At 33.5% G+C, this 72,089-nt stretch overlaps 1 non-coding gene across 1 annotated transcript; it reads left to right on the top strand.

Annotated features, from left to right (window-relative positions):
- Positions 1-43,170: 43,170 nt before the first annotated feature.
- LOC129513239 (U6 spliceosomal RNA) lies at positions 43,171-43,277 on the top strand. The gene has a single exon (XR_008665201.1). It is a non-coding gene; the product is annotated as a U6 spliceosomal RNA (small nuclear RNA).
- Positions 43,278-72,089: the final 28,812 nt, after the last annotated feature.

Raw genomic sequence — 72,089 nt, 5'->3', positions numbered from 1 at the left:
GTTATTCTGTAAGTTGGCAAATTGAACACCAATAAAAAATAAATTCATTATTTTTTTAAAAAAAAGAAAGTAAAATTAAGACCGTGCCTCATAACATTTTTGCTTGATGTTAGTTAAAGATTAAATATAGATCATATATTAAAAAAAAGCATATATACCATTTCCACTCCTACCAGCAATACATGGGTATTCCAGTTGCTCCTGATCCTCCTCAATACCTGGTATTGTGAATCTTTTTACTCTTTGCCATTTTAGAAGGTCTGCAGTGGGTATTTTGTGGTTTTAATTTGCATTTTGCCAATGGCTACATTTAAAAAATATTTTCATGTAGTTTTAGGGTATGGAGATATATATATATACACACACACATATGTATGTATACATATATATGCTTTAATTTATGATGGCTCTATGTCTTTCCCGTTTTAATATATTTTTATGGGATCCCTGGGTGCATATGGGATCCCATATGGGATCCCTGCAGTTTAGCACCTGCCTTTGGCCCAGGGCACGATACTGGAGACCTGGGATCGAATCCCACGTCGGGCTCCCGGTGCATGGAGCCTGCTTCTCCCTCTGCCTATGTCTCTGCCTCTCTCTCTGTGACTATCATAAATAAATAAAAATTAAAAAAATATATTTTTATCTTATTTAATTGTAAAAGTTCTTTTTACGTCTTCTAGATTGCAAATCTTCTGTTTAGGCATTCTAGATTGTACTCTCCTGTACTGTGCACATTTTTTTTTTTTTTGCACAGTTAGGGACGGCAATATCTTAAAAAAGAGATTTTTTTTGATTTTATTTTTTCAAGTCCAGTTTATTGTTTATTCTATACTTAGTGTTCTTTGGGGGTTTGTCGAAGAAATATTTGTCTACCCAAGTTCACAAAGATCTCTCTTTTGCTTTCTTCTCAACATTTTATAGCTTGGGCTTTTACATTTAGGTACATGCTAATATTTTGAATTAATTTTTGTCTATGGTGAGGATTAAGGGTTAAAGTGTTCACTACCTTCAGCTCCAAAACATATATTTGGTTGAACTAGTGCCATGTATTGAAAAAATTAATATTTTCCCTTTTAATTGAATCTTGTATCTTTGTTGAAAATAAATTAACCTTTTATGTGCAGGTACTTAAAGGACTTCCATTTTGTTTCATCAGTATATGTGTCTATCCTAACATCAATTTCTCATTATCTTGATTCCAATGATTTGATAATAGTATTTGAGAAAGTAAGTCCTCCATATTTTTTCTTCATTCTCAAACAATTTTTGGTTCCCATAATCCCTTGGGTTTCCATATATGATTTAGAGTCATTTCTATTTCTGAGGGAGGAGGGGAGGAGAAAGAAATTCTTCAAGAATGTGATTAGAACTGCATTGAATCTATAGGTAAATTTGGAGAGAATCAACATGTAAACAGGACTGGTTCTTCACACCTATGGATATTGTTTTCAGAATATATCTTACACATGTTTTGTTAAGTTTCCCCTTTCAATTCATATTTTTGATGCTTCCATAAATGATATCGTCCTTTAAAATTCACTTTCAATTGTTTATTGCTAGTATATAGAAATATAATTGGTTTTTATATAGATGATGCCTTGTGTCCTTGCTATAGTTATTTATTAGTCATAGTAGTTTTAGTTAGATTTCTTCAATTCTTTCTGCCTGCACATTATAACTTATGCAAAAATCAAAAACAAGAAATACTTTTTATTGCTATATAATATCCTTATGTTTGTATTAATATTTAAGTTCAAAGTGTTTCACAATTGATGTGATTTTTTTCCATGCTTCATCCATTAATTTAAGGGGATCGTTTCATTTAAAATAATTTGGAGATTTTCAGAAAAGATTCTGTTCTTGATTTTTAATATAATTTTGCTATAGTCAGAGAATACATCCTGTGCATATAAATCTTTTTCTATTTAAAGAGCCTTGTTTTATATTAGCATATGGATTATCTTAGGTACTACTTACACTTGAAAAAAGTAACTTGTATTCTATCATTATTGCATATAGTGTTCTAAAACATAAATTCATTAAATTGGTTGATACTGTTGTTCAAGTATTTATGAAGTAAGAATGTTGAAAATTTGAACTAAAATAATACATTTGCCTATTTCTCTTTTCAGGTCTGTTTTATTTCACATATTGTGAAGCATTGCTATATAGTAGATGAACATTTATGATTGTTTTGTCTTCTTAATCATTGACCTTCCTATTTTGATATGCCCCCCTAATCTCTGGCAATATTCATTGTCCTAAAGTCTTCTTTAATCTGATAATAATAACCTACTCCAGTTTTCTTCTAATGCATATGTATTCTTATGATTCATAAATGAATATATTTGCATTATATTTCTCTTTCATCTTTTTACTTTTTACCTGTTTCTTTATATTTAAAGTTGAAAATGCATATAGTTTTGTCTTGATTTTTTTATCCATCCAGATAATTTTAATCTTAGAGCAGACTGCTTTATTAATTAAGTGCTTAGACAACTAACGTAAAACGCATTTATCTATATGATTGATTTTAAATACATCATCTTTTTTTTAAAACTTGTTATATATGTTCTTTTTCCCATTCTAGTTGTTTACTGTCTCTTTTTAGAATACTTGACAATTTTTAGTATTCTATTTTTATCTTTACTATTGAAATAAAATGTACCTCTTTCACTTATAATTACTTTAACATTTTCAGTATACAGCTTTAACTTATTACCATATGCCATAAAATAATATTCTTGAATTTCAAGTGTAATGTAGGAAACATAATAGTATGTTTCCATTTTGCGGCTTCCATCTTTTCATATTGTTTGCATACATTTTACTTCTGATATATTACAAAATGCAAAATGTATTGATATTTTTGTATAAACAACATTTCCTGATAGAAATTTTAAGAGTCAGAAAAAGTTACTATTTATCAACTATTTATCATATCTAGTACTCTTCTTTGTCTAGATCAAGGCTTTTTAATACTATCTTTCAGTGTCAGTTACTTTACAATTTCTTAAATATAGATTTCTAGGTCAAGAAGTGTAGCACTCAGTATTTTTTCAGAAAAAGGCTTTATTTTGCTTTCAGTTTTGTAGGTGATTTTCATATGATATAATTCCAGCTTGACAGTTTTGTTTCCTTCAGCACTTAAAGATATTATTAATGTGGCTTTTGGCTAGATTAACTTTTTCATGAGAAGTCAGCACTCATTCCATTCTTTGTAAGGTATGAACTTTTTCTGCATATTTTCAGTATTTAATCCTTATGTTGGAATTTCAACAATTTGATTTGACGCAGTTATATTTTCCTTCATCTTTATCTCACATGGCTTATTTAGCCATTTGGATTTTAAATGTATAGTTTACATTAAATTTTGAAATGTTCCAAACTTAAATACTCAATTCCCCTTCTGGGAATACAATTACATATGTTAGAGCATTGAATAGTGATCCACAGTTTGCTAAAATTCTATGCATTGTTATGTTTACATCTATTTCTCTCTACTTCTGTTTAAATAATGCCTATTGTATTTTCAAGTTAACATTTTCTTTTTCCTATGTTAAGCCATTGTGTAATTTTTTAATTTCAGATCATATATTTTAATCCTTAATTTTTCCCTCTTTTTCTTTAGCATCTTTTCTTTTCTCATTATGTCCATGTTTTCTTTAATTCTTTCAACATATTTATAACTAGTGTTTTGAAGTCTTTCTTGTTTTTCAGGTTTGTTTCTATTGACTGGTTGTTTTTCATGGTATGAGTAATATTTATTCTCTCTCCCTCTCTGTCTCTCCACATGCCTCATACTTTTGATTTGATGCTAAAACTGTGATTGTCACATTGCCAGAGTCCTTCACACTTTGCCTACACTCTATATGGAGTTTGGAATAGACTCAAGGTTATCTCCATCTTCTTGCCACCACAAATGACATTGAAATAAATACTCTTACACATATCCCCCTATATTCACTGTGATGATTTATCTGGAAAATCTAGGTTTAAGTAGTTGTATCCACAATTTACCTAAGTAATATTAGATGCTCTTTGGAAAAGCTTCTTGAGTAAACGTCCACTATCAATGCTATTTTCATTCTCTCCAACAAGTAATATTTTTATCATCTAGCTATGTAAATTTTCACATCCTTACGGCCATGTAATATTACTGTGTTGATTTAATTTGTGTTATCATGATGCTGATTATTTTGGACGTCTATTTCTTTGTGAGAGTCTTCACTTATTGGATTATCTCTTCTGCAAATATCCTTTTTATACTATTTCCTCACTTCTCCCTGATTTATAGGTATTCACAGGATCATTCTGCATATGTAAGGCCATATTTAGAAGAGGCATTTAAACTCCTACAATCTTATTAGTATGATCATGTTTTTGACTAACTTGGTTATGTCTTCAATTTGGGCACAATGAGTTGAGGCTAGGACACAAAGATCAAAATACATTGTATAAGAATGACAATATGAGAATAAATTTAAAGGGAGAAAACAGGTGTAGGTAAAAGCAGAGATGACACCAACGCTCTCATCTATAATTAATCTGATGTCTTCTTCACATTTAACTTGAATGTAAATTGAATTATATTATTATTAGAGTTAAAAGTGATCAATCAAAGAAAATAGAGGAGAAAAATTGAGGGAATATATAAATAATCTACAAAACACAAATAATACAGAACAGATCTATAGGAGACTAATACTAAAAAGTGATTGATATATAGGGCACGTGGGTGGCTCAGTCAGTTAATCAACATTCTTGGTTTTAGTTCAGGTCCTGATCTCAGTGTTGTGAGGTTGAGACCCATATCAGGCTTCCCACTCAATGTGGAGTCTGCTTGTTCCCTGCCCTCTGCTCCTCTCCCTACTCTGTTGTGTGCTCTCTCGCTCTCTCTCTCTCTAAAAAAAAAAAAAAAAAAAAAAAAAAAAAAAAAAGGTTAAAAACAAGTAGTTGATAAATGAAGTCTATACTCATTTGTATTGTACAGATTTTAAAGTCTAAGCTTTTTTTAAAGTCTAAGCTTTTTTTAAAGAATAAGCTTTTTCTAATTCTGACTGTATCAAATCTTTTTCTTTCTTTCTCTTAGCAATAGAGAGAGAGAGAGAGAGAGCAAGAGCAGGGGGAGGGGCATAGGAAGAGGGAGAGAGAGAGTATCTCACACTGAACATGGAGTCCAATATAGGGCTCAATTTCACAACTCTAAGATCATTACCTGAGCCAAAATCAAGTTCATATGCTTAACCAACTGAGCCACCCAGGCATCCCATGTTTACTACTTTTAAAAGCACTTCTTAGAAGAGCTAAGTTTTGTTAATATTCATGAAAATAAGAAAGGAATAAGAAAACTGATCTTAATTGTAGCTAATATTTCTCATTACTTTTAAATTTGTGAACCTGATCCATACCTCAGATAATGGGAAAGTTATAAGCAATTTTAGTATATTCACAATTAAATAAATTTCACTGATGCATACTTTCTTAAATTCTTTTAGAGTCACAGTAGAGTGCCCACTTAATCCATCATCTCTCCTAAGCTCAGTGTCTAAATTTTGAAAGACTCTTCTTGTCCATTTTTTCCCCTTTCTAAATAAACAGGTTATGCTCTATTATCTAATAGGGGGAAATCTTTCAAAAGACACTCATTACATTATTGCCCCCATTCTTTATTGCAGTCTATCATTTGTAAAATTCTAGATTATGATTCTGAATAAAAATTTTCATCAGGACATTTACATTCTCCAACATATTTGTACCTACATTGTTTCTTTTGATGAGAAAAAAAACAACCTTGCAAAGTGTTGGTGAAGATAGTGAGGCTTTAGAAACGTGAGACTCTTACAGATGAAGATAGTGAGACTTTAGAAATATAAATTTCATTTTCTTGAGCTTGTTTGTCCTCTACATGTTGGGAAAAAAAAAACACCTTAAAATCTGAACTTAAATTACGCTGTAAATTTCATAATCTTAATAACAATTCACTCTATAATTGTCTTTAATTTATGCTTTTTTAAAAAGATTTTATTTATTTATTCATAAGAGACATTGAGAGAGAGAGGCAGAGACACAGGCAGAGGGAGAAGCAGGCTCCATGCAGGGAGCTCGATGTGCGACTTGATCCCAGGACTCCGACATCACTCCCTGAACCACAGGCAGACACTAAACCACTGAGCCACCCAGGTGTCCCTCATTTATGTTTTAATCTTCATCTTTTGTAATACCCCACAAACTCTGATTTAATTACAATGATCTATATGGAATATTCTTTTGTGCGTCTTTACCATTATATTGGTGCTTCATGAAAATGTTGTTTCTTTCCTTTTTCTCTACCAGAAACAATTTCTTTCCTTTTTTTTTCAAAATGTGTAAGAATCCTTTCTGGAATTCAGGACCCAAATTAATGCCAGTATTTTACAAAGATTTATTAAAACTATGTAAAATATTTCCATACACTCATAAGTACAATTGTATTTTACTTATGTAATCGATATATTTATATGATGTTTAGATTTTTTAAAGATATGTGTGTTTGGGGCACCTGGATGGCTCAGTCAGCTAAGCATCTGGTTATTGTCATGGTCCCAGGGTCTTGGGATCAAGCCCTGCATCATGATGGCTCCTGGCTCAGTGGAGAGCCTGATTCTCCCTCTCCCTCTGCCATTCCTCCTGCTTGTTTTCTCTCTCTCGGCTAAATAAATAAATAAATAAATAAATAAATAAATAAAATCTTAAAAAAAAAAAAAAACGATGTAACTATTTGCTGACCAGGTCCCCTCCCTCCACGTTGGACCATGAGTATCCAAGAACAAGAGTTATCTGTAATTCTTTGCTTTCTGTATATTGGTAATAAACACCTCATGTATATATTTTTAATTGATATTATACATGATCTAGTTGCCAACGCCCAGTTTCTTAGGGATTATAGAATCATTTTAGCTATTTATTTAAAGGTCAGGTATCTAATCTGCTGGTAATCTAATATCATGTATGATTTCCTTTGGAGAAACCATGTTACTAGTGATAGACTCATGTAAATTTATTAAGCTAATATTAGATGAATTATCCTAGATTAATCTGCCTAAAATTTGTACTACTTTTCATTTTTTAGCATCCAGGAAAGCATTTTACACTTACAATTTAGAGTTTTGCTTTTGTATATGAAAAATTAAAGTTTTGATAATCAAGTGACACTAAATAAGCAGAAAACAAACAATCCAAACTTGCTTCTTACTTCCACATTTGGCCAGAGTGGAAGAAATGGTACTGTAATTACCTTCCTATATCAGATAATAAATATGAAATGACTATTTTCAGAAACTACAAAACAAGCAGTGACAAAGGGACAGATTCCAAACTATAGAGAGTTCAACAGCTGCAATATGTGAACCAGATTACTAAAGAGGAGGAAGCTATACAAAGAAAGAGCTCCAGAAGTCTATATGGCTATAATCCTGATTTTTTAAAGGATATTTTATTTATTTATTCACGAGAGACACCGAGTAAGAGAGGCAGTGACACAAGCAGAGGGAGAAGCAGGCTCCATGCAGGGAGCCTGACGTGGGACTCGATCCTGAATCTACAGGATCACGCCCTGGGCTGAAGGTGGCGCTAAACCGCTGGGCCACCTGTGCTGCCTTAATCCTGATTTTTGAATAAATACTTAGAGGTATATGCATAAGATAAGAATTAATAAGACCTGGAAAAGAACAAATTCAGGGAAAAGAATAGTAACTAGGATGATTTAAGATAAAACGCTGCCCAAATTCGAATGGGGCTTGAAGGTGTTCAAGTTCCAACCTGCCAGTTCAAAGAGAATTAACTGACCAAATATGACATTCTGTAAAGCCCCCAAAAGGATCACACCTTGTAGTAAGGTTGAACTAATCCTAAGGTAAAGGTTACACAACTCTACCCTAATAGTACTTGAAAGTATCAAACTGATACCCAAGTAGCTTAATTGCTTGCCTTCCCAAATCAAACTCATTCCCCTTTAAACAATGCTACTCTTAGGAGTATTGGATTAGAAACCCACCTAAGCCAATACATGGATCTTAAAAATCACAGTTCTCAGTGAATTAAACATAAGCAACAGGATAAGTTTAATAACATAATGCCATAGTACATTTTTATAAGAATATGAAGAAACAAACAACAAAGATGATAATAAGAAAGATTGTTTACAGCAGAATGGGAAGAGGTAGGGAGATGAGTGGAGTACATAAGTTAAAAGGAATACAGGAAATAAGAAAAAAGTCTTTCTGTGGACCAAGGATGATGATGTGACATAGTAGTATTAATCCAACCCTCACCATGTGAGGTTAAAAATTAACAGCTTGATATAATCATTGCAAGAATCTGTTAGTGAATAGTGTTTATGAACTGTGTTTAATTTAGTTGATGGAAATCACCAGTGTGTCACTTCCGTTGACTTATTTTTAATTTACCTTAATAATTTGTATACTCACTTCAGTTTGTCATGGTTTTAGTGCAATTTACTGACTGCCACATTCCTCAGATGACTTTCTTTTTTGTTAAGTGACCCAAGTAGAACTCCACAGTCAAGAGAAACAAGAAAGCAGAGCAGGAGAATAAAAGAGAAGATTAAAACAAATAGAATAAAGAAAAATTAAAGATGAGGACTCAACTGAAAGAAGCAACAACAGAAAAGTCATGAATAATCTGGACATTGTAAATCCCTCCTTTTCAGGATTCCCTTTTCCCATTTCTTCTTTTTTGCAAATAAGGACTTTATTTTACTAATCATACCCTCCCCATATGTGAAACCAACTTGCTTTGTTTCCACTAAAGGAAATTTTAGAGAAGAACTTTAATTTGGCTGGAGGAAAACCAAGAAGTAACAAAGGAGGCAAATTAACTGCACCTTATCTTTAGACAGTACACGTGTTGCCGTAAGTAGCAACATGACTGCTGATGTTAGGAAGTCCAGAGAACCCACATAAACGATCTCACAAAAAATTGACAATAAAAGTGCATGACTTTAAGTTAATTTGGGAATAATTAATAAGGTAACGCATAGTCAGAGATGATCAGTAAAATAAAAAATACAGGTGAAAAGAAATAATCACTGTTAATCTCTCCTGTACCAAAAATGAACAAGAATAGGCTCTATTATAGGCTTGGAGGAACAAAAGTAGAAAAGATATAATTTTCACAAAGACATATATTCCCAATATTTCCTGCTTTTAGCCTTTCTTTCTTCTTTTATTTTATTATAATATTATATGTTTATCTTTACCAAGAAACAAATGTGCAATAACACATGTACACAAAAGCAAGCTTGGTTGAAAGAGAGATAATTTTTAGGCTTAGGGGAAGCTGGTAAATACTAGAATTGATGGCAATAAAACAAAAGAAAAAATCTCACAGTCCTTTTCTTTGATCACAGATATGGTAGTGTCATATATATATATGTATATATATGTATATATATACATATATACACACATATGTACATTGTATATACATAGACACACATGTATACACACTATTAATGTATAACTTATAATAACACATGCAATTACCCCTTACTTTAAAAATAATACCTATAATTTCTTTTCCCTTCTCACTCTCCTCCTAATAAGTGGCCCCTCCAGCAGCTGTCTTTCCTGTGAGTTCTGCACCAACCACCACTGATAATTGCTGTGTTAAGCATAATGTTTTCACAGCTGCAAGCAGGATTTTTAAATAGCAAAGGTGCACTGAAGCCATCCTCAGCAATTAATAAATACAATACTAACAATATTTGCACTTGTGACTTTTACTCTGAGCATACCAAAGCACTTTACAAATAAACATGTGTTATTAACCTAATTTTTTACAGATGGAAGGAAAAACCCACTAGATTTAGGTTAAGGCCATATAAGTGACTATGTTGATGATTGCCCAACAAATCAGATCCATGACCTTGAATAGAACCCAGGACTCCGGTAAGGCCTCCGCTTGGCTTTGTGAAAATCTAGCATCTATTAGCATTTGAACTTTAAATGAGCACCACTTAATGAACTTTACACATCATTATATTTGTAATAACATTTGCCATGAAAACCACTGTGTCAGTTCTAATTTCCTTTCATTTTGTTCCATAAAGAAGTAAACATTACAGCTTAGAGGGATTTTTACAGAGAAAGAAAGCCTTAAATCAAACTACTCAGACATTGAGTGATATATCTTCGCAGGAGTGAAACCCACCGGAGCAAAGGAGGCACAGTTGATGGACACAAGGGAAGTGACTGCCGGGACCTGGATGACTTTCAGAGGATGGACAGCAGGAAGAGGCTAACAGAAAGCCCAGGATGTTGTTTGTTCAACAGATGCGTTCTTAGCCAGCTACCAGAGCTCATGAGGCATTTTTAGTTGTCAACATAGATTAGATATTTGTAATCTCTTATCACAAGTTTACACCCAAAGCACATAGGCTAAGTTGTCTACTGGTTGGTAATGTGTGCTCAACTTCCAACTTTCTATGGCTCTGCAGAAACATAAATTTTGTGCTACATAACTATATTAATAGTTATTGTTTAAAAGACTACAAAAGTTACCTTTATCAGTATCTTAATCTTCATGAATATATATGCCCTCTGGACTGGACATTTTGATCCTTACACAGATGGTTATTATCTGCTGGGATATTCTCCCTCTGTTCTTTTCCAAGTCAATTTGTCAAATATGTTAAATGAAAACATAGAAAATATATCTAGATATGCTGATATTTAACTAATATCTACCTACTTATCATTATGATATTTTAAAGCATAATTTTTATTAAAAACTTACATGCAAGGGCATAACAATTAGAATAGTCTGATATTTAACTGAAATATAGCTCTTGCCCGTTAAGATTATATGAAGGGTATCCTTATTTTTCAAAAACGAATAAGTTTTTTCCAAGAGTTAAAGAGCAACTGAAGCACAACTAATATGATACATGTTTGCAGGCAAAATCCTTCTGACTTTAGTTTTCAGAATAAATAAGAGTTAAATAATTATAAAACTGGGACCATAAGATTATATCACAGATATGTGTATTACAAAGGGATTCTAGGGGCTCCTGGGTGGCTTAGTTGGTTACGGGTCTGCCTTCAGCTCAGGTCATGATCCCAGGGCCTCGGGATGGACAGCCCCGCATCTGGCTCCCTGTTTAGCCGAGAGCTTGCTTGTCCCTCTCCCTCTAGCTTGCTGCTCCCCCATCTTGTGTTCCTCTCTCTCTTTCTGCCAAATACACTAATAAAAAATCTTTTTGTTGTTAAAACAAGGGACACTGTGTAATATGTGAACAAGTCTATGTTTAAGTGTTATGCTGTGGAAAACACAAAGAACAGAATTATAACCTCATTTATAGGATGCTAGATTACAAAAATCTAACTATGTGCATCATATTCAAATCCTATTAATAATCCTTTAAAATAGCAATTGTTTTCTTTAAAAATCTTCTTATGCTTTTCCATTAATATTTTAAATTTATTAAAATAAGAAACATACTTAAAGAAAATATAAAATAATAGTGAAATACATAAATTCAAAAGTGTAACATATCTTCTTGCTATGAATCCTCCAGTTACATAGATCTGAATTAAATAAATTGAGATGCAAATATATTTTTATAAAAACACAGATATTTATATCTATATCTTCTTATTGTCATTATGTATATAAATGAAAAATAATATACATACAAAAACTTGCTTTACAATAGAATTTTAAGGAGTTAATATACCAGTAGAAGTATATACATCTTTTTATTCAAGATATGTTTAATATTTAAGCAATCCCCAATTGATAAATATTTATCCAGGCTTGTCTCAATTTTAAGCAATGTTACAAAGGTCAATGAACATATAACCATCATGCACTGTTATGAACATATCTCTATGAAATTTGGACAACAAATATTTAAAATTTAGAATGAAATAGATATCACCAAGTTGACTTCTAAAAGTTTCAGCTAATTTACAATTATTCCAGCAGTTTATGAGGATATATAAACAAATGTATTTCTCTGATTAAATAAGTATAAATTCAATTTAAAAAAATGACTAGGAGGGGAAGTGGGTAGGGAGATGCGTGAAATAGGTGATAAGGATTAGGAAGGCACTTGTTATGATGAGCGCCAGATGTTTTGTGTAAGTATTGAATCACTAAATTATACACCTAAAATTAACATTACACCGTATGCTAACTTCAATTTAAATAAAAACTTGGGGAAAAAAGTATGGCTAGGAGCCCACAATATTGTCATACAAAAATTTGGGTAAAATAACCATAAACACATTGATGTACTCTCTACTAGATTCTCGAACAATTGAATGCTGAAATTATGGACATATTGACAGTATTTAGATAGAGACAGATTGAAAATAAAATGCATTTAGGCTTCAACTTTTTGCCTGACATGTCCAAGTTCTTGAATATAAAATAGACTACCCAAAGAAAGTTAAAGATTATGCAGTCCTTTCCACCATGTGTTTTTTTGCATTAGAGATTCAACACATGTAACAATTATATATTTTGACAACTTTCAATCTGCAATTTAGGATTTTGTCCTACGGGCCTTTATAAGCCATCAGCAGCCATCAGTACTTTTTGGATACTGTCTCTAGATATCCTTTCAGAGTGGGTTAATCACAATATATTTTGTGCATAAAGAAATGATGAAGGAGGAAGTTCTAAAAAGGAATTGGGGAAAATCATTGTTTCTATAGTTGGAGGAATAATTTCTCAAAACCTATGCTAGTAATTGTGTATTCTCAAGAACTTTAGCTAACAGGGGGAGGGGCAAGACGGCGGAAGAGTAGGGTCCCCAAATCGCCTGTCCCCACCAAAATACCTAGATAACCTTCAAATCATCCTGAAAATCTACGAATTCGGCCTGAGATCTAAAGAGAGACCAGCTGGAATGCTACAGTGAGAAGAGTCCGCGCTTCTATCAAGGTAGGAAGACGGGGAAAAAGAAATAAAGGAACAAAAGGCCTCCGAGGGGGAGGGGCCCCGCGAGGAGCCGGGCTGAGGCCGGGGCGAGTGTCCCCAGGACAGGAGAGCCCCGTCCCGTCCCGGAGGAGCAGGAGCTGCACCAACCTTCCCGGGCGGAAAGGGGCCCGCAGGGAGTTGGAGCAGGACCCAGGAGGGCGGGGATGCCCTCGGGCTCCCGGGGACACTAACAGACACCTGCGCCCCGGGAGAGTGCTCCGAGCTCCCTAAGGGCTGCAGCGCGCACCGACCGAGCAGCTCGGAGGGGCTCGGGAGCGGCTCCGCGGAGGGGGCTGCAGGGCGGGAGCGCGAATCCAACAGCGCAGGCCCCGGAGCACAGGGCGCCGGGACACAGCCCAGGATCCGGCCTCGCCCGGGACAGGCAGAGGCCGGGAGGGCCCAGGACAGCGAGGACGCTCCTGCCCCGAGCTGAGCAGATCAGCGGCCCCGCCCCGGAGCCTCCAGGCCCTGCGGACGGAGAACGAGCCCGAGCCCGTAGTTCCTGCGGAGGCTGAATCCAGGCTTCCAGAGCTGCCATAGCAACTGCTGCTGTTCCTCCTGGGGCCTGGCGGGGTAAACAACCCCCGCTGAGCCCTGCAGCAGGCAGGGGCAGAGCAGCTCCCCCAAGTGCTGACACCTGAAAATCAGCACAGCAGGCCCCTCCCCCAGAAGACCAGCTGGACGGACCAGTGATACTCCCCCGTGTTCCAATACAACTTGTTTTGGCCACTCTGCACTGAGCAAAATGACTAGAAGGAAAACCTCACCTCAAAAGAAAGAATCAGAAACAGCCCTCTCTCCCACAGAGTTACAAAATCTGGATTACACTTCAATGTCAGAAAGCCAATTCAGAAGCACTATTCTACAGCTACTGGTGGCTCTAGAAAAAAGCATTAAGGCCTCACGAGACTTCATGACTGCAGAATTTAGATCCAATCAGGCAGAAATTAAAAATCAATTGAATGAGATGCAATCCAAACTAGAAGTCCTAACGACGAGGGTTAACGAGGTGGAAGAACGAGTGAGTGACATAGAAGACAAGTTAATGGCAAAGAGGGAAACTGAGGAAAAAAGAGACAATCAATTAAGGGACCATGAAGACAGATTAAGGCAAATAAATGACAGTCTGAGGAAGAAAAACCTACGTTTAATTGGAGTTCCCGAGGGCGCCGAAAGGGACAGAGGGCCAGAATATGTATTTGAACAAATCCTAGCTGAAAACTTTCCCAATCTGGGAAGGGAAACAGGCATTCAGATCCAGGAAATAGAGAGATCCCCCCCTAAAATCAATAAAAACCGTTCAACACCTCGACATCTAATAGTGAAGCTTGCAAATTCCAAAGATAAAGAGAAGATCCTTAAAGCAGCAAGAGACAAGAAGTCCCTGACTTTCATGGGGAGGAATATTAGGGTAACAGCAGACCTCTCCACAGAGACGTGGCAGGCCAGAAAGGGCTGGCAGGATATATTCAGGGTCCTAAATGAGAAGAACATGCAACCAAGAATACTTTATCCAGCAAGGCTCTCATTCAAAATGGAAGGAGAGATAAAGAGCTTCCAAGACAGGCAGGAACTGAAAGAATATGTGACCTCCAAACCAGCTCTGCAAGAAATTTTAAGGGGGACTCTTAAAACTCCCCTTTAAGAAGAAGTTCAAGTAACTCTGAACGTGAATGGGCTTAATGACCCCATCAAAAGGCGCAGAGTTTCAGACTGGATAAAAAAGCAGGACCCATCTATTTGCTGTCTACAAGAGACTCATTTTAGACAGAAGGACACCTACAACCTGAAAATAAAAGGTTGGAGAACCATTTACCATTCAAATGGTTCTCAAAATATACCCTAAAAACTACAGAACACTTCTGAAAGAAATTGAGGAAGACACAAAGAGATGGAAAAATATTCCATGCTCATGGATTGGCAGAATTAATATTGTGAAAATGTCAATGTTACCCAGGGCAATTTACACGTATAATGCAATCCCTATCAAAATACCATGGACTTTCTTCAGAGACTTAGAACAAATTATTTTAAGATTTGTGTGGAATCAGAAAAGACCCCAAACAGCCAGGGGAATTTTAAAAAAAGAAAACCATATCTGGGGGCATCACAATGCCAGATTTCAGGTTGTACTACAAAGCTGTGTTCATCAAGACAGTGTGGTACTGGCACAAAAACAGACATATAGATCAATGAAACAGAACAGAGAACCCAGAAGTGGACCCTGAACTTTATGCTCAACTAATATACGATAAAGGAGGAAAGACGATCCACTGGAAGAAAGACAGTCTCTTCAATAAATGGTGCTGGGAAAATTGGACATCTACATGCAGAAGAATGAAACTGGACCACTCTCTTGCACCATACACAAAGATAAACTCAAAATGGATGAAAGATCTAAATGTGAGACAAGATTCCATCAAAATCCCAGAGAAGAACTCAGGCAACACCCTTTTTGAACTTGGCCATAGTAACCGGAGAAGGACAAACAGTGTATGTTCTCATTCATTTGGGGAATATGAATAATAGCGAAAGGGAATATAAGGGAAGGGAGAAGAAATGTGTGAGAAATATCAGAAAGGGAGACAGAACATAAAGACTTCTAACTCTGGGAAATGAACTAGGGGTGGTGGAGGGGGAGGAGGGTGGGGGGTGGGGGTGAATGGGTGACGGGCACTGAGGGGTACACTTGACGGGATGAGCACTGGGTGTTACTCTGTATGTTGGTAAATTGAACACCAATAAAAATTAATTTATAAAAAAAAAAAGAACTTTAGCTAACATATTATTATTGTTAAATTAAATATTGTTTAATATTTAACAATATGTTTAACATATTGTTTAATATGTAATATACGTCTATGTAATATGTATATGTAACATGCATATGTAATATGTATTAATGTATTAATATTTAACAATATGTTTAACATATTGTTTAATATGTAATATATGTATATGTATATATGTTTATGTAATATGTTATGTAATATATGTATATGTAATATGTATTAATATGTATATGTATATATGTTTAATATGTAATATAATGTTTAACAATGTAAACATTGTTTTTGTCTTCAACTTTCTCCTATGTTATATTTGAGAAACTATTCCTCCAACCATAGAAACGATGAGTGTATAACAACTACAATCACTTCATTATATCCAAAATGGCATTTAATAACTCAGACATACATTTATGAAAAAAATTCATTAAATTATGGACAAAAAGTTATTTATTACATCAAAAGATAAAAATATATTTATATTAAATATTAATGGATGTTGTCCAATACTGAGTTATAAATCATTGTAACAAGTGTTTGTCTAACACTTCTGCATAAATTCTTGGGTGTACACACTATTTGACAGACACAAGCATACACACGCATATACTTCAACACACATATAATTAGACAAAGTTAACCAGAATTTACCATAGCAGAATTTACCAGTCTTTAATATTCTAAGATCCTTTTAAATTTTGTTTTTCTGTTATTTCTTCAATGAAGACATGTTATGTATATAATGGAAAAGCATTAATATTGTGCTTATCTCTAAGTAGTTTGATCGTGCATACTTATCCTTTTCCTCTGGTGTGTCTGTTATTTTCTAATTGCTCTATAGTGAAAATGTACTAATAATGAAATACAATGTTTTATGGGGCTCCTGCGTGACTCAGTCAGTTAAATGTCTGCCTTCAGCTCAAATAATGATCCAGAAGTCTTGGGATGGAGCCCCACATCTGGCCCCTGCTCAGCAGGGAGTCTCCTTCTCCCTCTGATCCTCACCTTGTTTTTTTCTCTCTCGTTCTCTCTCTCTCAAATAAACAAATAAATAAAATATTAAAAAAGAAAAATACTTCTTTTTTAAAAAAGCATTTAACCAGAATAAAAAATGAGTAACATTTGAAATCTTACAGTGGGAAATTTTTCTTACAACATAAATCCTAAAAGCTATAAAAAGTTATCATATTAACCTTCTTTTGGTAAATTTCAAATGTATCCAAAAGAGGAAATATTAAGTGAATTCCCATGGAGCGCTCCAAAGATTATCAACAATTTTCTTATATTGTTTATTTTATCCACCAATGTCATTTTTCCTTTCTCCTTCAAATTCAAGATATATAATTTACCTACAAAACTTTCGTTTGTATCTCCAGAAGAAATTCTTATTACCATGAATTCAATGTTATTTAAAATTTTTTATGCACAATGAATTTACCAAAAAAAAATCTGAATCCTTCTAAAATGTCTGCAATTTGAGATGTCTCATATTTTAAAAAAAAAGAAAAAAAAGAAAGAAGAAAGAAAGAATGAAAGAAAGAAGAAAGAAAGAAAGAAAGAAAGAAAGAAAGAAAGAAAGAAAGAAAAAGAAAGTTTTTAGCTGGTTTGTCAAATAAGGCAGTTTCACTTCAATTTATTAGTAGTGCACTGTGGTGGTTTTTTTTTTTTTAAGATTTTATTTATTTATTCACGGGAGACACACAGAGGGAGGGAGGCAGAGACACAGGCAGAGGGAGAAGCAGGCTCCACGCAGGTAACCTAAGGTGGGATTCGATCCGGGTCTCCAGGATCACGCCCTGGACTGAAGGCGGTGCTCAACCGCTGAGCCATCTGGGCTGCCCTAATAGTGCACTGTTAGAACAATATTGTAGTCAGATATAATAATAATAATAATATAAAAATGAAACAAGGTCTACATATGTTTCTATTATTTATTTATTTATTTATTTATTTTATTTTATTTTTATTTTTTAAAGATTTTATTTATTTATTCATGAGAGAGGCAGAGACACAGGCAGAGGGAGAAGCAGACTCCATGCAGGGAGCCCGACGTGGGACTCGATCCTGGGACTCTAGGGTCATGCCCTGGGTCAAAGGCAGGTGCTAAACCGCTGAAGCCACCCTATTTTCATTTAAATATAATTTTATATGTAACAGTTTCCCTCCCTTTCAGGTTTTTTATATCGTCTTTTTCTATTTAAGTATAATTATAGGAAAATACACACCTTAAGTGTACAGTTCAATGAGTTTTGACCCATAAATATATCCATATAACTCATAACCATATTAAGAGATAAAACCTTAATCTCAGAAAGTTCATTTATGGTCCTTCTCAGTAAATCTACCACTCAAAAGGTAGACACTTTACCAATTTGTGTTACTCCAGTTAAGATTTATGTTAATTGTATCAGAGGGTGAAAAATCTTTTGCAAGCACAGTATGATTTCTGTGAGATTCAACTCTTGTTGCCTATGATATTTCTTTACTCTTATTAACTGCTGAAAGTATTCTATTGTGTGGAATTTTATAATCTATAGATTCAACCCTTTTGTGATGAACTACCTCATTTTTTTTTAAATTTTGGCCACTATGAAGAAAGCTTTTTGTATTTGATTTCAGTGACCATTTGTGAATATGCCTTTATTTCACTTGAATAAATATATGAGTGGAACTGCTAATTCACAAGATAGATATATATTTGTAAAAAAACTATCAAATAATCTTTACAGAGGAATTGTATATGTTTCTTTCATCAGTAATGTAGGAGAGTTTGGTGTACATTTGGGGATCAGTGTTTTTATCATAGCCATTCTTTGGCATGTAATAGTACTTCATTACAGTAAAACTTGATTTTTTCTAATGAGGTTGTTGAGTACTTTTTCAACAACTTGTCCATGTGCATATTTTCCTTTTAGACATATATTGTTTAAATTCATTGATAATTTTTAATTACTCTGTATTTTACTTATAATTTATATATGTATTTATATATACAAATATTTATATATTTTACAATATATGACATGTCATAATTATTATGATTATTTTATTATTTTAGCCTACTACAATATTATTCAACAGTAATAATGATTAGACAATAAGAGAAGAGAAATAAATAAAGATTGATAAATAAAGAATCTTCTAATGAAGATTAGAATGAAAATAAAACAGAGTTTATTATCAGCATTGTATTGCATTGATATTGTAGGGATGAACTATAAAAATATAGAAATGAAGTATTAGGACATATATTTTGTAATTTTAGCAAGGTAACAGGATACAAGATCAGTATGCAAATTCCATTTGTAATTCAGAACACTGGCAATAAACCAACAGTAAAGACATCAACCATAAAATACTAAGGAATACATTTAGTGCCATGTGTTTAAGGAAGGAAAGATCAAAGCATTGCAAAGAGAAATTAAAGGAAATAGAAAATGGAGATATGGTGTGAATGGACTGGAGTTTTTTATATTCTTAAGTTGCAACTCTAAGTTGATCTGTGATTACAATCAACATCCTAGCTTTTTATAAGAATCAGCTTTTATAAAAAGGCAGGTAACCTAAAATAGTCAAAAACAATCTTGATAAAGAACAAGGTTGGACACATACAGTAAGGTAATTCAATATGAAATAAAATTTACTTCACTAAATGGATATCTGTGTGGAAAACTAATTGGGTTTTTGGGTTTTAATTATTGTTGTTTATTTTTATTTATTTATTTATTCATTCATTTATTTAATTTTTTAAAAAAGATTTTATTTATTTATTCATGAGAGACCCAGAGGGAGAGAGGCAGAGACACAGGCAGAGGGAGAAGCAGGTTCCATGCAGGAAGCCCCATGTGGGACTCAATCCCGGCACTCCAGGATCATGCCATGGTACAAAGGCAGACAATCAACCACTGAGCATCCAGTGTAGCTAATTTTTAATTCCTTCTGATAATCATTGCCTTTTATTTGGAGTATTCTGTCCATTAGCATTTAATCTAATTATTAATATTTGTGGGTTTGGATATAGCATTCCATAATTTGTTGTGCAGTTGTCTCTGATTTTAGTTTATTCCTCCTTTCTTGCCTTTTTTGTTTGTTTGAATTTCAAACCATGACATTTTTAGTATATGTTTAATGTTAACTCAAAGTATTTTATTTAGCAATTGGCATTATTTTTTCCATAAATGGAATCACAAGCTTTATCTCTTATACCATCTTTTAGAAAATATGGAAATTAATATATCAACCCATAGAAATGTATAACCCCAGTTCTTTTAATCAGGAATTTGTCTTTTTATTTTTTATTTATTTATTTATTTTTTAATAAATTTATTTTTATTGGTATTCAATTTGTCAACATACAGAATAACACCCAGTGCTCATCCCATCAAGTGCCTCCCGCAGGGCCCACCACCCAGTCACCCCCACCCCCCGCCTCCTCCCCTTCCACCACCCCTTGATCGTTTCCCAGAGTTAGGAGTCTTCCATGTTCTGTCTCCCTTTCTGATCTTTCCCACTTATTTTTTTTCCTTTCCCCTTTATTCCTTTTAACTATTTTTTATATTCCCCAAATGAATGAGACCATATAATGTTTGTCCTTCTCTGACTGACTTACTTCACTCAGCATAATACCCTCCAGTTCCATCCACGTTGAAGCAAATGGTGGGTATTTGTCATTTCTAATAGCTGAGTAATATTCCATTGTATACATAGACCACAGCTTCTTTATCCATTCATCTTTCGATGGACACTGAGGCTCCTTGCACAGTTTGGCTATTGTGAACATTGCTGCTAGGAACTTCGGCGTACAGGTGTCCCGGTGTTTCATTGCATCTGTATTTTGGGGTAAATCCTTAGTAGTGCAATTGCTGGGTCGTAGGGCAGGTCTATTTTTAACTCTTTGAGGAACCTCCACACAGTTTTCCAGAGTGGCTGCACCATTTCACATTCCCACCAACAGTGTAAGAGGATTCCCTTTTCTCCGCATCCTCTCCAACATTTGTGGTTTCCTGCCTTGTTAATGTTCCCCATTCTCACTGGTGTGAGGTGGTATCTCATTGTGGTTTTGATTTGTATTTCCCTGATGGCAAGTGATGCAGAGCATTTTCTCATGTGCATGTTGGCCATGTCTATGTCTTCCTCTGTGAGATTTCTGTTCATGTCTTTTGCCCATTTCATGATTGGATTGTTTGTTTCTTTGCTGTTGAGTTTAATAAGTTCTTTATAGATCTTGGAAACTAGCCCTTTATCTGATAGGTCATTTGCAAATATCTTCTCCCATTCTGTAGGTTGTCTTTGAGTTTTGTTGACTGTATCCTTTGCTGTGCAAAAGCTTCTTATCTTGATGAAGTCCCAATAGTTCATTTTTGCTTTTGTTTCTTTTGACTTCGTGGATGTATCTTGCAAGAAGTTACTGTGGCCGAGTTCAAAAAGGGTGTTGCCTGTGTTCTCCTCTAGGATTCTGATGGAATCTTGTCTCACATTTAGATCTTTCATCCATTTTGAGTTTATCTTTGTGTATGGTGCAAGAGAGTGGTCTAGTTTCATTCTTCTGCACGTGGATGTCCAATTTTCCCAGCACCATTTATTGAAGAGACTGTCTTTCTTCCAGTGGATAGTCTTTCCTCCTTTGTTGAATATTAGTTGGCCATAAAGTCGAGGGTCTACTTCTGTTCTATTGATCTATGTGTCTGCTTTTGTCTTTTTAAAAAAGGATTTAATTTATTCATTTTACAGAGAAAGCGAGCGACTGAGAGAAAACAAGTGGAGGGAGCCACACGCTGAGGTAGAGGAAGAAGCAGACTCCTCGCTAATCAAGGAGTCTGATGAAGGGCTCCATCCCAGGAATCTGCAATCATGACCTGAGCCAAAGGCCAATGTTTAACCAACTGAGCCACCCAGGCACCCAATGAAATAATCATTTAATTCAACATATTGTGATGTGCTACTTTGTAAATTTTTCTTTGTGCTTTTTGGGCAGGTTTTATCAGGATTACATGTACTTTATGTAACTTCCAAAATTTTGTAAGTTCTATCTGTATTTATGCTTCATGGATATTATCCTCATTTATAAAATCAAAAAATTAGGCTCAGAGAAATTAAGTGATTTCCACGGTCATGCATCTAGTAAATGATGGAGTCAGAACTAGAACTCAGGCCATAATACTTCTAAAATATATACTTTTATAAGAATATAAAGCATTATATTTCAACACTTGCTGTCTGAGATCTACTAAGCAAATTAGTTGTGTACAAACCAACCTAATACTATAAAACTTCTTAAGTAATTTAAAATAGATATAAATGTAGTACTAATTAATGCTTACATTAATAGTTTTATTTTTATTTCAAATTATCAAAATTCAAGATGCAACCTTTAAATCACTCTCCAAGTTTATTTAGACACAAATGCCTAAAACAAATAACTGACTCATTGATTCAAAATAGTATCAAATGCTGACTTTTAAAATTTGGTATCATATTCTGAAGTACAAATTTAGTTATTTCTGAGGTTACTGATATTCCTCTCATTTAAATTTTATGTCATACAAAAAATTCTCCAAAAGTCTTTCACTGTGTTTGTTATATAACTAGACTTATTCTTTCTAAAAAATATATATATTACTTCACTTTTATATTTTCTTTTTTATTTAATTTTCTTTAGTAGTTCTTAGCAATCATTCACTGGTTCTAGAGTTTATTATCCAATAATTGAGAAAATGTGAAATGAAGTACCTTATCCACTTGAGTTGTAAAACCATCACATCATTTAGCTTGGGAAATGGAATCTCTGTTCCAGGACTTTTCATTCTCATATTCAGAGAAAGCCAATATAACTGGGGTGAGTTTGTGGGGAAATATTTGAAATGAACTAATATATAAGACTTTTTTTTCCCTTCTAAACCATTGAACATTTATTTCTTATTGAGAAAGGTAAATTATCATCCCTCTGTGAAGTATATTTGAGGCAAGGGCATTCAGCAGTGAGTGGGAAATGGAGATCTCTGGCAGAAGTAGATATAAAAACCACTTTTAACTTACTAGGGGAGGGGGGTTAGATAATGTGATTTTCTTGCTGTGAATTCAATTCTTTATTATGAATTCACCACAGAATTTTATGAGGCAGACAGTTTTACTAGTGCCTACCTAGAGTCAGGAAACATTTGAATTCTGTTAAGTAGCTCAGTTAAAAATATTGATTGATTGATTGGTTTATTGAGTTGTTTGATTAATGGAAGCTGCTTATCTGCCAGGCATTAGGGCTACAATCCTGAATGCATATTTTAGTGAGGAAAATATCTTTGCTTTCTGGGGATGTTTTTATTTTTCAAAAATGGTCTATATTTATTCAGACCTGGAGGAGAAGTGAAATTATTTTTCAACTTGGATGTAAGTTAAAGAGAATTTTTAAAATACATTCTAGATTTAGTGCATGCAGTGGAAGTCATAAAAATGCTGGGAAACCTTAAATTAGAATCAGATTGTCTAAAAGGCTCCCATTACAATTTGTGGATAAAAAATACAAGAAGACATCAATGGTATAAATCATGTTAATTGATTCTTTATAGAGGATTGCCACTATGTGCCTATCAGATGTATTTATTCTATAGCATGCATTAATAATTAATCCCTTAAACATAATGTGGGGAGAATTCCTTGTTTTATAATTATTGTAACCAGCAATATTTATATTTTTGCATTCAATTAGTACATATAATAAGGCACTATTCTAAGTGCCAAAAATGTTAAGAGTTAAGACACTGAGACTCTATAAAAAAAGGTACTAATATATCCCCAGTTTGAGCTGAAAAAGTTGAATAAATGATGTTAAGGAAATGTTCTTAGGTCACACAGTTATTAAAGCAGTGGGCCTGGGATTTAAATTTTAAAAAGCTATACTCCAGAGTTCATGTTTGTTTTGTTTTGTTTTGTTTTGTTGGGAAAGATAATTGCATAGTTACATATTTATCAACAGTTTCAATAATTAGAAATATTTGTCCAATTTTGTTTCAGTTATATCCTCCACCCACATACTCTTTTTAATATTTTTTTGGTGGCATAGATGTGACTAAATGATAGATTAATAAAGAACCTTCTGACACTTTTCTTGCATTTGAGTCTAAAGCCAAGGAAAATTCCTTTTTAGGGGAATATAATCACTTTGTTGACTTGGAAGAATTTTCTTTTCAGATTATGGAATGGATAAAAGAGACACTGCAAAGGCATGCCTTTCTCTTAACAAAAAGGAGCTAAGGAAGGCCAAGTTACAACCAGTACTCCTATGGAAACATACATGCAGTTAATACTGAAGTTTTGGGGAACAGAGTGATGCTGAACTGAAGGGAAACTTAGATTTAGAAAATTTAGAAGCAAGATATAATGCTGGAGGCAGACAAGCAGTCTGGTTCCTAGAAAGCCAAGTGGAAACACAATGAACTAACACAAAGATCTAGATAATGTTAAGCTCATTGAATATTATCTTAAAACAAAGAAGGGTCACAGTTATCCGAAAACTTACAGAAGACAGAATTTAGTGATGGCAAAAGTATTGACTAAGTGGGAAGAGCCATCATCTTTAGCATTTCTCTTTCCTTGGGCAGGTGATCCCCCAACTAAGAGCAATAAAAAGTCAGGAAAATCTGAGAGAGAGAGAGGAGGGGGGGCTTCTTCCACCGCAACTGGGGTCTTATAAGAAGAAAATATGAGAAAATAATCTCTAGACTCCTCTTAAGAATCTACTTTGGATAATAGCTGCCAGCATATACAAATGAATAATAAATCTGAAATTCAGTTATCATTATAAAAAGAATTCAGTTACCCTATCAAGAATTCAGGTACCCTATCACTTCCTTCAAAAGAAGAAAAAAAAAAGCAACACTTGACCAATGTTTCTGTTTATTAAAGTAGAAAAACAAATGAGAAAATCCTTTGCCATTCACACTTCAGCTATGATCCAGTGGTATGGCAAGCGAAGAAAGCAGCCAGAGTACCAGTTTGTATTCAGGAGAGAAGCTGTCAGGAGACCTAAGACTACCTTGGATTCAGGAGAGTTGGCAGTTTCTTCTTACACGCTTGTACAGTGCTATGTATGCTCACATTCACTGAGGATTAGGTCCATATTAACTTTAAATCCTCTCTGTCTCCATTGCAGTCAAAGAATCATGTACTTCTTTTGAATCAGCTGAGGTTGACAATAGCATGCTTGTAGATTTGTAAGAGGTTTCAGAACTTCACTTACAAGGCCAGAACATCCAGGCATTTCTTATTCTCAGTCTTGCGTTAATTTGAACATGGCAACAATGAGTAATTCCACATTATTTTAATCATCAGAGTTTCCTAACCTTGGCATTATTGACATTTTGACCCAATAATTCTTTTTTTGAGGAAACTGTAGGATGTTTAGCAGAATCTATAGCTTCTACACTAGATGCCAGTAGCATCTCTCTAGTTGTGGCAAACAAAAGTGTCTCCGAAATTGCCAAATGTTCTCTGAGCGACAAAATCACTTTACACTGAGAACTACGGGCCAAGTATTAGATCATTAGACCAGGGCCTATACAGCATTCTGAAAATGATTGTGAGCCATATTAACCAAATAATTTAGGGATTTGACTACTTAAAATTTTATTTTACTTGATTATATTCACAATATTTGCTCATCTACATATGTATTTTGTGTCCTTTACTAAATCCTAATTCTTTTTGCAAAAGATTTCATTAATTTTTTAACTTAAATCTACAAAATATCCTTTCATGAATTAAAAATTCTTTTTAAAATAAAAATAAAAAGATAGAACTTCTTTTTATACAAAATTTTAACTTAAGTAAACACAACACAGTTAATAAAAATTTCTCAATATTATTTAATGTATATCTGGTATTCTAATATCACTGATTGTTTTAGAAATCTATCTTTTATTGCTGATTCATTTAAATTAAGATCAAACAAGATCTTTACATTGCATTTCCTTGATGAGTCTGTCTTTTTTACTCTAGGGCTGGCTAGCTTGCTTGCTTGCTTGCTTGCTTTCTTCCTTTCTTTCTTTGTCAAGCCACTTGTTAGTTGAATAACGGGTTAATATGTCTTGTAGAAATTTCCACCTTCACATTGGTAAGATATGCAACATGCAGTGGGTTGTGTTGTAGGAAAAGAAGTTTAGGAGACCTGAATATTTTATTATCATTACTAATTACACTTACCCATTGCTCTGGAGGAAGACATTATCTTTTTTTTTTTTCTACTGGATATTAAGCATGTTTGCAATTTGCTCTTGAAGAAGATTCTCTTTCTATCTTCTAAGGAGATCCTCCACAAATGTCATTGAAAACACAATCTGGAATGAAAGAGCCATGTGACTCACTCATAAGCCATTCACAGCCATGAGAGATCTGAGGAGAATTGTCTCCCAACAATATTCACTCCTCATTTTTACATTGTCTTGAATTTGGTAACTTTTCCAATAAGTATGTCACTTCATTGGCCACTCTGATTAATCTGACCTACAGAGAGGCCAAGAACAAATCCATTCAGTCGTTTCTTACAACATTTAACTAATGCTATTCTCAAAAAGATTTCAAGCAGCTTAATGAGGACAACCTAAAGTATTAACTACAAATATGCCATCCAAGGTAGCAGACACAGCTGAACAAACAAATCAGGTTTTAACTTAGAAAGCTTGGTTGGTGTCTTTCTCCATATGGCTCAGCATTGACCTTTTGACTTAGCTTGAGGCATTAGTCCAGACATAGCAGATGCATTAGTGATTGTACAGACTCTGTCTTGGCCTGTAAGGAAAAAGTCTCAGGCAATCATCCATAACAACCACGGCCAGTGAATTCAGGCTGAACTGAATGCCTTCCAGGGCTATTGCAATATAATTGATCACTTTAGTTAAAGCCAGGGATAAATTTTGTACATGGTTTCTAATTTGTTGACTCACTAGGAGAGATAACTGCCTTCAAGGAGGACATAAATAATAAATCAGCTATCCTTCTGGGAAGTATCCCCAAGCAACCAAAAGTCACTTCATTTTGAAAAGATATCCTCAGTTATATATGGGCTGCATATTCTCCTGTTACTGTTTCATAAAACACCCAAAGGTCTTTTATATCTACTCCTAAATTATAAGTTACTGTATTTGGGGGAGAGTGGTAGATTAGTTCATCATTACTGAAAAAGAAACACAAATCTAGAGGCAGGTATAATGTCCCTAGGAAGAAATTATTATTATTATTATTATTATTATTATTATTATTATTATTTTAATTTTGGCATCTTGCAAATGGAACTAATATCCATTGGAAGAGGACAGAGGTTGAGAATGGCTCCAATATAGTCTCCCCTCAGAAAACTAATAAACTTTAAGCTTACAAATTCAATTTGAATAATTGATCTAATTCTTGTTTCATGGGGAGTGGCTAAGTTACCAGCAGGGTCAATTTTCTCTACCCCATAGAATGACTGATGATGGCTCTGAAGTGTGGATAACCAATGTCCAAAGGCATTGACAGGTATTTTGTATTGTAGGTGGGGCTGTTGGGGTCTTCTGTGTTCCAATATATTTATGGGTAAATATTAAAAGAACAGGAACAAAATCTTGATTGGAGCTATCTGTCAAGATCAAATCAATCCAACAGGTAGGTTAAAAGTACCTGCAATAATTTAGGAAAGTCACATAGACAAGGGTTTCTTGTATGAGGAAGATTCTTGGGGTAATTCTAAAAGATAAAAGTACTTAGCATTCCTCTCTCTCCCTTGCCACCCAGTGTCTGAAGTGTTGTTACCTCATGTAATGAGATTATTGTTCTCTTTCTACTACCATAGAACCAGTGTACTCATTGTATTAGTTATAACTTCACATGTTCTACAGTTATATGCTGTATACATCAGAATTTTTCCAGAACTATCAGGAGAATTTGAAGTTACATCAATAGAATTTATCCAAAGTAAAATGCAAAGAGAAGATAAAAAGAGAAAAACATATAACAGAACACCCAAGAGCTTTGGGGGCAATGTCAAAATCTCATATGCATGACTGGCATTATAAAAAAAAAAGAGTGAAAAGGGGCAGAATAAATATTGAAAACATAATGGACAAAGCATTCATAAAGTTAATGACTGACATCAACCACAGAACCAAGAATCTCATAGAAAACCAAGCAAGATAAATGTTAAAAAAAATACCAGTGAAATAATATTATTTTAAGATGAGTGAAAAATAACACAAAGAGAAAAACTTGAACATAGTTAGAAAATATAGACTACCTTCATAGGAACAAGGAAAATAATTAAGAGATCTGTCTGTTGAAAATCATATATATTAAAAGATAATAAAATGACCTATTTAGTGCTACATGGGGGGAAAAAAATCTCATCCCATAAATCTATACCTGGCTAAAATAGTCTGCAAACAAGTAATGGAGGATGACATTTAGTAAAAATGGTAAAGTATGGACTGCAGAAATTTGTTCTTTCTTAATAGCAATGAGTAAACTGCAAAAAAAAAAAAGTCGGATTTTATTTGTTTTCAAAGTTATGGATAGCAACCAAAGTCTTCCAGAAGCCTGAAGAACTTTTTTTTTTCATTTTTTTCTTTTTTATGAATAATCCCAGTAAGAACAGAGAGCTTCATGGGTGTTTTAATTTGCCCTTGTTGTATCACCTAATTCTGCAGCTACATAATAGCCACTTTTTTTTTTTTTTACCTGTCTTATAGTTCTGTAGAAGACTCCCAGCTGGAGAGATTATATTTATTTGACATGACTCAGAGCTCATTCAGTGCAGCTTCTCTGAGGGTGTTTATGAAAATTATCAGCAACAATTGCTTAACATTTCAGCTGCCTGAGGCTGTGATAACATTTGTGAAAAAACAAGAGGTTGAAAAGAAAAAGAAAAGTTGGTGAGTGGCTGTTCATAGGGAATTTTGAAGAGCTCTGATGTTAGTCATTCCGACAAGTGTGAGGTGATATCTTATAGTGGTTTTGATTTACATTTCTCTGATGATTAGTGATACCGAGCATCTTTTCGTGTGTCTATTATACTGGAATAAAAATAATTAATTAAAAAATAGCTCTCACGGGTTCCTGAAAATTTAGGTGACCACACACATGTATAGAAGAGTGTGCATGCTCAGGGTTTGTGCATGTGCATAAAAGACCTGTGAAAGCCGTAGCATTCAAGTGTGGCTTAACTTGAGGTTCTGCATAAGCAGAAAGTGAGGGGCTAGTACAGTGGTACAAACTAATGGCTTAAATAGTAAAAGCATTCCTCGGAACACAAGGGGGCACATTAGCAAAGACTGGAAGACTTCTTGGTCCAGGGCATTTAAGAAAATCTCTGTCCAATCAATAGCTGGCCATTAAACTAGTCAAGTAGAGACTTCAGTGAGCATACATGACAATGAAGGCAGGCTTTGCAGAATTAGTTCTTAACAAGTTACTAAGCAAACAAACAATAATTACACTAATCAATAATGGAAAAAAAAACATGTGAAGGAGAAAATCTGATTTTCATAATTACTACATTATATGATTTAAAACAACCATTATTAATAAAAAATAAAATAGAAACTATGGGCAATACATGAGACCATAGCAGTCAAAAGAAGCAGGCTAAGAGGAAGACCAAACACTGGATTTCAGAGACAAAACTTTAGATCAAGTGTTTTAAATTTCTTCAAATAATTATAGAAAAACTATGTCTAAATTACTACAAGAAAGTATAACAATGTCTCATGAAATAGAAAATATCACTAAAGACATATTAGCAATACAAAAGAATCAAATAGAAATAGAATCAAATAGAAATAAAAATAGAGCTAAATCGTATAGCCTAGATAAGCTAGCCTAGAAAGGCCAGCAGACAGAGAAAGAATTGGTGCACTTGAGGATAAAACAATTGAGACTACACATTCTGAGAAACAATAAGGGAAATGAATGAATAAAAGAATGAGCATATTCTAAGGATACACATATATATTAGGTCAAAAATTTTAAAAGAACTCATTATCAAAGTTTGTTCTTCAATTACAATGGAAAGAAATTATATATCAAAACCATAAGGAAATTTGAGAGTTTCTTCACAAATATATGAAATTAAACAACACATTTCAAAGTAAAAAATGGGTCAGGAAAATCATAACAAATTTTTACAAAATACTTTGAGGTGAATAAAAGTAAAAGCATGTCTAAGCTTTTGGAATGACACTAAAACCAATACTCACAGGTAAATTTATATAGTAATGCATACATTAAAAAGGAATAGCTATCTCAACTCTATAAACAAATTAAAGTAGAAGAGAAAACTAAACTCAAACTGAGCAGAAAGAAATAGAAAGTATTAGAGCAGATAAATGACATAGAGAATAGAAAATATAGAGAAAATCAATGACCCCACAACTTGTTCCTTTACAAAATTCAAAAACAAAACAAACTTTAGCTAGACTGCACAAGAAAAACACAGAGAAGACCGAAGTTACTAAAATAAGTAATGAAGGAAGGGATTCCTGATCTTATAGAATTAAAAAAAAAGAATTATAAGGGAAAGCTGTGAATAAGTGTATACCAATAATTTAGATGACCTGGATGAAATTAGATACATGAAATTAAATACATCCCTAGAATGATATCTACTCAGTACTGAAGATGACTGAAGAATAAATAGAGATCTGAGTTGATCCATAACAAGTAGTTAAACTACTGACTAAAATATCTCCAAAATAGAAGCCCACCCATAAGTCTTCCTTATTGAATTCTAAGAAACATTTAAAGATGTAACACTAATCTTTCACCAAGTTTCCTTAAAAAATAGAAGAGGAAGGAATACTCCCAAACTCGTTCTATTAGGCCAATATTATCCTGAAATCAAAGCCAAATTTAGAATGGCAAGGAGTCCAAACACAGAACATTAACCCTTATGAATGAATAAGAGACACATTTCTCAACAAAATACTATCAAATTGTATACAGCAACATGACCTAGTAAAATTTGGCCCAAGAGGACATAGGATATTTTACATGGATAGAATAAATAACCAAAATCATGATCATTTCAGTAAATGTAGTAAAAAGCATTTGACAAAATGAACACAATAGATGGGAACCTCCTCAAGCCGTTAAAGAAAATGTATTATTTATTTATCTATTTATTCATTCATTTTAAAAGATTATTTATTTATTTATTTATTTATTTATTTATTTATTTATTTATTTATTTGAGATAGCATGAATGAGGCCCAGGGCAGAGGGATGGGAAGAGAATCTCAAGCAGACTCCTTGCTGAGCACAGAACCTGACACAAGCCTTGATTTTAGGATCCATGAGATCACAACCTGAGGAAAAATATGAGTCGGTCACTTAACAGACTGAGCCACTCAGGTTCCCCAAGAAAATATATTAAAACAACAGTAACAATAACAACCACCACCTATGGTAAAATTAAGCTTACTGAGAAAAGACAGATTTCATCCTAAGAGCAAAAACAAGACAAGGATGTGTACATATGCCATTTTGTTGAACACCAACTGAATATTATAGCTAGGGCAGTTGGGCAAGAAATAAAAAAGAAAAAGTATCAGATCAAAAAGGAAGAGGTAAAGCTATCTCCATTCACATATTGCCTTATCTTTTATTTAGAAAAAACTTAAGGAATAAATAGAAATCCATTAATAGATCTAATAAAGAAATTCACCAAATTGGTAAGACACAAGATCAATAGGAAAATCAATTGCATTTCGATGCAATTGAAATAATTCAAAAATTTACAATTTCATTTCCAATATCATCAAGGAGAATAAAATGTCTAGGAATAAGCTTACAAAAAGTGCAAGACTCCTACAAACAAACTATAAAACTCTGTTAAAAAGAATTTGAAGATCTAATAATAGCTAAAAATGAAGAAACAACCAAACACCCTCAGCAGACAAATGAATATCCATAGTTCATCCATACATTAGATAATTATTTAGCCATAAAAAGGAATGAAGCACTTGATACAAAGTAATCACATCTTGAAAAGATTATGCTAAGTGAAAGGAGCCAGATACAAGAGGCTACATTTTTTACGGTGCCACTTATATGTGACGTCCAGAATAGACAAATTCATAGAGACAGAAAGTTGATTAGTGGTTACCTGGTGCTCAGGAAAAGGGAAAAGGGAAATGACTTTGAGTAGTTATGGAGCTTCTTTTAAAAATAATAAAATGTGGTGGTGATGGTTGTACTATTTTACAAATACACTAAAAACTACAGAATTGTACACTTCAAAAGGATGAGTTTTATGATGTGAATTATATCTTAATAAAATAAATGTTCCAATTCCGTTTATATCTTCATGAGAAAAAAATAAAAGACCCTGATTTTCACATAACACAATATGTCATAATGAATTCCTCATAGTTTTTTCAACAAATTGTGCATCTTAAACTAATTAACTTTTGATCAAATAACACAAAAAGAACAGAAAAACCTGTTCATGACTATGGAGATGAGCAATATTATAAAGAGACACAAAAAGCAGGAATCAAAAATTTTAAAAATGATTGTTTAGAATGCATTAATATTAATATTTAAAAAATCATAAGGCTTATTGACTGAAATCTCTAGCCATACAATGGGATATATTCAACACATTTGATTGACAGAGGAGTCCTATCTAGATTAAAGATCACTTACAAGTCAATTAGAAGAAATGAAAGTATAAATGTGTGATTACATATCTTACATGATCATGAAATTCAAATGAAAAACTGCAATAGGACAACATTTCACATCCACCCAAAATATCTAAACTAAAACCAAAACCAAACAAAACACTGACCATATGAAGAACTGCCAAACATATGGTGCAACTGGAACTCTTAACACTGCTGCTTTGGTACATATTGATAGGATACACTTGGAAAGTGGCAGCATTCACTAATGAACATCAGATACTATGTGACTTAGCAATTCTATGTATACTCTCTGCATAAACTTTCTACATATGTGTATATGTTCACCCAATTAAATGTGTATATGTGCAGCAGATGACAAGCATAAAAATAATCACAGCAGTATTCTTCAAAATCGTCTCAACTTGTAAACATCCTAATGTTCATTAATAGTGGGTGGCTAAATAAATTTTGATAGATTTATACAACAAAAGACAACATAGTAACAGAAATGAAAATGACATTGTAACATGTACTAACACAGATCTCATAATTGAAACATTTAACTGATAGGCATCGGACACAAAAAGGTACATTGTGCATGATTCTACTATATAAAATTCTAAACCAAGTGAATAAATCTATGAAAGTAGGAAAATCACTTACCTTTGTGTGGATTATAAGAACAACACATAGTAGAGGTTTCTGGGATATGAATATAATTCTATTTCTTGCTTTATTTACTAGCTATATGCGTAAGCATACAAATCAAATACAAACAACCTTTCCAGCTGTCTTCTGATATGTTTACTTACCTTTATGTATGTTATACATAATTAAATATAAGGTTGAATTTAAATATTAAGAAATATTACATAGATTTTTACATGAATAATTTTAACAGTTATATTAATTTCACACTACATTTTAAAAACTAAGAATTAGAGTAGAAATAAAATTATTTTTCCAAGCAACCTATAGTAGCTTACAAATCATCTTTTATAATTGCCTCTATATATGCTATTATTGGCAAGAAAAATGTTTATGTTGTATTCATGAAAGTATTTTCTAAATAAGCTTGAAAAGAAGGATTCTTGCTTAGATATGCTCTATATTTGCAGGCTAACAGATAATATAATTAAGAGAAGTTAGCAATATGTACCTCCACCATTATGTCAAATAATAGGTACCAATATTTGTGGATTCTTGAGCTGTACTGATAAATACTTTCCTCAAATACTGTATGTAGAAAAGTTAGGCCCTATTGGATTATGAAGGAAAATGTCTACAAGCCAAAATAAACATCATATTCCTATAACATGTGAATCATTCTCTGGATGACTATGTAACTACCTTATAGAATATTAAGGTTAAATTGAATATTTTGAATATTACTCTTTTTTAACATTATTATTTTTCATTGTTATTTTTCAAATTCATTAATTACAGAAATGTGGATGATAATATCACTAAGGTTACTTTAATTAAATATTTTAATATAATTTTATGGAATGGTTTCTAAAATGTAATACATTTGGACTTTGATAAGAAGTCTGTTTGACTACTAATCAAATTCTATCAGTTCTGAATATTTTGATCAATTTAGAAATGATGCAGGACACCTGGGTGGTTAAGCGTCTGCCTTCGGCCCAGGACGTGATCCTGGAGTCCCAGGACTAAGTCCGGCATCAGGCTCCTTGCATGGAGCCTGCTTCTCTTTCTGCCTATGTCTCTGCCTCTCTCTCTGTGTTTCTCATGAAAAAATAAATAAAATCTTTTTAAAAAGTTAGAAATTATGCTGTCAAGATAATCTGAAGCAAATTTTTATGCTATATTCAATGTTTGCCACTATTACACAGAATTAAAAACCTTTTACCTAACTTCACAGAAAGGTAAGAAAATAAGTAACTGTTCTTATTTAGGCAGCACAAACGGGATTCTTTTAGTAAGAAAACAGGACAATTGCTTCACTAGAAATTTATATTGATTAAGCTGCTTCAAAATAGAAGGAATGACCACCAATAGTAGCTTCAGAAATTCCATTTAAGAGAAGCTTAAGAGGGTCAGTTTACTTGGAAGAGGACCATAGAGGACTCATTTTGAGATCTATTTGAATAGCAAGCACACTGTACTTCAATTTATATGGGTGACCCAGGGGAACTGATAGAGATGGAAAATAAAGAACCCCCAAACATCCTTATTGCTGCCACTTGATAGTATTCTCTCGAAACAGTCCTGTGGTAATAGAACTTCTCCTTAGAGACTTGCGAATGTTCTCCAGTAGCTGGTTTGCAATGCAGCAAATCGACTCTCTTCATGAACTCATCTAGTGTGCTGGGATAGACCAAGCTAACTGGTCTCAATTTTATTCAAATACTAAAATTTTCGTTTCTATGTGTTGGAATTTGTTCCCTGACTCCCTAATATTAATGGAGGAAGTAATCATGATAGTAAAGAAATTCCTCTATTGCAGAGAATAAATATGTACTTTCCTAGAATTGAGTCACTCAAACTAGTATTCCTCCTTATAACAGCTATTTGTGGGGAAATTATTTTTTAGAGTCTTTGTATTTGAGAAAAAAAAATCTGAGATGATTGTTTAGAAAAATTATGCCTGTTTAGCTTAGCTTACCTGTAGGAACTCTGCAAAGTGCATGCATTCAGTATTGTGAATAATTTGTGGTGAATTTTCTTTAAAATTTATTTTTAATTATAACTGGCACTAGTGAGCTTAATACTGGAGTCAGCTGAAAAGTAATATAATTGTTAGGTATAACAATGTGAGATTCAAGTATAAGTGACTAGTTATAGTTTAATAATCCTAAAAAGGACACGTATATGAACCAAATGTTTAATTTCAAATATTGAACATCAAAGGCACCTTTTTTTTTCTTTTGACAGTTAAACTACTTTTAACACAGTCTGGAAATTGGTTTACAGACTTTTCTTATAGCCAAAGACATGAGAATAGAGATTCTGGCCATGTGGCTGCCTCGAGCTGTAGCCCTTGGCCTGCCATAGATGATTTAAAAGGTTCTATAGAGAGAGTCAAGACTTTTTTGGTCTATGATTATAAGTGAGTGTGGTTTGGAACTGTTTAAATAGGGAGAGACTTATGTTCTTAGAAACCTTGACTCGTTTTTAACTTTCTCATTCTTTCCAGCTGGCTAGAGCCTCCACTTTTTTCCAAATCAGGTGCCTGTCTAGATGGAAGCCAAATTTTAAAGAATTAGATGGAAATAACACTTATTTCATATTTTCAAATGTCAAATCTCCACTAAAAGGCAAGGATATTTAAGCCAAAAACATGCAGGAAGAGTTAAAGGAATAGATATGCTGTAAATCATATGGCAGAAGTGTCACGTCCTATCCGAGTCACATGTGGTTTTCTTTAATAGAAATAAGTCACTCCTATTATGCAGAGAATACTTCCCTGTAGCTATTCACATCCATTTAGTGTTCAACAGCTTGCTGAAGTGAGAGTCTTTGAAGGCTTAAGTAAATTCATACATTCATTAAAATGACACACATATTAGCAATTATTGGACCAAAGGAGTTTTGCAATTCTTCCTCAAAAAGGAAGGAGCCTGATGAATAGCAATTGTTTTGTTTTGTTTTTTAAATCTAAATCTTTGTTGATCATTAGTATATGCAGGCTCTTTACATACCACCAGAGGATTCAAATTACCTGGGTTCCAAATCCACTTTCTGTTTAATCTTCAGCATATTATTTAATCTCCATTTGTCTGATTTTCTGAATCATTTGTCTGATTTTCTTAATCTGTAAAGTTGAGAAATAACAATGATTTTTTATGGGTTATTTAGTATTCAATCAAATCCTTTATCTAAATTTTTTAGGACAGAATTTGGCATGTCACACTAGGGACCACACTTGTTAGGAACACATAGTAGGTCCTCCACAAAGTTACTCCATAAAGAATAATTATTGTTATTATCATTGCAATTGATCCTTATGACAACCCTGTAAGCAAGCAATCTTATTGACAATTTGAATATAACACAATTAAGAATCTGTAATCCTCAGTTATGTTCTCAAGTTCATTCAGAAATCCTAGGCAGTAGAGCAGATGAGCTGGTACACAAGCCACGTCCCTCAGAGCAAGAAGTCAGCAGCTCTTAACTTCTCTCTAGCTTCTCAAATTACATTCAACACTACATACAGGGACTCAGGTATGCTGTCTGTGTCAGGTTCTGCGTGTAGATCTAGAAAAAAGATGGATTAAGATATGATCTGTCATATAAATAGTTGGTACTCTTCACAGATAGTCATATGTGAAAATCAATAATTTAAATAACAGGCTAAGGGCTCCACAGAGACATTAGTGAGAAAAAAGCGTTACCTCATTATAGCGGCATGGAGTATGGTCTATGAGAGATGGAATGATACCACAAAATACTCAGTGTCCAAAATGAGTGATACATAAACAGAATTCATATATTTAATCACATATACTTTTCAAAAATTGAAATTGCTAAAAGCAAAATCCAGTAAAATATACCCTTAGTATTCATTTTCTTTAACTAGAAATTTTTGGTACTCAGACCTATAGTTTTGGATATCAATGACAAAAATGCTATTTCTTTCAAAATAACCAGTTAAACATCAACTCATTACTGACAACTTTCAGCTATATTTCAGAAATCTTGTTCAACAATACCTTAAATCCAGTTATTTACAGTAGTAATGGTTAATTTAAGGTGTCATGAAGAATTTGGTTTCCTAGCTTTCGTTGCTTTAAGATTTGCAAGGAAAAACTGAAGACAGAAAAAATTTTAGATTATTTGTAACACTGTAGATTGCTTTTTCCAGGTAAAATTAGAAACATATAATAGATTATTAGTAAACACTGATAAAGTCCTGGTACATTACTCTACATCATATATTTATGCTATGCCTTCATTTAAAAGCATGTCTTGCTTCTTCCAAATTACAAAAGATTCATTGCACCTGAATCTGAGCCAATGTATGACCAGCTATTTGAGATTATCCAGGATTCTTTCACTTGTAATTTTTTTGCACCTTTCCAATTACATACATTGAGCTAGCTATCTGCTCTTGATGTAGTAACAAATTAGAAATCACAAGTGGCATTTACCCATTTTTCATAAGCAGTATAGCAGATATTTTTAAATCACTGCAAATACTCTTAGAATGCCCTGTTGGTGTTTAGTGAAACATGTTTTGTTTTCAACATATTTGGTGCTGCAATATATCAGATACAAAATGGAAAGAGTTGGGCTTTGGTTTCAAAAGAGCAGTGAGTTGATTATTCTTGCTCACAAAAGCACTACCCATAATCATGATTTCTCTTTGTTTCATTTTTTAAATCTTTTACTTATTTATTATCTAACAAAGTCTGTATCAACAGCTCACAGGATGATTTTCAATGATTTTTATTAGATGAGAGTGAAGTGAATGCAAAACAGAAGTAACTGTTCTTTGAGCTCCAGTGCAGGGAGGTAGACAGGGGACTTTTCATCAACTTGATGAAGCACAGTTTATCTCCAAATTCTTGAAATTAAAATGTCCTTGGCAGTTTTATAAATTAGAAAAAAGTATTTCAAATTTGGAAAGGCTCAAAGGAGAGTGGAGACTGATCTAGTAAATACTGAAAGAATATTCTTTTGATATTAGATCTTTTTTTAAAAAAAATATACTTATTCATGAGAAACACAGAGAGAGAAGCAGAGGCATAGGCAGAGATAGAAGCAGGTCCATGCAGGGAGCCTGGTGTGGGACTTGATTCCAGGACTCTAGGATCACATCCTGGGCCAAAGGCAGATGCTCAACCACTGAGCTACTCAGGCGTCCCAATGTTAGATCTTTTTTGAGATTTAGACTTTTTGTATTCCAAGTTAAAGACATCATTTAAACAATTTTTTAAATTCTGATTTATTAAACCAAAGAAAATATGCATTTTTTTGCATATTTTGATATACAATTACTTCCCATCTTAATCTTATTGAGTTTACTCTAAAAATGCTCTTATATAATTCATTTTAATCTTACTAATATGAAAAATGTAAAAAAAATTTCCAAATTCTAAAAGTATGGAAAAATTAAAGAACCTTATAACTAATACCGGCATATCAAATTCATTACCTAGAAATAAAAATTCTTTTTTTTTTAAATATTTTACTTATTTATTCATGAGAGACAGAGAGAGGGGCAGAGACATAAGCAGAAGGAAAAGGAGGCTTCCTGCAGGGAACCTGATGCAGGGCTTGATCCCAGGACCCCAGGATCACGCCTTGAGCCAAAGGCAGATGCTCAACCAATGAGCCACCCAGGTGCCCCTGAAATAAAAATTCTTTAACATTTTGTCATAATTGCTTTTTCTACTTGTTAATATTTATATATTCACATTTTTAACCATTTGATGCTACACAGTGATGATAATTTACCTACATATAAATCAGTATGTATCCCTAAACAGGATATAGTCTTACATAACCATAATGCCAATATCTTATGTTGATATAACAGTAAATTAGAAATAACAGTATTTTCTTAATATTTTAACATATCCATATTCAAAATTCCTCAAATATCTGCCACTATTTTATCGCTATTTTATTTTCAATAATGATTCAAAAAGTTTCACAAATTAAATTTTTAGATCTTTTTATTCTTTTTAAAATTTATTTCAACTTCCACCATTTTATTCTTTTAAGACACATTTTTGAAGACAGTGTTTCTTTTAGAATCTTCCACAATTGAGATTTGCTTCATTGTTTCCTGATGATGTCACTTAACCTTTTCCTCAAACTCTATTACCTCTAAACCAGAAATAAGGCCATAAAGTTCTGATTTAATTCAGATGATTTTTTTTTTGTTTTTTTGTGTTTTTTTTTTGGCTAAAATGTGGCTCAAGTAATACTATTTACTACACACTGCATCCCATCAGTTGGTACTCAGAATCAGGTTGTTCCAAAATAACTAATGCTAATTTTCATCTCCTTTCTTTGAGATGATAACAGACTAGATCTCTCTATTATAAAGATATACTTTGATCCTTTTATAATGTAAGGAATTTGTGAGATGATACTTTTGACACTTTAAAAATATCTGATCCCCAATAATCCTTAACTCATTTTTTTTGCATACACTAATGATCATTTATTGAATCATCGATTTAATAAGAAGTAATTTTCTAATTATATCATTATTTCTATATTTTTAGCTAGTCTTCTCTAAAAAAGAGCTTTTGATTATCAACAGGAGATGAATTACAGTTTTTGATTAAAGGGCAGCAGTTATGTTTAGTTCTGCCTCTAATTAATAAGCTTCAGATAACAGAGTTGGGGTAATATTGGGGGAAAATGAGCTTTTCTTTATATTTTTCTCTTTTTTTAATTTTTTTTAATTTATTTATGATAGTCACAGAGAGAGAGAGAGAGAGAGAGAGAGAGAGAGAGAGAGAGAGAGAGGTAGAGACACAGGCAGAGGGAGAAGCAGGCTCCATGCACCGGGAGCCCGACGTGGGATTCGATCCCGGGTCCCCGGGATCGCGCCCTGGGCCAAAGGCAGGCGCCAAACCGCTGCGCCACCCAGGGATCCCTATTTTTCTCTTTTTTTAACAACATCACAGTCTCATAAATTTTTTCACTTGAATATTTTAGAATATTTTTAATCATTATTTATTTTTATGGCCAAATTGTGGAATCTTATTTTATATAATAGAGAAAACATCTGCAAAAAAATAAATGAATACTTTGTGCCCCAGAACATGTAATTTGTTTAACATATAACAACTTGGTCCCCAAAATATTTAAAGTTTTATTTATTTATGTAATCTCTATATGCAATGTGGGGCTCAATCCACAATCCCGAGATCAAGAGTTGCTCCCTCTTCTGACTGAGTCCATTGGCGCGTCTGAAAATATTTAAATCTTTGCTCCATGTACTTTTCTGTTGTACATAAATTCAACAGAAATAAATATTGTTGAGAAGTTTAGGAGATACATTCAAATGGAAATTAAATAATCAGATATTTTTGGACTTACTCTACAACATTTCAATGGCCATTATTATAATCTTCATTATATTTAGTATAATTGGTTTTCTCTGATACCTAAATCCACTTACATCACTAAATATTTTTTCTAACTTTATGCAATTGTCAGTTAAGGACATAATATCATTTTTGCATTCAACTGCTTTATGATTTTATTTTCACGTCCTATTTAATAGACCTACATCATACCATTTGTTAGAAACCCTACAAACCATACACTTTATTGAATTAAAAAGGACTTGCATATTCTACTTTTTTTTTCTAACCTATGCAGCTCAAGAAAGGTAGAAACTGCTTTCGATTAACAAGTATAAATACACATAACAATATCATGTTTATGACAAAACCTCTGGAAAATTATAAACACATTGTAATTCTGGAATAATATATTAATATGATAAGATCCAAAGGAAGCATAAATTCAGTCATTTTAGAAGTGGGCCATCTTGCAAAGCTGTCATATCTTGGCACATGGCTAGGTCTAGTTGAGTTCTATGGGATAGTCAGAGATTTAAGGAAGGAATTGTAAGTAGACACTCTTACTAGAAAGTGGGAAACACTAAGGGTAATATACGATGGGAGATTGTAAGCCCAACATTTAGGATATGATAACCAGCACTACAGATACTAGAACACATATGGTAGACACAGGTAGTAGGTAAACTTGAACTTACAGCTAGTAAGAGGATGCATTAATAGGGATAATAAAATCTGAATCTATTTAGAAATTGAATTTGACAATTCTAGAATTGACAGCTAGGCAGATAATCAATTGACATAGAAATGAATTCAATAGGACTCCAGTTCACCATGAGAATATCGCAAGCATGACAGACTCCTTGCCTTACATGAACAAGACTACTGGCAAACTACTAACAGAAGAGATGTTAGGCACAGGAAACAGAAATGGAATCTAGTAAATGCAAGTAGATTTTGAAGCAGGTTCTAAGTTTGGGGAACAGGATGAATATCTTCTAATTTTAAATAGGAAGAAAAACCACATCAAAGCTGGTCAAGCTTCAAGAAATAAGTTGATGTGCAGTCTGAATATTGAGCTGGAATTCCTTGATTTTGTACAGACCAAGATCAAATCTAATGGAGCTGAAGTATGATGACTTAATCATGATGATATAGAGGGAAAGCATGTTGAGGGCAAGAAGAGATAAGACTTGATGGACTGCAGACCAATGGATATAAGATTTACAAATAAATTTGGTATTAATTAAAAACTAAATAGATGCAATAGATGCTGGCTGTTGGGAATGTGAAGTGAGGTCTTTTAGAGAAATAATTTGGCAGTTCCTCAAAATGTTAAACATACAGTTATCATTCAATAACTGTTACGATAACTTCAATAAAGTTATGATTTGACAATTCCTCTATTAGATATATATCCAAGTGAACCGAGAACAAGTGTTTAAACAAATACTTGTACTTGAGTGTTAATAGCATATTTAAAATAGCCAAAAGAGGGAAACAACCCAAATGTTCATGAAATGATGAGTGAATAGACAAATGTGGTATATTCATACAATGGGATATTTTTCAGCCATAGAAATGAGGTATTGATGCATGCTACAACATGGAAAAACCTTGAAAATATTATTATTATTATTATTATTATTATTATTAAAGATTTTATTTATTTATTCATGAGAGACACAGACACACAGAGAGAGGCAGAGACACAGGCAGAGGGAGAAGCAGGCTCCATGCAGGGAGCCGGACGTGGGACTTGATCCTGGGTCTCCAGGAGCAGGCCCTGGGCTGAAGGTGGCGCTAAACCACTGGGCCACCTGGGCTGCCCACCTTGAAAATACTATGCTAAGTGAAAGAAGCCGGTTACAAAAGGCCACATATTGTATGATTCATTTTATATAATATGCCCAAAAGAGGCAAATATATAGAAACAGAAAGTAGATTGGTGTTTTCCTAGGACATGGTAGTAGGTAGTAGGGTTGGGGCCATGGAAAAGGTTGATGAAATGGGGTGTGACATATGGGTTTAGGGTTTCCCTTTTGATATGTTGAAAATGCCATAAACTTAGATTGTGATGATTTAATACCTAAAAACCATTGAATTGTATACTTCAAATGGGTGATTTTTATGATATCTGAATTTTCTTTTTTTTTAATTATTTACTTATTCATGATAGACACAGAGAGAGGATGCAGAGACATGGTCAGAGGGAGAAGCAGGCTCCCTGCAGGGTGCTGGTTGTGGGACTTGATCCTAGGACCCAGGGATACACCCGGAGCCAAAGGCAGATGCTCAACCACTGAGCCACCCAGGTGCACAATTACATTTCTCTTTTAAAAGATTTTATTTGTGTGTGTGCGTGTGTGTGTATGTCTGTGAGAGAGAGGGGGGGGGAGAGCACAAGTGTGTGTGGGTGGGGGGAGGTGCAGAGGGAGAGGGACAAGAGGACTTCTCCCTGAGCAGTGAGTTCAACTCTGTGTTTGATGCCAAGACCTCTGGATCTTGACCTAAGCCAAAGGTAGACAGATGCTTAACCAACTGAGTCACCCTATAATATAGGTGCCCTTATATTATATTTCAATAAGGATATTTTTAAAAAGAAAAAAAATATAAATAAATGCAGTAGAAAAGTGCAATTTAAATTATTTGAGGAGTTCCTATATTCAAAAATACACATCAAACCACACACTTATATTTAGGTAACTGCAATTGTTTAAAAAGTGGAGTATCGTGCTCACTTTGGCAGCACATATACTAAAATTGGAACGATACAGAGAAGATAAGCATAGCCTCTGTGCAAGGATGACATGAAAATCCCTGAAGTGTTACATAATTTTGGGATCGAACCCTAGATCGTGCTCCCAGCTCAGGTGGAAGTCTGCCTCTTTCCCTGCTTGTGCTCTCTCTCTCTCTCTCTCTCTCAAATGATTAAAAAAAATCTTACAAAAATAAACAAAAAGTGGAGTATCATATGGAATCGTTTTTAAAGTAATGTTTTAAATACACATTTCACGTTTTGATAAAATTTTCTAGTCCCATAAGACTGAGATATTTAGTGTTTAAATATTTGCATGGTTTATTGAGTGTATTTATGTTTAAAGATTTTCTTTTATTCATGTGTTTACTTTGATAAAGTGTAGCACTCTTGTGACATATAAAAATTCCCTTTGCCCTTTTTTCTTATGCAAATATGTTGATTTTTCCCTGACATACATCCCCAAATGAGTAACAATTGGCATTTTGTTGGTTTGTTACCATATCAGTTCCATATCTTCTTAAAGGGAAAAGATAGTACAGCCAACCATTCTAGATGAACATCACACTGGAGACCAGGTAATTAGACACCTTTCCAATCTAAAATTTCAATATAAGCAAGTATTTCTATAAAAAGTTAAAAACAAACAAATAAGAAACTCAGGTATCCTTCACCAACCTAAGTGAAGCATGCATTATTATATTCTATGGTACATTAAACACATGATTATGTATAACAGATTTACACCATCATTTTAATAGCACATTGTTTTAATTAGTTAAACTAAATTCTGTTCATTGAAAAATGTTGTGGCAGATTGCCTGATGACACTTCATTTTTCCTTATTATATTTTTAATAATATTTTATTGATTACATGGAATACAATTTTATCTCTGTGATAACAGATCTCAAAGCAAGAAATTCTTCATAAATACACGGAAAGTATTATCTTTGCTAGCTTTTTAAGACACAATTCTGATTTTGTTTTAAAGTTTTAAAAACTTTTCCCTATAGTTGGAAAATGAATAATAAGAAAAAAAATTGTTAAATTCAGGGGGAGTGGCAGATCTACCAATATTGAGTAATCAGTTTTATCACTTTTTATAGTTTTTTTTTTAGTACTTTATACCATGTTTTGATTCAAGATTTGGAACTGCACTGAAGTCTTTGGAGTGAATCTGCCTTAACAAACAGTGCCAGGTTTCCCTTAGTTCTCTTGGTGGTGGCTAAGCTTGTGTTTCTGGTCTGAACTTTGCTTCTTAAAGACTTTGTCTGGATTAAGAAAATGATTAACTTTAAAAATGCAAAATCTGGGCAGCCCGGGTGGCTCAGCGGTTTAGCGCTGCCTTCAGCCCAGGGCCTGATCCTGGAGAACCTGGATCAAGTCCTATGTCAGGCTCCCTGCATGGAGCCTGCTTCTCCCTCTGCCTGTGTCTCTGCCTCTCTCTCTCTCTCTCTCTTTCTCTCATGAATAAATAAATAAAATCTTTTTAAAAAAGCAAAATCTTATAACAATTATATTAATATTATTTTATGAATCATATTAAATATATTAATTATAATTATATGAATGCCCTTTTTCCAGATTATGGGATCATTATATTACTTACTGATATTTGGTGTTTTCTCTCTCTTTTTCTCTCTCATTAGCATACCTCTTCTGTATTATATATTCTGTCCTCTCAACTTTTGGATACATCTGACTTAAATATTCATTGTATTTACATTTTAAACTGGGTAGCTAAATTTTCAGTGGAAACATAATTTTTACTATGGATCCACATGGCATAGGATTTATGAATAGTGGCTAATATTTATGAAACTCATTTTTTTAGTTACCATTTTATGCTAGACAAGATTAATTATATCTTTGAAAATACGGTCTTTCAACTCTCTACGTTCAGGCTCAACAATCTATATGGCCTATGGTCAAATCACATGCAGGCTCTTAAAATGCCAAACAAATTTGCTCCAACTCATTTTAATGACTGAGAGTAAATTGCATGCTTTTAATTTCAAGTAGATAATTATGTCATATAGAACATCTTATGTTCACCATCTGCTCTCCCTTTTTTATAAAAAAATCATTCCTTGACCTACAACTATGTTATTATTTTTGTACTTTTCATAGGAAAAACTTAATGCACAGTCTCCAAATTGTTCCTTTAAAAAAATTACTTCAGTTGAGAATTTTGTTCCCACAATTGAAAAGACGTTTCTATTTTCCAAGTCTTATTAACACAAGATCCATGCCCAATCCAAAGTCAGCTCTTAATTCTCATCAGTCACCAGCATTTAACCCAGATGATTATCCTCTTCTTCTGAATCCCATTCTCTTGATCCTGACCTCTCTCCCTGCTCTCGCTCCTCATCAATGTCGAAGCTTTCTCTACTTTATGATCACTGTGGTCAGCATAACCTTGGTGTCAATCTCTGGCATCCTTTCTTCTTATGTACTCTATCTCCTTAGAGGACCCCATCAAGTCCCCTGTCTTTATATATCATCTTTATTTATATCTCTATATAAATATATAATTGTAATTTATAGCAATTTATATCTCTAAACTCTCTGAACTGATGGCTTGTCTAAATATCTGATTTATATCGCCAACTGCCTACTCAATTATCCCCTTGGATGTCCCAAAGGTATTTCAAATTTAACATGTTCAAGAACAGACGTTTGTTCATCTTCATCATACCTAATCCTCCAGACTTTTGCTCATATTAACAAATCATAATATCATTCTTCCACTTGCTTAGGACAAAACCCCCAAAACATATCATCTACCTTCATGCTCTTATATACCACATCTAATCTACCTGGAAAAGTAATCATGCCATTATTCATTATACATTGCAAATAGATCACTATTTACTGTTCCACCACTATCATCCAAATACAAACTGTTATATATCTTACCTGAATAATTGCAAAGGTAACTGATGTTTCCACTTCCATTTTTACCTACAAGTCACTATATAATTGAAAGCAATTATAACCAAATACACCAGATTAGGTCACTTCACCATTGCCTTCTCTGTGATTGCATTCCATCTTATTCAAAGTAATACTTACAACTCAGCATCTTAATGTGACCTAAAGGTGCCACAGAATCCAGCCTACCTAACTCTTCTCTTCTGCAACATCCTATTATTTTGCTTTAGCCACAATAGATTTCTTGCTCCACAACCCAGGTTTGAAATTTCTTTCTTCCAGACTCTTGTTTGACTCATTTATCTCAGAAATTATTATAAGCATTCCTTATCCATCTTGTGTAAAAGAACAAATGACACCAAGTTGTGATTATCCTTTTCTTTCTTTCTTCTTTCTTTCTTTCTTTCTTTCTTTCTTTCTTTCTTTCTTTCCTTTCTTTCTCTTTCTTTCTTTCTTTCTTTCTTTCTTTCTTTCTTTCTTTCTTCTTTCTCTTTTTCTTTCTCTTCCCTATAGATTTATCAATACAGTTAAAAAAAACTACCTAGAATTATTTCAGATTTGAAAGATCCTTTCTTTTCTTTCCTTTTTCTTTTCTTTTTTCTTTCTTCTTTTCCTTTCTCTCCCTTTCTTTTTCTTTCCTTTTCCTCCCTTCCCTTTATTCTCACCTTTTCAACCAAACTTCTCTTGTGAGTAGTAGAGCTATAGAATGAGAGGAGGATTTATTTGAGCAGTAAAGAACATTAATTGCTTAGGGTAAAAGACTTATATGAATAGTCCAGGCAATTTCTCATGTGAAGCAGAGCTCCCAGGGGTGAGGGCCAATTTAACTTCCTTCCTATCTCAGACAATTGACATAGGGCATGTTATAAGAGAAGGCATTGAACAAATATCATATTGCTCTCTAGGGTAGTCCCAACTGGTAGTCCTGTAAAATCATTTTTTTCAGCAAAATCATGTTTGCTGAAAACTGACTTTTCACAATACCAGAGCTCTTTATGAAATTCAAAAGGTAACTGAGTTGCATCATTGACCCTCTTCATTCTTAAACATTTACTTTTATTAGATTCATTTAAAAAACAGTAATGTACCATATTATGCTTTGCATGGAGGAATGGAAGTTGATGCTAGCATTTCAAATATTAAGGCCTACAGAGAATAAATACTTGGAGGAGGAGAGAGGAGGGTCATATTAGGCTCATTTAACAGTATTCATTCAAGCATATTCTACTTTACCTCAGGGCATGCTTGCAAAGATGGTCCCTGCTGAGTTTAGGTCTACACATCACTTGTTATATCTAGAGGGAGAGACAGTTAATGATTTTACATACCTCTTGCTGTGCACAGAATCATATGTCTTCTCAATCAAATGATACAGATAATTAGTAATTCTAATAAAGACTTAAGCTTGACAAATTTTACAGAATTGATTTTAATTTGTTTGCAGCATGTTTAAAATTCTTAAAGATCTATGGCAAACTTTATCAATACAAAGTCTAATGAAGAACACACTTGACCTTGCTGTTGTAAAATAGATATTAATAAATTAATCCAGGAGCTACTCCCTCTCATCTTTGGAATCAGATTTTAGATCTTTAACAGAGTTTAACTTTTTGTTTTCTAGTTTTCTTATCTATGATATAGAAGTATTTTGTCAGTAGAATAAAGATTAGTAATTAATATAGCAAAACTATTAAAAATTTAAAAATATAAGAAATGTATAGCTATTTTATTATATTCTAAAAATCTCATTGTTTTATTTTATAAAGTGGGATAAATGACAACTATGTGGAATCAAGTTTAATTAGTTTTTATTAATGTAAAACTTGGGAAAAAGAGTACAGATATAACTTTATTGAAGATAATCCTTAAATCACTTAGAATGTAGGATAACATTAAAGATACGGCATACGAATTAAAATTTGTCAGGCTAACATTCTTGTATTTAATGAACTCTAAGAGTGTTTTCTGCTTTATTTTATTTTGTTTTTCAATGGATTTCTAAACAAATGAGTCACAGAAACATAAAGCATTGCCTTGGATAATTCAGTAACAATAACGATTTTTAAGCATCTAAGTAAGAATCCTTGTAACATTATACATGGTTTTACCTTTGTTTAAATCAGAATTTCCAAAACTTGTTTCAGTATAGTATATATTTATTTATTTAAATTATGTACAATACTCCTTTAGCAGGACATAGACTGGCAAACAGAGAGAAAAATATCATTGCTTCTTTGATTTATTTTAAAGAGAATACTATGGTAATTATTATTGAAAAGTTTTACTTTCTTTTCTCATGAAGGGAGAAAATGGAAGCATAATTGTTGCAGATATTTGACCACGTTTTTTAACACAAGAAAGATTTGCCTCATTATTTTCCATGTACTTTATGGATTACTTTTGATTCTTATTTCTGTTTAGTTTCATTCTTATGATTTTTTTTCAAAACACAATACGATAAAAATTTAAAGCACAATATAAAATCACTATACCACTGCCACCACTAAATTTGTATTAATAATTTAAAGTCACTGTCAGTGACTGTATCTTGGTTCCTTATATGGCTAATTTTTAATGATTTTAGATTTATGAAAAGAAATCAAACATAGAATGAAGAGTGGGGCAAGCACATAAGTTATATGATCTGTTTCAGCCTATGCTATTTCTATATTATCCTGGATTATTCCTCTGGAAATTCACATCTTTTATTTTGCATATGTCAATTAGCCGTTGTATACACTGAATTCTCAAAATAAGTTTTGTTAGATTTTTCTTTCATTGCTGAGTTGTTGATAGACTATGAAGAAGCTGTCCAAACTATTCTAGAGGAAGAAAAATAGATCATAAAGGAATGAACATATTTATCCTTTCTTCCAAAGAAATAGAACAGGATATTTTCAAATGCATACTAAACATATTTGTGATGCTAAAGCCTAGGGTTTCATTCTATGATCATTAACTCTTTTGGTCATATGCCCATTATACATGATTTTTAAAAAGCAGATTTAGGACTTTTGATGATAAGGTATAGTGAAACATGTATAGGAATCAAAAGTAAAAGTGGTTGGGAGTGGAAGTTGACCCTAAATCTAGGACTTTCCCATAGTAGTTCAGCAGTCTGGAAAAGGCCAATTTACCATAAGAAAGAATCCATGAGGTGGCATTTTATAAATTGAGTGTAGACAATGACTTCTATAAGAACAGTGGTAACAGAAATGATTGCCGAACTGTAGTTCTTGCACTCAGATGTCCTCAGCACTCCAGGATATTCATATCATTAACTCCCTACTGGAATGTGGAGAAACTTATATCTGTAATTTGATGTCATCCTATGGCATATTTGTGCATCCTGAGCTAAACAGATAACACATTGAACACACTTATCATTTGATATTTTCAAGTTTTAAAGCTCAGCTCCACACATTTTTAGATTGATGTAATCTTATTAATGTGTAAAAGAAATTATAATTCATGCATGCTTTGTTTCTCTATGATATTTTAATTTTGTACTCCTTTGTTTAAATTACTTTATTATGACCTTTTCTGAATGACAAGGTCAAAAGTTCAGAGAATCGTTTGTACTCTAAAGAGAAGTAGATAACACAAGCGTAACTATTTCAGATTGTTGACATTTTAATAATTCAGTACTGAATTTTAAATTAAAAATAAACAAGAGTTGTCAGATTCAGCCAGTTATGCTGGGGCATATAGATCCATGGAAGCATCCAGCTACAAATCCATACTCTTGATTTCTAATAAAATGAACAGATATTTAGACACTTTTCTAGATTTCCTGGCTAAAGATAATTTTGAAATAAAATAAGAGGAAATAGGGGCAGCTCCGGTGGCTTAGCGGTTTAGTGCCGCCTTCAGCTCAGGGTGTGATCCTGGAGACCCGGGATCGAGTCCCACGTCAGGCTCCCAGCATGGAGCCTGCTTCTGTCTCTGTCTCTGTATCTCTAATAAACAAAAAATATTAAATAAATAAATTAAATAAGAGGAAATAAAGAAAGGGAAAATCATGTAATGCCATGAAAAACAAAAGAAATGACAAAGGATGGTTTTAGTAACAACTCGAAATGTAAATCAGCATTGAGTAGCAAACGGGAACCACAGTAAATGTGAGAAACAGCATAGTGTACTAGAAAAACAAGGAAAAGATCTTGGTGATAATCACAGGAAAACAAAATGTTTGCTACACCAAGATATACTGAAAAGGGTAAAATAGAATGAAAAGGAAAGAATCCAGTGAAGCGAAGAAAGGAAATTATTCTTTAATTATTCCGATTATTTTAAAAATTGCATCTGAGACTTTTGGGTTTTCTATGTAGAATATCATGTCATTGGCGAAGAGGGAGAGTTTGACTTCTTCTTTGCCAACTTGAATACCTTTAATGTCTTTTTGTTGTCTGATTGCTGAGGCTAGGACTTCCAGTACTATGTTGAATAGCAGTGGTGAGAGTGGACATCCCTGTCTTGTTCCTGATCTTAGGGGAAAGGCTCCCAGTGCTTCCCCATTGAGAATGATATTTGCTGTGGGCTTTTCATAGATGGCTTTTAAGATGTTGAGGAATGTTCCCTCTATCCCTACACTCTGAAGAGTTTTGATCAGAAATGGATGCTGTATTTTGTCAAATGCTTTCTCTGCATCTAATGAGAGGATCATATGGTTCTTGGTTTTTCTCTTGCTGATATGATGAATCACATTGATTGTTTTACGGGTGTTGAACCAGCCTTGTGTCCCGGGGATAAATCCTACTTGGTCATGGTGAATAATTTTCTTAAGTTGGATTCTATTGGCTAGTATCTTGTTGAGAATTTTTGCATCCATGTTCATCAGGGATATTGGTCTGTAATTCTCCTTTTTGGTGGGGTCTTTGTCTGGTTCTGGAATTAAGGTGATGCTGGCCTCATAGAACGAATTTGGAAGTACTCCATCTCTTTCTATCTTTCCAAACAGCTTTAGGAGAATAGGTATGGTTTCTTCTTTAAATGTTTGATAGAATTCCCCTGGGAAGCCATCTGGCCCTGGACTTTTGTGTCTTGGGAGATTTTTGATGACTGCTTCAATTTCCTCCCTGGTTATTGGCCTGTTCAGGTTTTCTATTTCTTCCTGTTCCAGTTTTGGTAATTTGTGGCTTTCCAAGAATGCGTCCATTTCTTCTAGATTGCCTAATTTATTGGCGTAGAGCTGTTCATAATAGAACTCATACAGCAATTTGGTAGCGTGGCAGGATACAAAATCAATGCCCAGAAATCAATGGCATTTCTATACACTAACAATGAGACTGAAGAAAGAGAAATTAAGGAGTCAATCCCATTTACAATTGCACCCAAAAGCATAAAATACCTAGGAATAAACCTAACCAAAGAAGTAAAGGATCTATACCCTAAAAACTATAGAACACTTCTGAAAGAAATTGAGGAAGACACAAAGAGATGGAAAAATATTCCATGCTCATGGATTGGCAGAATTAATATTGTGAAAATGTCAATGTTACCCAGGGCAATTTACACATTTAATGCAATCCCTATCAAAATACCATGGACTTTCTTCAGAGACTTAGAACAAATTATTTTAAGATTTGTGTGGAATCAGAAAAGACCCCGAATAGCCAGGGGAATTTTAAAAAAGAAAACCATAGCTGGGGGCATCACAATGCCTGATTTCAGGTTGTACTACAAAGCTGTGGTCATCAAGACAGTGTGGTACTGGCACAAGAACAGACACATAGATCAATGGAACAGAATAAAGAACCCAGAAGTGGACCCTTAACTTTATGGTCAACTAATATTCGATAAAGGAGGAAAGACGGTCCACTGGAAGAAAGACAGTCTCTTCAATAAATGGTGCTGGGAAAATTGGACATCCACATGCAGAAGAATGAAACTAGACCACTCTCTTTCACCATACACAAAGATAAACTCAAAATGGATGAAAGATCTAAATGTGAGACAAGATTCCATCAGAATCCTAGAGGAGAACACAGGCAACACCCTTTTTGAACTCGGCCACAGTAACTTCTTGCAAGATACATCCATGAAGGCAAAAGAAACAAAAGCAAAAATGAACTATTGGGACTTCATCAAGATAAGAAGCTTTTGCACAGAAAAGGATACAGTCAACAAAACTAAAAGACAACCTACAGAATGGGAGAAGATATTTGCAAATGACATATCAGATAAAGGGCTAGTTTCCAAGATCTATAAAGAACTTCTTTAACTCAACACCAAAGAAACAAACAATCCAATCATGAAATGAGCAAAAGGCATGAAGAGAAATCTCACAGAGGAAGACATAGACATGGCCAACATGCACATGAGAAAATGCTCTGCATCACTGGCCATCAGGGAAATACAAATCAGAACCACAATGAGATACCACCTCACACCAGTGAGAATGGGGAAAATTAACAAGGCAGGAAACCACAAATGTTGGAGAGGATGTGGAGAAAGGGGAACCCTCTTACTCTGTTGGTGGGAATGTGAACTGGTGCAGCCACTCTGGAAAACTGTGTGGAGGTTCCTCAAAGAGTTAAAAATGGACCTGCCCTACGACCCAGCAATTGCACTGTTAGGGATTTACCCCAAAGATACAGATGCAGTGAAACGCTGGGACACCTGCACCCCGATGTTTATAGCAACAATGGCCCCAATAGCCAAACTGTGGAAGGAGCCTCGCTGTCCATCGAAAGATGAATGGATAAAGAAGATGTGGTTTATGTATACAATGGAATATTACTCAGCCATTAGAAATGACAAATACCCACCATTTGCTTCCACGTGGATGGAACTGGAGGGTATTATGCTCAGTGAAATAAGTCAGTCAGAGAAGGGCAAACATTATATGGTCTCATTCATTAGGGGAATATAAATAATAGTGAAAGGGAATATAAGGGAAGGGAGAAGAAATGTGTGGGAAATATCAGAAAGGGAGACAGAACATAAAGACTCCTAACTCTGGGCAACGAACTAGGGGTGGTGGAAGGGGAGGAGGGCAGGGGGTGGGGGTGAATGGGTGATGGGCACTGAGGGGGGCACTTGACGGGATGAGCACTGGGTGTTATTCTGTATGTTGGTAAATTGAACACCAATAAAAAATAAATAAAAAAAACTCGCATCTCATCACTATTGCTTCAGAACTTTCTCCTGCCCTTAGTTCTCCCAGAATTAGTCATAGCTTCTCTCCTAATGTCTTTTATTATTAAAATGGGAATGGTTTTGTTGCTGTTTACTATAAAAGTAACCCTTTATAAAGGTTAAAAACATCTCCAAACTATATAAAGACAAAAATAAAAATCTCTCTTCATACCACTATCCAGAGAAAATTGTTAGCATTCAATGTATATCTACTAACTTTTCTAACTATCTTTAATTTGCATAGGTATGTATTTTGTACAGAAATCAATTTTAAATCTATGCACCTAAAATAGGATTAATATGTATTGTATGTTTTTTTTCAGTAAAATTTGCCTCATCTATTTTTACACATCAAATCAAAATGCTCTATAGCATTTTTCTATCTTATGGATAGAAATATATTTAATCCATTTGGTTATATTAAAATTGTCTGCTTTTATAAACAATGTTGCAATCAACATATTGTATGAGCACGTCATATAGTTATTAAGCTCTTTGTTTGGGATGAATTCCTAGAACTAGAATTGTCAATGCTTAGGCATACTTTATATAACTTTACGCATACTTACCAAGTGCCTTCCAAAAATTTTATGCCACATTCTCTCTTTCAGCCCACTGGTTACCTTTTTCTTAATCACCTCAACAGTGGAAGTATTCATATATATATATATATATATATATATATATATATATTCCATTTCTAATGGCTGAGTAATATTCCAGAAGCCATAAAGACTTATGTTAAACAAAACACTTATTTACATAACACAAGATAACATGAACAAAGAAAATGTGATAGAGAGGGATATTTTTAGCAGTATGTATAAGAAATGATGAGTAATTTTAAGATTTTAAAAATCTCTGAAAACATGAGTATTAAAAACATTTTTCTAAAAATAGTAGATTATTGTCAGATAAACTGCTTATGAAAAACAAATGGCTAAGGGATATATGTATATATATATTAGGGATATAGATATATATATACATATGCATGTATGTATATGTATATACATGTAGATATATACATATACATATATAGATATATATACATATGCGCACAGTACGCTGTGCTAGCCATTACTGATCTGTCATTTATTCATCACATAATGAAAATAAAAAAAATTGGTTACATTCAGTGTTGGCAAAAAAGCATTTGAAAAGGAATTTGCTTTTATTTGATGTAAGGTTAAATGAAAAGAAAATAGAATGGAACAATTTGATTGTACTTATCAAAATTGAAACTATAAATTTGACTCAAATAAGCAACTTCTACTTTTTTCACAAATAAAAATACGCAAGTGTACAATTATATGGACACATGCATTCAATTTTGTATTGATATGATAATAAATTATATATACAGAGAGAGAGTTCTCAATACTTACTGATTTTGGTAGCAATGATACAACATAATTCAAATAAAACTAAGAAAAAAAGAATATATTCTACATGCAATATAAATATCCAGAGATAGATCTGGTTGTAGTCAAAGAGAGGATCCAGGGAGTCCAGCAACATACTCAAGTCACAGTGTCATTTTCTGTGTTTTGAATAACTTATTATTTGTGTTGCTTCTAGGCTGGCTTTCACTAATTAGTGGCAACATAGCTGCCATTAACTTCAGGCTATATTCAATCCAGCAGAAATATATATCTTTTCACTCATAATATAAGAAAACTCTTCATTCGTGTTACACTGTACAAATCAGATCATTCGCCCATCCCTAAACCAGACACTGTGCCCAGGAAGATTCCATAACCTATTTACTCAGGCTTGAGTCAAGTGACTACACCTGGGTCTAGGGCTGGAGTTGGTACACCCAATCCACTTGGACTGAGGTGATTGCTTAGAAACACGAGTTCTGCTAAAAGAATGGGAGAAATGAATGCTGGAAGCCAGCCCAATGATAAAATGATTGTAAATGTAACTGATAAATGTATTGTTAGGGGAGAAAAAAACCAATTCATAGGATGATATAAATTACATACATTTTTATAAAACATAAATAGTAAGCAAAGATTTCCTTAAAACATATACATGTAAAAGCAGATATAAAAAGTACTTAGGTGTATATACAATTGTCAATTGCTAGTTATAACAAAGGGCTGGAATTTGAATGAGGTCTTTTTTATTACTTAACATATTTCTGAATGTATAAAATTTTACAATACTGGTTAATAGGTAATGTTTATTGAGATTTTACTATATTTCAAACTCTGTTAACTTATGTTACATGTATAATTTCATTTAATTATAACAAACATTTCAAGAGGCAAATGTTATTTCGATAATGATTTCCAGATGAGAAAAATGAATAACAGAGATTTAGTAATTGCTCAAAATGTCACTCCAGAGTCTTTATTTTTTAACTATGTGTGTAACTATGTGTGTATATACATCAATATGTATATAGTTATATGCATCTATTTATATGCATATTTATACATGTGTATACACATGTATACACATGTATACATATAAGTAATCATATATTGATACATATATAAAGACCAGTGTATTATTTTGAATCACATTGCTATGTATTATGCTATATTATTATGAATTATAGACATATATACAAAAATAATAAATATATTTTGTTCATAGTTTCATTTGATATTAAAAACATTATCTTTTCCCTATTTATATATTAAAATAGTGACCTATGTATCTTTAAGGACTTCTAACACTTGCAGCGTTTCATTTAAAATTTTAATCCACATAGAAATGTTGTATAAAATATTAATATAGCCTTACTATTTTCTAAATTGTTAGTAAGTTGTCCCACAAAGTTTATTCAATAATTCCATTTTACCATTAATATAAGTACTTTATTGTTAAAATAAACAACTTAAATATAAGAATCTGTGAAATACATATTCTGCACCATTAGTCTATCCATTATGAACCCAGAACTACTTACATTTTTAAAAAGTCTTTCTAGAATCAATTTTATATAAATCCATGTGATAGACGAAATTATGTAAATTTCTCTCAAACCCATCAATACTGTATTTTGATATATTTATACATTTTAAGATTTTTTTAAAAATATTGACTGCTTACGTAAATGAAAATGGTCTCTCTCTCTTTTTAAAATAGCTCCTTATGTGTTTCAATTAGTTTAAAAATTTTCATTACACAGTATTTTTCATCACAGTATAAATATCCCAAGGCATTTTATATATTTTAAAGCTATTGTGTATCCAACAAAATTTACACTACCCATTTCTAAGTGGTTATTATTGAAATATAGGATAGCTAGTGATTTTTAATTCTTTTTGTAATATTAATTCACTGAGTTATTATATTTTTAAGTGTTATTGCAATATACTTCATTTACCATAGTTACATCAACCTAAAGTGGTTTTTAGTTTATTCACATGTATAACTATCACCATCATCTAATTATATGTGTCTGGCTTCTTTTGCTTAAAATGTTTTCAAGGTTCAGGGGTGCCTGGATGCCTCATCAGATTTAGCTAAGGTCATGATCTCACGGTTGTAAGATGGAGCCCAGCCTCAGGTTCCTTGCTGGGTATGGAACCTGCCTGTTTTTCTCCCTACCACCTCCTTCCCCTTCCACCTCCTCACCCCCCGCACGCCCCAACCCTCACTCTGGTCCTTCTTTCTCTCTTTAAGATAGATAGATGATTGATATAGATCAATCGATCGATCTTTAGAAAAATGTTTTCAAAGTCCATCCACGTCGTAACATGGATCATTAATTACTTCATTATTTTTATTGCTGAATAATATATCATTGTATGGATGTACAACATTTTGTTTATCCACTCTTAGGAGATGAACATTTGAATTGTTTCTACTTTTTGATTATTATGAAGTTAGAGAAGACTGGATCTGGGTATTGTATTAACTATGTATTTTATTTTCTATAGTTCCAAGTTTTGATATTTGGGGCTTTGCTGACCCTAGAGGGCCTGCCTTTTCCAGTGTTACCCAATTTCTAGAGACAGTGAACAATTTCCAAATGAGCATGCTTTTCAAAGAAAAAGTAAGGGTCTAATACCTAGTCACCTATTTACACAGTCTAGTTATTTCACTACAGCATTCCAAAAAAATATATTTTGCAAAAAATTTATACATCTTCATTTTCAAAAATTTATTTATAGTTGACATGGGATAATTTTTTGTTATGTAAACCAATTTCTCCCTTGACCTAATATTAGATGAAAAAATCAAACTCTAGTGATTTGTTTTTGTTCAAATAATGTTTACAAATATTGGGACAAGGAGGTGGACTTCAAAAATTTTTAAATAACATTTGGATGTATAAATTTTAGGACTAGATGGGGCACAAATATAATTGAGTTTTTCCTCTCCCTAAAATGGTCTATGAATAATGAGATTGGTATTTGTGGTTTTCTCATGGCCAGGGGGTTATAAAAATGGGCCATAGTGATTCAGATAGATTTAATCTTTTGACCAGGCTCAATTAGACCACACACATATGAATATTTCCAATGTTAGAAGCTATTGACATTCTTATGAATTACTGTGTTGACTACCCATTAATGTGATAGCTATAATAGGCTATTCTAAAACACCCGTTGAACTTTAATTTAGTGTGATTGAAATTGAGATTATAGTTAAGATCTGTTGACTTGTTCTCAGTACAAGTCTATTTCAATGGTTTCCTTTAATATATCAAAGCAAAATCTTAATGTGATTCTTGTGTAATAAAGAATTTGGCTGGGTAGCTCAGTGATTGAATGTCTGCCTTGGGTTTAGGGAATGATCCCAGGGTACTGGGATCGAGTCCCTCATCAGGCTCCCCATGGAAAGCCTGCTTCTCTTTCTGCCTATGTCTCTGCCCCCCTCTCTCTCCGTGTCTCTCATGAATAAGTAAATAAAATCTTAAAAAAAAAAAAAAAAGAATTTGGCTGGTCTTTGTCCCCACTTCCTGGGATGGAACCTCTAAAGCCTAGGCATTGACCCATTTTGGGGGACTGTATTTATTATTCCTCATGGTCCCTCCAAGACCACACCTGAGATTATGCTAATGAAGTGACTTAGATGGACACTAATTGCTTTAGGTTGGGGGCTAGTCATAACCAGAAAAGCCAGCCATATGATTAGAGGATGGTTTTTGTGTCACAAAACATCAGATCAATCCTGTGGGATCAAGTGAGGGCTAGAGGTTCAGTTCAATCACATAATTCAATCAATTATTCCTACTTAATAAAACCCAATAAAAATTGTGGACACTAAAAGCTTGGGTACACTTCCAGGTCAGTTATACACTTAATATGCCAACAGGTTGACTCATCCTGATTCCAAAGAGAATGGACTTAGAAAATTCTCATTTGGGATCCTCTCAGACCTTGTCCTATAGGTCTTTTGGCTTGCCCTGATTTTTAGCTTTTCAACAGAACCATAGTCATAGGTATAGTACTTTTCTAAGTTCTGGGAGTTGTTTTGGTGAATTATCAACTCTGAAGGAATAGTTAGAACACCAAATTTGTAGTCAGTTGGTCAGAAGTGTGTGTGGCCTGGAAATTTGCAGCTAGTGTCTAATTTTAGGGCATTTTGTTTTACCTTAACCTGGGAAGTTTTACCTAACTCCTAGTATTCAGCAAATCAGAATTGGATTACAATAATGTAAAAATATTTTGATTATAATATGAACTACTTAATGAGAATAGGTTACTTAAAGTTTATTTTTTTCTTTTTTTTTTTTGGTATATTTTTTTTTATTGAAGTTCAATTTGCCAGCATATAGTATAACACCCAGTGCTCATCCCGTCAGGTGCCCCCCTCAGTGCCCATCACCTAGTCACCCCATCCCCTAAAGTTTCTGTAGCCACAAGAAAAAATACTGAATAATCCATAACAGGATGAATATTTTTTAAGATATAATAGCTCAGTGATAAAGACATTATGAACAATACATTTTTTTCAAACTGAGTAGCATTCTGAATAAACTAAAATATTAAGAGATGCCATATTTAAAATAGGCATAAAGAACATTCCAAGCATTACACAATTTTTGGATAAAGTTAGTCAAAGCGAGAAAGTATCCTGGAAATCTCTGAGGAAAATCAGGTAAGAGAATATGGCAACAAATAGCTGGGTAGAGTAGTAATAAAATACACAGAACTCTATTGAGCCATGATGTCTGATATATTGGTATATATGGGTATATATGTAGTAATAGATTTTCCTCTGTGTATGTGTGCATTTTTGCATTAATTGCCTGAGAAATTGTACAGATAAAATATATAGACAGAAGTGGAAAATATAGTATTCAAAAGATTGAGAAATTACTCAAGTCCATATTATATCTCAAAGCTATCATGTGGGTCTGAGTTACTGGAGTGAATATCTACTGTCTTTCCTTGACACTAGCAGCAGTGGCGAAAAGTTGATTGATCTAGTGAATCAAACCAAACTTACCTATGTGCTCTGGTGTTAAGAAGGTAAAACTTGGGGATCCCTGGGTGGCTCAGCGGTTTAGTGCCTGCCTTCGGCCCAGAGCGTGATCCTGGAGTCCTGGGATCAAGTCCCACGTCAGGCTCCCTGCATGGAGCCTGCTTCTCTCTCTGCCTGTGTCTCTGCCTCTTTCTCCCTCTCTCTGTGTCTCTCATGAATAAATACATAAAATCTTAAAAAAAAAAAGGTAAAACTCATAGGCAAAACAGTGTTAATGATGTCATTCTGCAGTCAGTCAATTTTGTAATGCCCCCATGTGCCTTATTATTGGAAATATAAGGTATAGCTTCTGAACAAAAATAACTAAAGAACAATAAACATAAGAAACACAAAGCATGCTTTCCTCAGGCTAGTGTAGTCTAATTGGCTATATCTTTCAAGGACATGTGTTTTTTCTCCAAGTTGCTTTGATAAATATATACCATGCCTCTAGAATTGGGAAGTACATTTTTCATTGCCTCTTTTCTCATACATGTATCATGGTTCACATAAATAGATGAACATATTTGGAAAAAAGATGGCTAATGGATATAAGCATATCTGACAACTTTTTTCAATTTATTTTTTAACTTATTTTTTCAGTAAAACTTTTTTAGACAATATGTTTCAGGAACTTTGCAAAATGCAGAAATATGCCTTCAAGGAAATTTCTCAGGGCTAGAGATAGAAGTGCAAAAAACAAAAACAAAACAAAAAACAATAAAATTGGCAAGTAGTACCCCCAAGATAGATTGGTATAGAAAAAAGAAATTTTGTTTTAGTTTCAAGCAAATATTTGTCTCAGTTTCCACTATATTTGGAAAAGAGATAAATTAACTACTTAAGACGGCCATGAGTGTCTTTGTGAATGTATGTAAGAAAATATAACTTTCAGATTGTTTTATATATATGTATATATATATATATATATATATAATTTTTTTCAGATTGAGAAACTGTATGTCAATTTTGCAGCTCAAGTTTATTTTTTTAAGGTTTTATTTACTTAGTCACGAGAGACACAGAGAGAGAGGCAGAGACAGGCAGAAGGAGAAGCAGAGGGAGAAGCAGGCTCCATGCATGGAGCCTGATGCGGGACTCGATCCTGGGTCTCCAGGATCAGGCCCTGGGCTGAAGGTGGCGCTAAACCACTGAGCCACCCTGCTGCCCAACAGCTCAAGTTTTTAAAGTAAATCTTATCTATTATTATTTTTGCTTTGAAATTCTCTAGAAACATACATCAGAGTATATTCAGAGTGTACTCAAGGAAAATTATAGTGTGATAGTAATATTTAGGTTGAGTTTTAGTGATTTGTAAATTCTTCTTTGGAGAATATGTGGTTGGCATTTAAAGCAGAGCAAAGGAGGGGTAGTACTTAAGCCATAGGTAAAGATGGAACAATATGATTTCAATATAAGTGTTCACTGTGTTTAGGGGAATGGTGTGGTTAAAGGATAGTATATATAAATAGATTGGATATGGGTTTCAAGACAAGGATAACATCTCTTACAGGTCCTCAAAAATAGTATAATAACTGTAGCCTTCACATCAGTTTTTTTACATCACTGAACCACTGAGCCACCCGGGCTGCCCCCCCCCCTTTTTAAAGATTTTATTTATTCATCAGAGACAGAGAGAGAGACAGCGGGAGAGAGACAGAGAGAGAGAGAGAGAGAGGCAGAGACACAGGCAGAGGGAGAAGCAGGCTCCATGCAGGGAGCCTGACGTGGGACTCGATCCCGGGTCTCCAGGATCACGCCCTGGGCTGAAGGCAGTGCTAAACCGCTGAGCCACCAAGGCTACCCTGAAACTGTACTTTTCTACTTGAATTGATTTTTCTTGAAACTAGGAGGAAAGAGATGCCAATGTCCATCTTGATATGTTTCTCACTTCTGAATTCAATCGTCTGACTGGTTCAACTTGAGAAACTAGAACAATATTTTATTTTTTATGTAAATGTAATGGAAAGAAATTGGAATCTGCTTAGGTATTAAGTTCACTGGACAAAGAATGATGAAAGCCCAGGATTTTAAATTTTGGCAGGATAATTTGAAAGGCCACTGGGGAGAAAAACCGTAAGAGACTAGCTTTGACCACTGACACCAACGAAAGGAATAAAGAAAAAAAAAAAAAAAGGAAGGAAGAAAGGAGGAAAGGAAATAAGAAAGAATAAAAGGGAAGAAAAATGGATAGAAGACAGAGTTTTCAGTACTAAAAATCGTAAAGATACATATATTTGTTTAGGTATCATCATTTGTATAAAAATACATATTTTAATGAAGTCAGTACATAAATGCTAATGTATTTGCTTAGTATGTGAAATATATGGCATGTTAAAATATGGCGAATAAAGCTCATAAAATGTAGTTTTGGAAAATTGGTATTTTTTAAATAATAAGGTTATATCCCTATATTCCTACTTTTACTGAGAATGATTCCAAATAGATTAAACATTAAAATATAGAAAATAAAACTGGAGTGAGGACCTTATACACAACACTGGCATAAACATGCATATGCACTCTCTCTCCCTCTCTGTCTCTCTCACAGACACACACACATCATAAAGCAAATATGTCCACTATATTCAAATAAACATTTTTGAGTGACAGTGTTATTTGAAAAAAACAAAAGCTGAAAATATACTTTAAAATGATAGTTCAAAAAAATAAATAAAATAATAGTTCAATAAAAGAAAGAGATGCACTCCCTACCTTACTAATAAGTAAATTCACATTTTAACTATTATATTGATAAATTTTTGACTAATTAAATCTAGTTATGCCAAAGTTATAATGGTACAGAAACTCTCATTGATTTTACTTTGTAATGCCAAAAACTTTTTTGAAGAGCAATATTTCTTTTTATTATTTACCTTAAAAATGTATGTACATTTTAACCAACAGTTAAAATTTAAGAATTTAGTGCATACAAGAAGCATATAAAACTTTGCAAATGATTCACGTGTACATAAAGACTCACTGTACCATTCTGTCTTATTCAAATACAGGAACGTTACAAAATATTATGTATATACTGTGTGATTTACTCATAAATTGACCTAATAATAAAGACTCATATGCATTAATACTGAAAGATATCAATGATACGTTAATAAATAAATGAATAATTTCTAAAACAATATGTATAACAAACTCTCATTTACTCACATATGACTCTAGTATAAAGATCAGAAGACAAAAACACTGAAAACATTATATGTACATAATTTGTTTATGGATACACAAAATAAAAACATATAAGGTGTGACATAAAAACATAAAATGTAGGAAGAGAGAATAAAAATACAGACCTATTGAATATGATCAAATTGATATCAGCTGAAAATAGACTATTTTAAGGTGTTTTAAGAAAACCTCATGGTAATTACAAAACAAAAACCTAAAGTAGATATACAATAGACAAACAGAAACAAATTAAAGCAGAAAATCATAAAATCACATATAGAGAGTCATGAAGAGAAGAAAAAAAGCAGCAAAAACTTACAAATCTTTATCTGTAGGCTCTCAGATTTGAAAATTGTGTCTTTACATGTGTTTTTCCTCTGGATAGCTTCCAGAAACAGAGGAAAATATATTCTCACCCTACATATATTGTACAGTCTAGAAGTTTAAATGACAAAGAGATAAATCTACAGTTAATTTTATTTAGAATACTTAAGAAAGAGGTAGTTGCAATGAATTTGTGATAGTTTTTTAATCACTACTCATAAACATACATTCATTTTACTTGTTCTTATTCTGACCAAAACACAAGTGAAATTACTTGCAAAGTAAAGATAATTTATCTCAAATTATAGTGAAGATCCAAAAGGATAATATGAGAGAAAAGTTTCTGGCTCAATGAAAACAGGGGTACCAGAACAAACTTGGAAAATATCAAAGTTGACAGAGAAGGCAGGGTTTGTTGAAGGAAGGAAATTGGTGCTGAGATATTCTCAAAAAAGAATATGAATATTAACTTTCCAAGCATTACAATAAGTTATGAAAAATGTATAGTCCAAAGATTAACATACTCATCAAAACTGCTAATAAACTCATTTCAGTTTTTTTCTTGAATTTCTCTTATTTACTCCTTTCAATGACTATATTTGTCCAGCAAATATATTTGTACTTTTTCTCTATTATTCACAGACTTACCTTCTCTATACTCTTGTGGTTACATTACATAGATTTGACAGTCCATCAGATTGTGTAGTTAGCAAAAAAAAAATCCACTATTTTCTGTGCCAGGTATATTGTAACTTAGAAAATTACATATATATATGTAATTATAAATTTATAAAATTACAAATTTATATATATATGAAATTATAAATTTAATGAAGTCAGCCTTAACAGACATCAAAAAATGTGTTGTTGACTTTGAAATGAGAATAAATTATGGTTTGATATTTTGGATTTTAGTATTACAGCCACTATCTCTTAATGCCCTTTGATTTTTGAAATTACTAATTTTGGGGCACCTGGGGGCTCACTTGGTTAAGCATCTGACTTTGGCTCATATCATGATCTCACGGTTCTGGGACCTAGCCCCCAGTCAGGCTTCCCACTCAGCGGGGAGTCTGCTTGTCCCTTTCCCTCTTCCTCCACCACACCCCCTGCTTGTGCTCTGTCTCTCGCTCAAATAAATAAAAAAAAATCTTTTAAAAAATTAAATTACTTATTTTACTTTGCTTTTAAATCTAAATAGCTTCTCTTCTGAATTCAGCAACACACTCTTTAGCTCACAAAATGTTAAAGTGGAAATGATTCACTTATTTTACTTGCTTCAGACTATTTAGACATAACTCATGGAGAATGATTGTGTTAGAGAGAAATGAAAGACTTTTAGTTAATCACAACCAAGTCTGATTAATCCAAGTGTAATTTACCTGTTTCTCAGGGTGGTTGCAGAAAATGAGCTGTGATCAACCTAGAAGGAGCAACTAGTGAGTTAACAATTCTATTGATATTATCTCAGGAAGAATTTCAAATTAATTAGCATGTTCACAGATCTCATACTATGTGTACTATGAAGGTTCAGATGACCTGAAAGTGTTAATGCCTTTTTGTGTTTCTGTTTCCCTATAAAGTTTGAAGTACTGAAGATGTACCAACATTTAATTCTATCTTTTCCTATAACACTCATTTTATGTGGAAATGCTTTGTACACTGTAAATATCAAGGTATTAGAATAATAACAGTGAAATCAGTCTACGAAGCAAAAGAGAATATAGATTTCCAATAATTAGTACAAATAGCAAATTGAATTTTAAACTTTTTTTTTAAATTTTTATTTATTTATGATAGTCCCACAGGGAGAGAGAGAGAGAGGCAGAGACATAGGCAGAGGGAGAAGCAGGCTCCATGCACCGGGAGCCTGACGTGGGATTCGATCCCTGGTCTCCAGGATCGCACCCTGGGCCAAAGGCAGGCGCCAAACCGCTGCGCCACCCAGGGATCCCAGCAAATTGAATTTTAAAGCTTATTTGCCTCAAAAATAGTTTAGGCCAGCGGATATCACAGCCTAGGAATTTAAATTCATAATGATTTGAATTAATGTTATTCAAAATAATTTAAATATCAATATTGTGATTTTCTTGTTTTACTATGTTTTGCCCACCTACTGTAAATGTTTTCAAATCTAGACAAAATTTGATATTTTCAATGAATATTCACATATAATTTACCTATATGGATTTTTTAAATGCCATTTTTTTGTCACATATGCTTTAGCTCTCTCTGGTTTTGCTATAATGTTTTTTTAAGATTTTATTTATCTATTCATGAGAGACACACAGAGAGAGAGAGAGAGAGAGAGAGAGAGGCAGAGACATAGGCAGAGGGAGAAGCAGGGTCCATTCAGGGAGCCCGATGTGGGACTCAATCCCAGGACTCCAGGATCATGCCCTGTGGCAAAGGCAGGCACTCAACTGCTGAGCCACCCAGGAGTCCCTTGCTATACTATTTTAAAGTAAGTTGATGAGTTCATGCTAATTTCTTCCTAAATATTTCAGCAGAACTCTTGTATTTTTTCTGAAATTTACATAATTAAAATAATGTGAATCTCATTTACTTAGGAGAGGTTGAGACAAAGTTTGTGTAATTGTTATATATACCAGAGTAAAATGTCAGATTTATATTTTGAATTGAGAAATAATTTCTCTTCACATCTGTTCCCTGATATGTCAGTTCTGCTCTAAATCCTGTGATCCTTTCAAAATAAAGCTTCTTGTCTGAAACTTGGGCCAATTGAAGAGACTTCTATTGTTGTTAGTATTTTGGGTCACCTGATTAATATGTCAGTATACCTAAACATGTCATATAATACTTCTCAAATATAAAAGGATATCCTCCGTTTTGAGGCAGCTATCCCAAAATGTACAGAACTCTCTTTTTCCTTAGATGTTTACTGAGGGACAAACTTCTGCATATTATAAGATATATCTCTCACCCATGAAGGAATATTGGTTATCTATAATTTCTAATTTTGTTTTATCAATAATATATTTAATATATAGGTCAACATGAAGGTTTATGAAATGAGAAGATGATTAAAATCTTTACAGTCCAAATTATGGCACAGGATTTAAGAATTTACTTAATCTAAAGGAAAAATGGGAAATATGTACTAATATCTTGGACAGGTGAAAACTATTTCTATAATCATTTTTATTTAATGAGGCAGGGAAAATAAGGGCCTTTCTTGAGCAACAGCTGGACACCAGTTGCCTTTACCACTCCAGATCTGGTAACAATATATAGTATTCTGAGTTCTCCTAGTTGCAAACAATAAAAACTGATTATTATTTAGTTAAATGGAAATTAAATGTATTTGCCACAAAAATACTGGGATGACTGAAGAAATGGGCTGTAGAAACAGACAGAAACATAAGAAGGCTATTTGTGTATCCAGACTCATAGTAAAAATCTCACCATGGGATTATTCTATTTAGAATGCTATTGCAACACCAGTAAACACCAGATGCAACAATTTGCTATAAAAATACCACTCTTTTATGTAGTTCTGCCATAAAAGACCAATGGATGCTGCCTCTGCTATCACTGTACTTCTTTTTATAGAGAATAGGTAACACTTTCTTCACTTCTGCCAACAGAAGTGTGACTTGGTATCTTCAGCTTCCAATTCAAAATCCACAGTAGATAGGTCTAACATCTCAGATGTAGGTTGCTACTGTGTTTTCACTGCATGGAAAATGTAAGGTATGAATATCAGATCTTTTTGCCTTTAATAGTGGGAGACAACTTCTGCTGTCCCTGAGATTCAGAGGTTTCTGATGTTGAACCAACAAGTAAATAACAAGATGTCTACCACAAGTAGGTAAAGTTTTTAGAAATGATAAATAAGGGGACGCCTGGGTGGCTCAGTGGTGAGTGTCTGCCTTCGGCACAGGCATGAACCTGGAGTCCTGGGATAAGTCCCACATCGGGCTCCCTGAATGGAGCTTGCTTCTCTCTCTGCCTGTGTCTCTGCCTCTCTCACTGTGTCTCTCATGAATAAATAAATAAAATCTTTAAAAAAATGATAAATCGGGAGAAGGGTTTCCAGGGAGAGAGAAGAGAAAGTAAATAAATTTAGAGACATGAGTGAAACACAGATTTGAGACATCTCATAGAACACTTTAGATGTTCCTTGTGCTTATATTGAGTATATTTGACTATTAATATTGAGTATATGATGCTTATTGAGAAATAAGGCAAGAATAATTCTTTGGAACCAAATCTAGGCTGGTACTGAGTGGTAGGATAAATTTAAAAAATTTCGGTTTTTTCATGATTTTTTTTAAAGATTTCATTTATTTATGAGAGAGAGAGAGAGAGAGAGAGAGAGAGAGAGAGAGAGATAAGTCGAGACACAGGCAGAGGGAGAAGCAGGCTCCATGCATGGAGCCGGATGCGAGACTCGATGGGCTGAAGGCGGCGCTAAACGCTGAGCCACCTGGGCTGCCCCATTTTTTCATGGTTTTTCTAATCTTGTTTGGAAATACAAAGCTCAGCCATCCAGGAAACAGTAGTAATGACCCAAGTTTTATGAACAACGTAACAGACTAATACAAACAGGCAAGTATCAAAAATCTGTTGATAATGGGATTCATAGAAAACTATTTAGTACTATGGTTCTGCATATTAATGTAACATAAGTTATTAAACTGTAGGCCAATTTTGTGACACTTCTTATGTCATGATTCAGTTCTTACTTTGAAGACCAAGAAAAAGTACACAGTCTCTAGAACCTGGGCAGTGATAAAATAAATAAAAGTTACAATACTTTCCACTCCTTTTTTTTTTTTTAGTATGTGCTAAGTAACATTCTAGTTACAATCCTGAACTTAAAGGTTTTATTTTGATTTATTTGAGAAAATGTCATCATGCTGTAGAGAAACAGATCTAATATAGAAAAATAATGTAACATCTTAAATTACAATACAATAAAACATTTATGAAAACATAGACTTTTGATGATTACTGCTTAAAATGCAATAAATATTATTATTGATTAAATTCACAATGTGGCATATGACAGATTAGTTTGTTTCTTTTATAACCTTAAATGAGCAATACAAGGAAAATTATATTCTCATTCTAATAAGTATAGAGTTGAAAGTAATGACATCATGAAGATCAGAAATTTTCTTGAAATTAGAATGTTATTGGATAGGTTGCATTTCACAGTGACTTTTACAGTGTGCATTGCCAAAGCTTAGAGTCTGTACAGCTCAGTTTCTCTTAAGGTAAATGGATTTTTAAATAGGAAGTTAGAATTAGAAAACATATTCAAATATATTAATTTTGTGATACTGGTCCATGGGCATCAAAAAAATATGTTTGGTAATCATAGTAAGCTCCCAATAAGAAATACAATAAAGGTAATTCCTATACTTTATAATTACTTAAATGGCTACTACACAAAATATTGTATATATAAAATACATAAATATATAGGTTTATATTTATATTTATGAAGGAATTGCCTTCCAACAAAAACTTTTTATCTGAACATCATTAACTTTGCAAATTGGAACATCTTGCAGAAATACATTAAATATCAGCCTCCTTTTGAAGAATTTAAAGATCAGGAAAAATGAATCCAAATACTCACACATATAAAAAGTCGATTAAAACACAGAAGTGGAGGAAAAACGTCCCCTCCTACATGCAGAACATTCTCTTTGTCACATTCCCAGCCATACCTCCCTCCATTCAAACACCAAACCTAGGGATTAATGGCCATTTACTGCTTGCCCCACATTGCTTTGCTTCAACCCCACCTGCCTGGCCCTGTAGGCACCGGTGTCTTTGATCCACACACTACTGGATAAGGGGGCAGTAAGTACCATGCCCTCCTCCAATCTCCCCCAAGGTGGCAAGGTGCACTATCTCTGGCTGAGAAGAATTTATTCCTATCAGAAAGTATTTTCGGGACAAGACATGAGAGTCTGCCAGAAAGAGAGATTTAAGCTTTTGGAACTAAGTAAAGAAAAAGTACAATCCCTGATGATCTGGTGAAAAAAGAAGCTGAATGCTTCTAAGGTACTCCAAGCTGTGCATGAAAGGTTCCAAGTGACCTGGAGGATGGTATTGTTAAGGTGTTGTGAATGAGAGCCCTCCAGAATCTTCCTTATCAATTTCCCTTTAAACACTTCCTTCTTTCTTGCCTCAGTATGAAGTGTCAATTCTGGTATTTTTAGAATTTTTTCTTCCCTTGAATGGTTACCCCAACAGGCTCTCTTGAAAAAAAAAATAGCACATTTAAAAGTTTTATGTAATTACAACCTGAGGTCCACTAGCACTGAGAGGAGCTTTATAGTTAGAATGACTTGCTGTTTGCACAGAAAAACCCTGTGGCTCACTGCTTGTCTGATACTTCAATTATTTAGCTGTAATCACATACTAAAGCAGATATTGATTTCCTAGGTATTCAAATTACACCCCTAACTGCAAGCGCCAGTAAAAGGGTATTTTATCATTTTAAATGATATACAATTTGGTGTAATGGGCTTGTTCTCATGTAAGGGTGTATATTCATGTATTTTAAAGCTATATTATAAAAACCTATCTTAGGGATAACTTTTAAGACATATTTAGACTTTTTCATGTGGGAGGTGTTCTTTTCATGGCTATATAAAAGGAAAGGTACATTATGATTATTAGATTGGGACATTCATGAAAGTAAATAGTTATTTTTTTCTGCTCTTATGATATAAGCAGTCCATATATATTTATTTTTATTTCTGTAATTTATAAAAGATATATGATTATAGAATCTTCTGGCAAATAAAAAATATAAAAATAATGAGTATTAGCAAATGAATAGAAGTTTGCCTTTCCAGTTTTGTTATTGAATTTTTTCTTTCCTAATGCACCATGGACATTTCAGGGAAAGATACATAATTCTGTGCTTATTTAAAAATGATCGATTATTTTACTTTGATTTCATAGCTGGTGTTTGAATACTCCTATAAATAATCCATCCCTAGCAATAAACAAAAATCTGACTAGTCATTCACAAAGTCAGCCCTGATTTTTTCCATCTAAGAAACTATATTACTTTCCTATATGCTTGAAAAGCTGAGGGACAGAAATGATGCGTATAAGGTATCAAAGGAAACATTTTCTAGTTCTACAGGTTGGGGTCTGATCTGAATTATAACACACAAGTTACACCACAGAATAATGGGACTAGTGCATCCCAATATGTTCAAGCCAACAAGTCAGAACTTCTTAAAATGGGCCATTTGTCTCAAGTGGGAAGAGTCTTGGTTGAATCTTGGCACATTTATGTTACTGTCTTGCCCAGAAATAACAGTCTCTTATCTTTTTGCTCTCCTCCAGGTAAATGAAACACTCACTGTAAGTAACCAGCGATTAGTGATTAAAAATTTGCCTTACTTTTTTGATTGGCTATAGTCTTAAAAGATAAGACCATTACAGAGTTGAATATTTAATAATCATATCTGTGTCAGTTTTTTTAAGGATTTACTCAATCCATCAGAACTATTTATAGATGCAATCACCATCTTCATCTTGATATGCATTCTCATATATTTCCATTGATATATTTTTAAATATTTTATTTATTTATTCATGAGAGGCAGAGACATAGGCAGAGGGAGAAGCAGATTCCTCACAGGGAGCCTCATGCGGGACTTGATCCCAGGACCCTGGGATCATGCCCTGAGAAAAGACAGATGCTCAACAGGTGAGCCCCCCAGGTGTCCCATATTTCCATTTATTAAGCAATAATAAAAATCAGGGTTATATTTTTATTCCTTTTCTGAGTCTTCCATTAAATATTTCATACATAATCGATTTAAATAATAGTTTACACTATAAGGATATTGAATATCAAATTGAATACATTGTCTTGACTTTACAAAAAAAATACTTGACATTTATCATCCCAAAAGAAATTTATTGACTACCATATAGCTTGACAGGTAGAAATAATCTTGTTGGTATCTGTTATCTTAACATTTTCTAATTATATGAAGCAGTCAATGGTATGCATTTATAGAAAATGTTAATTCTAAGGAGTAATTACTGAAAAATAATCCTATGATTACATTTTGTTCATTTTTTAAAATCCACTGAAAACATCAAGAAAATTAAACCACTTACACATCTGCTTACAGCATGGGCCTTTAAACAATGATAAACACTGAGTATACAATATAGCAGTATCTTACCAAGCCTAATTATAACTCAATCTCTCTCTTTCTTCAATTAGTTTGTAAATTTTTATTTTGAAAATGTTCTAAACAATAATAACTACACAGCATTTGGCAGCAGAACTATGAACTATGATAGAATCCAGTTCCAATTTACCTATGGTATTACTCTTAATGAATACGCAACTTTTTGAATAGCTGAGTTTCATTTTCAATAAAATTGGTAATCATTAAGTACACAGCCTAGTAGTTTTCAACATTTGTTTACTGACATGAGAGAACTCCCACCAGTATAACCTTTAGTGTCTTTCATTTTATAACCTTAAGAATTTTAAATTATCTTCAAAAAAGTACCTGGTATGCTGACTAGACTATTAAAAGGTACTCAGTAAATATTTGTGTAATGACCAAAAGAATTGTATTGTGGTTAATTCTGTCCTTTCCTTCCCTCTCCAAAAACAAAAACAAAAACAAAACAACACACACAGAAAAAAAAAAAAAACATGAAAACGTGTAACCCCCTAGTATCTGTTAATGTCGACCTTATTTAGAAATAGGGTTTTGCTGATATAATCAAGTTAAGATGAAGTCATATCAGGTTGTATGTGTATGGGAGTTTAAATCAAATATGACTAGTGTTTGTAAAGAGAGTGCACAGAAACACAGGAGAGACACACAGAAAGAATACCA

Source organism: Nyctereutes procyonoides, unplaced genomic scaffold (assembly GCF_905146905.1).
Source record: "Nyctereutes procyonoides isolate TBG_1078 unplaced genomic scaffold, NYPRO_anot_genome, whole genome shotgun sequence".
NCBI classification, from domain to species: Eukaryota; Metazoa; Chordata; class Mammalia; order Carnivora; family Canidae; genus Nyctereutes; species Nyctereutes procyonoides.
Note: the sequence above shows the minus strand (reverse complement) of the source record. Positions and strands in the feature narration are given on the sequence as shown.